Source organism: Carettochelys insculpta, chromosome 33 (genome assembly GCF_033958435.1).
Source record: "Carettochelys insculpta isolate YL-2023 chromosome 33, ASM3395843v1, whole genome shotgun sequence".
Lineage (NCBI taxonomy): Eukaryota > Metazoa > Chordata > Testudines > Carettochelyidae > Carettochelys > Carettochelys insculpta.
In genome coordinates, this window is record NC_134169.1 from 1248384 (window position 1) to 1307098 (window position 58715).

Consider the following 58715-nt stretch of genomic DNA (forward strand, 5'->3'; position numbering starts at 1 on the left):
TCTTTCCTCATCCAGCAGCTTAAAGCTGGAAACTAAGAAAAGAGAGGCCTTAAAGGCTTCTCGGCCCACCACCTGAAAGGGTGTCTCAAGTGGGGAGAGGAAATCTCACATCTCAGGGAAGATGGGCGAGCTCAGCAACTTCTGAGCCGGCTGCTTCTTATCGCCTCAAAGAGAAGAAATCAACAGCATACAGGCACCTAAGTGCAGCAAAGGGGACAACTACTGTTGGTGGACGTTTTTTGTTTCACTAATTACAAAAGTGTTCCCGTGTCTCATTGAAAGGTACCGCAGGCTGTCTGATTGGTGGCACTCATAGGGGCAGGGAATGCCCGGCTCCAGGCCAGCCATAGAAGTAGGAAAACAGGCCAGGACACAAATGACATACTGTGTTTTTTGCTGATTTCAGCTTGGAAAGTTTTGTGATTACCAGTGCACCACAGAATCTCGGCTGTGTTCCTCTGACCCTCCCCTGCAATGCCATCCACCAGTGTGGCATTTGCCATGACACCTGGATGGGCCAACTTGGAGAAAGCGGTGGTGAGAGGGCCTAAGAGCTGCCTTTCACTTGCTCAGCGGGTTGAGCAGTGGACTTTTGGGAACACTCAGCAAGATTCGTGAAGTTGGCTGGATCATCGTGGGCACAATGGGGTCTTTTTTTTCCTCCCCTTGCTGAGGAAGCATAAGAGAAGAAAGGAAGAGCATGCTAGCGCCTTGGTGTCCCACTAGTGCTGACAATATCCTTTCCAGGAGCATTTGCCAGCAGCAATGCCCAATGCAGTCAGTAATTGCTCTGTGGCCAAAGTTCAGAAAAGCTCTGCTGAACCCTGGGATTGAACTAAGGACCTTTAGATCTTCAGTCTAATGCGCTCCCAACTGAGCTACTTCAGCAACTGCTTATAAGGCTTTCAGGCCATCACCTCAATGTTGGAGATGTTTTTCTCAGCTATTGCTCTGATCACAAGTGTCCTTGGGAGGCAATGTTGGCAGCTTCCTTCAGCTTGAGTTCCTCTTTTGCCCCATTTCTGCCTTACTTCCTGGGTTCACCCAGGGACCCAGGGGACTGCAGGATACTGATGGCAAGGAAGGAGATGGGATTCGACTCTTTTGCTACAATAGTATCTTTCCACATTTTTTTTAAAGATGCTTCTTTCATATTTTGAAATAAATCTATTGCAAGCATAGGGTTCACTCTACAAATACATCTACGTTTCTAATATTTTTAAATTTTAACAGCAATTGCTTGTTCTGAAGTATGGTAGAAAAACTGGGAATCCTTGAAACATTTCAGTTTGGGTTAAACTTGGGGCTTTTTTCCCCCCAATGTTCCTGAGTTACTAGAAAGGGTGACTCATAGGCTGTTTCTACACAGGTCACTTCCTTTGGAAGTGGCATGCTAATACACGGAGCGAAAGATGCTAATGAGGTATGGAAGCAAATTCCCTGTGCCTCATTAGCATTACATCACCTTCCGGACTCCAAAATGCCATGTAGAAGCGTGGCCCAGGGAGCCCTTCCAGAAGCCCCTTCTTCCCAAAAATTTTCAGGGGCCCAGCTTCTACATGATGTTCAGGAGTCTGGAAGAGCATCTTCTGGACTCCAAATCACGTGACCTTATGCTAATGAGGTATAGGAAATTTGTCGGAAACCCTTGCTGGGTTCTGGGCAGTCTCAGACCAACCCTGGACCAGCCTGGCAGCCCTGTTTACCCTGATTCATGTTAGACAGTCACAGGGTCAAGTTACCACCTGTAGCTCTTTCTGAGCCCCTTGAGGCTATTGCCACTCCCACCACAGTTCCCATCCCCTGTGTGAGTGGTGTGGAGCAGGACTGAGCACCTTTCCCTTTCTCCCACGAGAGCACCACAAGCACCACAGACAGGTGTGTGGCTCCCTCCCTCTCGCATGGCATCATTCTGGCCACAGGCTGAGACCAAACAGCTATCACAGGGCACAACCGCAAGGTGGGGAAGTGACCTACATGGGCAAAATCTCCTTTGGCTTATTACAAACCTGGCATTCTTGTAGTTCTCAGAGCAGAAAATAGGTGCCCAGTACAGGTGCTGGCTACATGACTGGGTGCCTGCAGTGCAGAAATGAGAGGATCTCCATCACTTTTCGATGAAGTTTGTGTCTGAATTGTGCCTCAGTCGTGCCACTCGTCTAACAGAAACCCATAGCAAGGGCTGGTGCAATGTTAGCAGAGACATTGAAACCAGTCCAGCTGAGCATGCAGAGAATAGAACTGATGTTAAGAGTGGGATTTCAACCCACACCTCCCTTTGGAGACCAGAATACCAAAATATGGGACAGACAGTACCTTGAGTTTGGAGTCATAGCCCACTCGGGCAGTGGTGAAAAAGGGGAACTCTCAGTCCAAGTTATCTGTAGTGTTTGATGAATTGCTCAGGCAGACCACAGTAGCACGTCTTTTTCAACACCAAACTAGTGTTCTCCAGCACAGCTGGTTTTCATAAAGAATCACCCCCACCTAACATTTGCAGGTGCTTTGTCATTAGCTAAAAAGTTTTGGACAAAGTGGGAACTGCCGGCTTGCGGAACTCAGGGCTGGAATTCTTCTATGCAAATATTTGCTAAATAGGTGGTTGATGGGAGCTCTGATGGGCCGTGTCTACACTTACACAAAACTTTGAAATGGACATTCCCACCAGCTTCTCTTCCCCACTTACAGCTGTGAGCTAAGTAAGAACATAGAACTCTTACTCTACCAAGTATACCAAGTAAACTTAAACCCACCAACTTGTTGTTATTACAATAAGCAGCCAAACAGCTAAGCTAGCCAGACCACCTGAAAAATGCCTTGGAAGTGGCCCTTCCAGAAATGATTCAGGAGCAGAGAGAGGCCCATTATGGGCTCAGGAACAAGGTGAGTGGGTTAAGAGTTGCTCCTCGGCACAGGAGTTAGCTCAAGTGGCAGAGCACTCAAACCCTTGTCCTTGTGTAAGTGAATAACACAAATTCAGAGTAAAACTGGTGTTTAACCATTTGTCTGTTCTGTAGTTAAAAGAATTCTCGTGTTCTGTTACGCACACACACATTTCTTTGTTATAAGTTGTTACAATTGTTTAGGCTGGAGCCTGGCTCTCCTTTACTACTTCTCTCCCCACAGCTATGTTTGCACTAGAGATTTTTTTTTTTCAAAAAGGTCGCAGCTCTTTCAAAAAGTCCTGTGGAGCATCTACACAGCAAGGCTGTGGCTACAGTGCCCAGCCCTTTTGGAAGTGGCTTGGAAATGTGGCCAATAGGAAATGCAAATGAGGTGCAGATTTAAATATTCCATGTCCTATTTGCATAACCGGTCAGGACCTCAATTCTGGAAGAGCTGATATTGAAAGTCCCAGTTGTGAGTGCAGCTGCTTCCCTCTCCTCTAGCAGCTGAGCTGGTAAAGGACTCCCCTCAATTTCGATAAGGTTCCCCATCCACACATGGGAGGGCAAGCAGTGGCTTGAGGATGCAGTTTAGGGGAGGGCAAGATTCCCTTTATAGAAAAGTAGAGCTTCTGTAGTGTAGTGGTTATCACATTTGCCTAACACGCAAAAGGTCCCTGGTTCAAAACCAGGCAGAAGCATGAATGCCTCTGTTCGTGGGGCTCACTCTTATGCCCAGAAGGGCTCATCTCTTTCTCCTATAGCCTCTCTTACAGATAAGCCCAGCACCCATATGACAAGAAGATGTTGAACCAGACCCTGTTGTACAGCAGGACAGCCCAGCAGATGCATTGCTGCTAGTGCACAGAAACTCTGTCCCAGCATGTACTTGAAGGCTTTTCCCTCACTGATGTCACTGGCTGGGAACCACAGAACTATCTTTGCCCCTCATTCAAAAGAAGCTGTGCCAGGCAAGTGCCCCTGCCCTATCCCACATGTTCAGTCCCAGCCAGACCCAGCCAACGCCTGCTCCTGAACCTGCCTCCCATCGGCCCCTCACAGACTGACCTGGCAGAGAAGGGGCCAATCCAGCTGGAGCTGCTGTGCTAACAGAGCAGCTGGAAAGGAGCAGAGCATGACAGGAGGAGACACAAAGGCTGCAGACCCTGCCCATGGCCCTGCTCTGTACCCACCCAGCAGGGACACATGGGCTGAGCTGTGCTGCTCCCAGGGCAGGGCACCACAGTCCCCTGCTCACCCCAGGAAGCAGCTCTGCAGGGGACATGAGTGATCATAGCCCTGTTGGGCCAAACCTGCCCATCCCGTGTCCCCGGCCAGCCAGTGAGTGGCAGAAAGGTTCCTGGCAGGGTTGAAGTTGGGACATATGAAAAAATCCCAGGCACGTTGGGTGAGGTGCCGAGCGGTGAAGAGGATGGACGGCTAATCCATTGTGCTCTGCAGGGCTTGAATCCCATCCTCACTGAGCCTTTATAGGCACCATCCTGCTGAGCTTTGTTGAGTTCCAGTCCTATTGTGCGATGCTACTTCTAGCACAGCTGAGCCTGCTGCCCCCCCCAGCTCCTGAGCTGGGCAGACTCCAAGCACAGGCCAACTCTGTCGCTCACTAGTGTGGGGGGTGTCTCTGCAGAGGCAGGTCTGGGGCAGGAGAGGGCCAGGAGGCAATACACACTGTGAATGGGATTCCCCAGTGCTCAGTGGCCCAGGACCTAATGCTGAGCCCTTGGCTCCATAGACCTGCTGGTGAATAACAAGAATCAAGGGCATCACCTCCCTGCCTTAGTAACAGACAAAGGGCTTTGGGGTTCCTCCCATGCTCCCCACACCCACTCTGCAGCCACCTCAGCTGTCCACCTGTCAGTGTCTGTTACTTCTTCCTCCAGAAGGACGGCAGCCGCCTCCTGCAGCTCTCTGAACTCTCCAGCACAGCCCAGAGGGGCTGTAAAGCAGGTGAGAGGCAGCCAGAAAGATTTGGCCAGGCACCTCTGGGTGCTGCTTTCCTAATCTCCACTTACCTGGGAGGTCCATGGGCAGGGGAGCCACAGAGCCTCTGGGACTTTTCTCCTAACTCGTTTGGGTTTTGTCAGTGACAAACAAAGGGATGTGAGAGGAGAGTAACTCTCCCTCTCCTGCCCAGCTGAGATTGCGCTGTCAGCAGCTGTGCACAGGCAGTGCCAGAGAGCCACAGGGCTGGGAGGATCAGTCTCTGTTCTTGTAGCCAGAGGAGCCACCTTCCCAACGCCAGTTTCCCCTGCGTTTGCCTGAGCTCTTGTCTGTGCCTGGATTCTTCCCAATGCTCCTCTCCCATCAGCCTTTGCCTTCCCCAGCCATGACTGGGATTGCCAAGGGAGGGGTTTTTGGTTCCCCAGACACCTGTAGGAAAATGTTGCTCATGATGCACAACAAGGCACCACGGGGAGTTGAACCCAGGATCTCCGGTTTACAAAGCAGGTGCTTTTAACAGTTAAGCCCTGGTGCCCCCCTTTCTTGAGTTGTGTGTCCTGACAGGGAGGTATCTGTGTTCGTCTGTGTCTTCAGCCAAAAAGCCGTCCTGCAGCACTTTAACGACAACCAAACGAATTTATCAAGTGATGAGCTTTTGTGGGGGCCGACCCACTCTGATGGGTGCCCACAACAACCCCTTCCCGTTCCCCAGCACAGACATTGTGCCCGACGGAAGCTGGAGTTGCTGCCAAGAGGACATTGAGGATGAGAGGAAGGAAAAACCCCCTTTCACTTCCTGTCCCCTCTGCCGTGTGCAGATCAGACTCCACCAATCTACCCTCCTCCCACCCCACCTGCCCCAGTGCCAGGATCCCACCAGCAGAGCCTGGAGTCCTGCCCCCCTTTGCTCCCTCAGCCTGACTTTCACTCTGTGCTCCCCACACCCTCCTTTCTCCCTCTTCACACCCCAGGGGTGGAATGAGGAACGGCCCAGCTGTGGGGCAGAGTTATCTCCTGTCTCTCACGGAGTGGGGGATGGGCTGTGCTGCCCCGGCTGGAGCTTTTCAGGGTGAGCATTTGCTGCAGTGTAACGAGAAGAACATTTTGCCTTTCTGTGTCCTTCTGTCCTTCAGTCCCACTTGTGACCCTCCACACAACCCCTTTGGTTTATTACCAGCCCAGTGCAAATCATTGTGCCCTGGGGGCGGGGCTGACTTTACAGCTTTCCCTGTGTGAAACCTTTGAGCAGGGCCGGGGGCTTGGCAGACAATCAATGGCCTCCCTTGGGCTCTTGGCTTCTTGCTGAAGACTCCCTATTGTCCTCTGTTCTACCAGCTGAGCTATTGAAATGCAGCACTTAGCCCTCTGCCCACTCCTGTAGCTAGTTCAACTCACCCACGTGTTATGACAAGTGCCACCCAGGTGATGGCATTTCAGGAGAGAGGAAGAAGAATCCAGCTGAGATTCTGTGGGACACTGGATATCACACAAGTTCCCCCATTGAACTCAGCAACAAACACAGCAACTCATTTCTATCCTGGCAGGGATTTCTGCTTCTGTGGCTAGTCTGTGACTGAGCATTCCCTGCTCCTATGAGTTCCTGAAAGTGAGAACCTGCAATACCTTTTAGAAAGACAGGGAACAGTTTTGCAATTAATGAACCAAAAACATCAGCCAACAGCCTTGGCCAGGTTGACTGTGCTCTCTTCACTGGCTGCAACGGACAGAGAGGCTCAAAGAGAAACAGACCAAATGGCTTGCAGGGAGCAAACTAAAGCTCTGATAGAAGGTAACTCCAGCATGTGACAGGGAACACAGCCAGAGACACAGAATCCCACCCAGCCCAGACCTGCTTTGGGTCACCCCAGGGCACAAGGGCTCATTCCCTGGGATACACTGAGTGCGGGAGCCAACTGGTGGGAGGGACCTGATGACCTTACATCTGTAGGGCAGGTTAACCACATGTCCCTGAGCGCAGCCCATGCTGGAGGCAGCCAGGCAGCTTTAACAGAACACAGTGTCAAATGAGGAGCAGATACTTGTATTTGGGGAAGGGATCCTGAGTGCTGCATCCCAGTCATGTGGTTTGTCCATGGTCCTGACTTCCTCACAAATCCAGCCTCCAGGTCAGAGCTGTTCCCGTTCCTTCCAGGGGGAGGGGACATGTTCAAGGTGCTCTCTTGTGCCATTGCACATGGCTGAGAACAGTATCCATGATAACAAAAGAGTAAAAGGCTCAGAGATGTGGTGACCAAGTGGTTAAGGTGTTGGACTTGAAAGCCTCTAGGGTTTCCGTGCACAGGTTGAAATCCTGCTCACAGCAAAGCCTGCCTTTTACCCCCACCCAGGGCAATTCAGCCCCACACACACTGGCACACCCTGTGTGCGTGGCAAATGCCAAGAGGCTGGGTCCCTAATCCTGCTGCACAAAGGCTGGCTCTTTCGAGGGAGAAACGCCACGGTTGTGATGTGGTCAGTGCTCCAGACACAAGCTGGCTGCTGCCACCTGCTGTGAGCAAAGCTCCAGACAAGTAGGCGTCTCTCCCATGCCCAGCTCTGCTCTGCTTCTGCAATGCTGTCCTGCTCTGCTCTGTCTCTGCCTGCACCCATCTGCCTCATCCCCCAGTGTCTGCTGGTGTCTGCCTCCACCAGTCCCTGCCCCACCTTAACCCCCGGGGCCACCTCCTGCTCCGCTCACACAGGAAATAGTGGCAAGGGCCTGTCCCATGGCCCTCATTGCCCCACTGACAGTGTAGGACTGGGGGGAGCCTGAAGTGGGGCAAAGGAACCTCTCGGGGAGAGCCTGACAGCAGAGAGAGGCAGGTGCAAAGTGGACAGAGGGGGTTGTGGGGTGAAGAGGGTAAAAGCTGGGGTGTGGTTGGCTGACCCATCTAAGATGGTGTCTTCTGGTCACAGCCGTCTCTGGAGATGGGAGTTCAAGATGCTGGATGGGGAGGGATGTGGGCCAGGCCAGCGAGTGGCTGAGGCATGGGCAGGCCAGCCCAGTGGAAAATATTGGGGTAACAAGGAGGTTCATAGTTGACTAAAGTTTTCCATCCCACTTGGTGCAGTGCCAGGGTTGGGGGCTGCTGGTGTGGGAAGGTAGCACAGATTAGAAGGACCCCCCCCCTTTATTAACACAGTCTGTCCACTCCGATACCAGGTCAGACTTACCTTTCAGGGTATGGCACAGTGGGGTGTGAGAGCAGGAAGGTTTGAGCCACAGCAGTGGCCTCCCTCAGGGCAGCTGAGGTGAACACAACAGCAAGGCCCCTTTGGGTTTGGTCCATGGGAGGGCTTTGTACCAGTGGGGGATACAGGCTGATTTCTGGGAGGTTCCTCTAACGCCGAGACTCCGTCCCCACCACTTACTGATGGGAGCCCAGAGAGTCTCTGCTCATTGCAAACCGGCATAAGAAGCAGAACATCTGCCTGCCAGAAGGGAGGGCTCAGGCGCCGCTTTTCTGTGAGGCCAGTTGGACACAGTGTTGGACTTCAGATGAGACCATTGGTGGTCTGAGTTCCTATGTGGTCCTACTTGCTCTACACTCACTCTGTGCAGCCTTTGCCCACAGCTTGCAACCTTCTCCTTGGCTGCTCTGAGCAATGGTTTGGCTCCAACTGGACTCTGGGAAGCAGTCGCTGGTTAGGGATGAGCCCTGGCTGCTCCCACTGAGCCATGACCTTTATGGCCTTGCCAAAGAAGAGGTGGGGCAGATCAGGTTTGTGTGTTGGGCAGTTTCCCTCTTCCAAATGGTGCCTGTCCTTGTGCTGCAGAGAGCTCATTTACTAGCCCCTTTGCAGTACTGGGGTTTCTTCACTTCTCATTCGAAGGTGAGAAAGCTCTTGAGGACACATCTCCTGCCCCACTGCCAAACTGAGACCCAAAAGCAGGAGTGGTGACAAAGCTGCTGAGGAGCTGCTCTGCTTTCTGTGCTCTCCTGACACTGGGAGCAGACTGGCAGCAGCTGGCCCCATGCTGGTTGAGGGGAGGCTTTCAGTCACTGTGTGGCCTGCCAGAGTCAGGGGAACAGCCTGGCTGGGGGTGTCTCTGCCGATCTGCCCTCAGGCTGATCTCTGAGAGGCCTTTGGTCAGTGTTGAGTCTTCCAGGGGGTGGGGAGCAGCCTGGCTGGGGGTGTCTGTGGCTCTCCACGGGCCAGGTATGATGGTGAATCCTTTAACAGTGTGTGACACACATGATTTTGGGAGAAAGATTGTGCACATGCTGGGGGAGGAGCAGAGCAGTCCCAAAAGCAGGCAGCTTGTAAACCACGACCTTTAGACAGGCTTTCAACTGGGTAGAGCAGGAAAGGGGTAACAAGCCTGCACTGTGGTGTGAAAGGGGAAACTGAGGCACTGCACCTCATGACATTTGTGGCTAAATGCCAAGCAATATATCCATTCCCAGACACTGCTACCTGCATTCCGGGGGCTCTTGTTCCCACAGGGGAGTGCACCAGACAGAATGAATCAGTTTCCCAAATATGGCCAGAAAAATCAGATGAATAATCTGAGAGGTGTCAAGCAAAAGGAGTAGCATTGTCCCCTCAGTGGTGTAACATGGAAGAGTCCGCACCTCCCTCAGCCCCAGTCAATTCCAAGGCAGGGAGCAAACATTTTCTGCAAAACTATCCAGAATTATAGCTTCTGCTCTGCATCCTTCCAGTGGTCTGGCCATTGGGGGTGGGCAGCAGCCCACGAGGTTCACCAGCTACAGCACTCACACCACCCTCTTTCAGCCACCAGAGGACAAAGGCCACATCCGTGTTCCCTCTGACATTGCCCATCTTCGGGCTGGTGGAATTTCCTTTAAGGTGGGATGAACTATTTAGGGGCAACACCAATGCTGGGGTCATGTGCAGATTTGCATCATGGGTACAGATTAACATCCTTACCTATAAATACATGTTTGGAACAGATCAAAGGTACGGAAGACAAACACATCTAACCGGGGGATAACTCTCAAGGTGCAATGCTTCTCATGGTTATTTCATGTGACGTCATATTAAAAAGAATATTAACGCCCCATTTCGGAACCTCTATTTGATCACCCTTTCTTACAGCTCCAGCTGTTAAACACACCCAGATGGAGCACTCTGAAAATGGCCCTATAAATAAATCACAGACATGGCCATTCAGTGAAACATAAAAATCCACCCCAGAGCCCCAATGGAAACACCTCCTCCCACAGACCACGAACTCTCCACAATCTCCACTGCAGCTGCTCTCAGAAATGAAGTATCTCCCTAAGCACCGCATTGTACAGACCTCTGCAGTTCACAGAGCCACCCGTTGCATGGATATCACCTGCCCACGGCGCTTAATGAAGCTGAGTCCAGGGAGTTGACGCAGCCAGTAGAACCTGTTCAGAGGACATCAGGCACTGCAAAGCCACAGGAACCTCCCTGTCCAGAGCAGCCAGGCCACTTAGTCAAGATGCCCCAGGGGCTCACCTTGAGCTGGAAACTGTCATTTTGGTGTTTTTAGCAGCACTGTCTGAACAGCTCAGCCAGCCAGCTGGTAGGAACGGGTCTTACAAGTGTCGGCTTAGGAAAGGAGCTGGGGAGCTGCAGGGACATATGGACTCAGCAGTGAGGTAGCTGGGGCAGGGCTTTATCTCATACCCTGGGGAATTACCTCGAAAAGTAGAACACACGCTTTGCGCGTGAAAGGCAGTGGGATCAATGCCTGTTTTCTCCAGTGAGGATTGTATTCTCCAGCCTTTTCTTCCAACACAAAGTGGGACCAGAGCCCCTTCCTCTAACAGCTGGGTTCCCCCCATGGAACCTCTCAATGTGGAGGCAGGATTTGGAGCCATCTGCGCTTAGCTGTGTGCAAGGGTACAAGAGAGCTCTTTGAACATCTCCTCTCCCACCTGCTGGGAACTCACACACGTTTGCTCTGGAGGCAATATTTGAAAGAGGAAGTCAGGACCATGGACTACCTCAGGTGAGAGAAAGTGGTGATGCACAGGTGAGCCGTGTACCTAATATGGTAATACACTTGGAGCGGGTAGGAGTGAGTTGCATGTGGGTCATTTTGGTGGGCAGGTTTAGTGCTGCATTCGCAGAAGGTTCTGGAGTTGGGGGTGACAGCTGTGGGGTCTGCTCCGGCGGGCTCTGTGTCTGTGGGTAGGAGAGCAGGCAGGAGAGCAGCTGCTCCAAGGCCATGTGTGCTGGGTGAGCTGGGAGCAGCTGAGCTCAAGAGCAGGCAGCAGACTGAGGTCCCTCCGCTGGAAGCACGTTGCAGCAGGTGGTGATGGAGTTACCCTCTGTCAGGGAACATGGGCCATGTTAATATTGTGCTTAGGGTAGCAGAGAGAGGGGACAGGCAGTGTTTGAGGGGACACCCGGCAGGGGCCTAGCGCAACGGGTGAGGGGCAGCAGGGTCTGAAGTAATTCCTAGCCAGGGCTCAGGGCTGTGGGGAATGGGAGACAGAGCCTGAGGGTGGGTGGATGCCAGATCATTCATTCATCAGCTAAGCCACAGAGCCCATCGCCATTGCTAAAACCCAGGCACTACTGGGAATGGGACCCAGGCTGTTCTGCTTCTAAGACACGCGCTTCAACCAGCTAATCCACAGACCCTCAAGGACCAGTGGCTCAGTGCTCACTGGTGGCCAATGACTCCCATACAATGTCCTTCATTCTTTCCCTGTCCAGTGTGGAACAGCTTAGTTTCTGTAGACAAACTCCGCACCCATCTAGTGCACCATCTACCCATTCTCTGTGGGCTCTGCCTCTCCTGTTTGAACCATTCATAATGTTATATACCAGGGTCTTGATTTTTCTTTCCTCCTGTATTCTGCAGATGTACTCAAATTCCTGTAACTTCCATTGCATAACCTTCTGCAGTAGGTTTTCTTTCAGTTGCTTCTTTCTGTAGAATCCCTCATAGGTGATCTTCAGCATCTCTCCCATTATCAGGATCTTTTTATAACAGCTCCTCTCAAATGCCAATATCCTTCTCTTTGAATCTTTCCTTATCACCCATGTCTCACAACCGCACATCATGCTGCTGAATACACACGTGTTCAAGACACTCAGCTTTGCTCCTAAGATAATTGTTTTGTTTCTTCAGTTCTCATCCATTGCCTTCAGACACGCACTTGCTTTCAAAATTCAAGTCGCTATTTCCTTCTCACAGCCCAGAGCATATATGATGTTGCTTCATGGGAATAAGGAGACTTCGAAGAAGGTGGCGTCCTTTCGAAAAGGAGCCCCGTCTGGACGCGCCGCTGCCGCCCGCATGCTAATGAAGCGCTGAATATGCATGTCAGCGCTTCATTAGTAAACTTCGAAATGGCCATTTGCGTGGCCATTTCGAAGTTTGGGGCACGTATAGACACAGCCCAGGGGGGCTAGATAATCACATGTGCCAGGTAGAAGACTTACCTACCCTGAATGCAAACCCAGCCACACCTGACAGATCAGCTCATGTCCTTCAGTGCATTTTCTCTGATTTCTACTAAACAGTCTCCAAGCAGATAGAAGAACACTGTCCCACACACAAAGGAAATCTGCCTCCCTGAGTGATGGCAGCTATGTGAGTGGGAGAAGGTAGGTCAGTGGGGAAGATGTGGTGTGCGCCTGAGGAGAGAAAGTTTAATCAACACCCATTTGAAAAACTATTCTGGGCTGGGACAGAAAAAGGAGCCTGGGGAAGAAGAGTTTGTCTTACAGGGATCTGAAGATTAGCGATTCAAGAAAGAGTGAAATATGGATGTCAGCCAGGGATAGAGTGTTTGATTTCAGGTAAAGTGATCTTCTTTCTAATCCATGCTCCCCTTTTCAAAGGCAGCCACTTGTATGACAATAGTTGTATCACCTTTCCCAACATGCTCTGGATTTCTATCGTATGGGGATCCTGAAAATGGAAATGAACCCTTAACATTTGTCAGTGCCAATGCACATACACCAAACAAACCCCTCCCTTTGTTGAAATCTGGCTACACAGCGAAACTGACAGTTGAGACTGACATGAAGAATTTTGGGTCTTATTTCCATAAAGAGGTGCTCATTCAGAGTCTATCAAATACATCACTTCCAGCAGGAAAGGTCTCTGCACACTTTGTAAATGTGTGTGTCGAGAGGATGTCAATTATTCCAGGAATTCACAGCCAAGGCCTTTATGTCCTCCCTCAGCTAGATATCCATACACACGCACCACCAAGCTCCCCAGTCTCTGCATTTCTGTTAATTCCCTGCAGGCTGTTTATTGTAAAAGAAAAATTAACCCTTTTCACCTTTTGGGGGCTTCTAAGAAATGTCACCTTACAGCCAGGTGGAGCTGGCAGCAAGACGGGCTGGGCTCAATGTCTAGGGGAGAAGAGTGGTAGAAATGGGGCAGGAAGGAGTGTCCTGAGAGGTGAAACAGCTGGAGGGTGGCATGGAGTGCAGGGTGCCAGCCTGTCAAGAGTCACAGGTGCCCCCAAGAGTAACATTTGGTTGGTCCTGGGGTGTAAAAAGCAGTCCTCAGGAGTCTGATCTCTGCAATCTGAGTTCAAATCTCAGTGGGTTGCTGGTTGGTTGTGTTGTTGCTGTAAATCTTTGTCTCTCCAAAGCTTGGGCTTCTTTGTTCACTGGTGCACCTGAGGAAGTTTTTTTTCCTCCTGCTGGATGACTGAGGCCCACTGGAGCTAGATAGGACTCTGGCTGGGCTGAGTCACCAACATGGCTGCAATAGGTCAAGGCCCTGCAACTTACCAGTCTGTGAAGAGATACCTGAGGAGTGAGGTTGTGTTTTTCACAGCTTCTCCTGATTGCCACACAATTGTTGCCAGTACCTGGAGCTGCCAGGCAATTCCTATTGCACACGTGGCATTTAAAGGAAGGACCATCCAGAGCAGGCTAAGAAAGTCAGGGGACAGCAGGTGAGAGGAAGAGTTCCAGGCTAGAGCCCAACTCATCTGTCCCCCTCTGGGCCCGTGGAGCAGGGGCTGCTAGTTCTGACACCTCCATGGGATGCTCTAATGCTCCAGAGCACCCAAGGCCAGCACAAGAGGAGGGGAGGGCCATGACTGCATTGGCCAGAGGACTTCCCTAAAGATCACAGAACCTGGCTGTTCCCACCCGCAAAGCAGCATGTGCTCTGCAGCCAGCATCAAAATGGGATAGAAAATCAGCTCTCCCCAAAAGGGGCCTCTTAACTGTGGGGCTCCTTTCAGCTGTGGGGCAGGAGATAGGTCCCAAAGAGGCTTTTCCCCAGCTGCTGAGAAGCACAGAAGAACTCAGGATCTGCACAGGGTGGCACAGTTGAAAGGAGACCTGCCTCATGCCCTGTGACTTGGGCTGTAGATGGAGCTATTACTGTCCATGGCAGAGCATCATTCATTCCCCCTGCTCAAGTATCTGCTCCTTTCCCACATGTGCACTGCCCAGCCCAGGAGCTAGGAGAGACCAGAGCACCATATGAAGCCTTGGGGAGGTGCCCTTCCCCTGTCATTGGCTGCCCCTGAGCCAGGACTGCCCCTCTTTGCCAGAGCACTGCACCGCTGGTTGTGTTTGGGGCCCTGCTCAGGTCCTGGCAGCAGCACTGCAGGGGACTGAGATGAGCACTGCACTGTTGGGCTGACATTGGAGACAAGCTGGGCCCTGTCAGGCAAATGAAATCATCCCACCCCCACCTCTGGCAGCCAGAGCTCAGCTCAGCCTCCCAGAGTTGGTCTGTGCTTTTCCTGTGGCCAGCAGAGAAGCTGGGAGGCAGCAGGCAGAGGGAGGGGGTGTGTAGGAAGCAACATCACACACACAGGCTGGAGCTCAACAAACCTCAGCAGGCTGGTGACTATAAAGATTCAATGATAATGGGATTTGAACCTCTGTGTAGGGAATGTGGCAGCAGGAACACAAGGTTACTGAGGCTGGGAGGAATGTGTCCCCCAGAGGTCATCTGCATGAGAGTGCAAAGGTGTGCGTGTGTGATACCTTTCAGGCAAAGCCTAATGGGTCGCAAGTCAGCCATGAGATTCGGTCTATTGGAAACACGTTGTTGTAAAATCACAATTTAAGCTGACACTCAGTGTGGGAGTTGTGAGATCTCACCAATGCTCTGGGTTGTTGTAGTGGACAGAGCAGTTGCCACAGCTGCAAAAGACATTGATAATGAAGGGCTCCCTGATTTAAAGCATTGTAAACATCTGAGGAGCAGTACTAATTAGGTTAGTTGGCTTGTTTGCTGATTTGGTCTTGTCTGTTGGTTGGTTGTAAAGCTGTAGGTCTGGTTTGGTCTGGCTGTTACTACCTGTTGCAACAAAGAGTTGGGTGCTAGGGTGTTCATGAAGCCCTTCTGGAGGTATTAAGAGCTGAAGTTGCAAAGTAGCAGCTAAGATCACATAGAGCTGAAATCACAGGTTTCTACTTCAGGGCAATCCCCAGCAGTGTGATTGGTGAGGGAGGGACAATGCTGACTGGCAGGTGGCTGGCTGGTAGGCGTAGCGGTGGATGATGGTGGATGGCATGTAGGAAGAGTGCGGATGACCGCAACCGGTGGGTGGGTGGCTGGCCTGTAGGAGGGGCAGCCAGTGGGAGGCTGCAGACAAGTGGGCAGCTCGTACTGCCCCTGTGACGTATCTATGGGCTCTGGGTTCGGGATGCACCGCAGGAGGTACACCCTGAAACTGTGTGTGGGGTAAAGGGCCAAGAGCCCCAGCAAGAGACTTGCTTCTATAGTGTATGGGGATGGGATCTGGGTAAAGGGGTTTGTCTCTTCTTTGCTTAGACACACGGCATCTGTCACTGTATCCTTGGGGTACGTTATGGTCATTGCTATTAAATAAGCTGTTTCTATCTCAGACTCTGTGCTGGTGCAGGGGGCGGGGAGGAGAACTGCCTTACAGGCACCCAGCCAGTGGGCTGAAATTGTCCCAGGCCACTGGGTGGGGGCTTGAGCTGATTGGTTGTGTCCTTGACAAGAAACCCCCCAGGAGTTGAACCCGGCTGTTCTGGCAAGCACCTGCCATTAATAGAAGGGTTGCATAATATGCAGGGCACAATGGATTTGTAGTCTATCACCTTCACCACTCAGCCACCTCACCTGGTACCTCTATGAGCCTTTTATATTCACCAAAGTGAATGCTGCCAGGAACCTTTCTGCCACTGGCTGGTCAGCCGGGGACACAGGACATCAAGTTTGGCCCCGCAGTGCTACTCTCACTCCTGTCCCCTGCAGTGCGGCTTCCTGGGGTGAGCACGGCCCCAAACACAGCTGGGGTGCAGTGCCCCAGCCACACATGGGGATGAGGTGGGGGCAGCCCTGGCTCAGCTGCAGCCACTCACATGGGCAGCTGCCTGTGAGGGAAGGGCCTGTCCCCAGTGCTGGCTCAGGGGCTTTGGTCTCTCCCAGGTGCTGGGATGGGCTGGGCTGGGAAAGGGGCAGACACTTGCCTGTAGAGATGAATGTCACACTCCCCTCTCTCTGACACTGAGAGCAATAGATCAGTCTGCAGCACCAGCCACAGGGCCTGAGGCAGGTGTCCACGTGACTGTCCCACCCTGGAGCCCCTGGGGTCCCTGCTCAGCAGTGCCCAGAGAAAGGCTGTTGAAAGTGCCATTTGCTCCTGCTGCCCTGGGAGCTGGGCACTTCCCCACCGGCACAACAGCCCAGGCAGAATAGGGCCCCTGGCTGCACTAAATGCTGTGTGGGGAGCTCCTGAGAAAGTGCCAGTGGGGAGCACATGGGGCTGTGCACAGGGAGTGAGGGGACAAACCCCAAGGGTGGGAGAAAGTCCTGAGGGCGCAGAGACACACACAGGGCCTGGAGCCCAAACCTTGTTCCCACTGGCACGTGGGGCAGGTGCAGGAAAGGGGTAAAGCCAGAGGCGAGGGCAGGGCTTGGGGCGGAGGGGAGCTGTTTCAACCCTTCCCAAGTTGCCACCGACCCCACTGCACCCAGAGCCTCTGTGCAGTGGAAAGGAAAACCCTGATGGAAGGACCTTGGGCGAGGCCCAGACCAAAGCTCCCTCTTCCCCTGCTTCCACTGAGAACAAAACCCCAGCTGCAGTGCCCTGCCCTGGGAGCAGCACAGTCCGGACCTGGGCAGGCTCCGCTCTGGGGCTGGGTCCTGCACCAGCTCTGTCCATGTGTCCCTGCTGGACGGGTACAGACAGGGGCTATGGGCGGCCCTGGGCAGGGTTTGCAGCTCTTGTGTCTCCCCGGACACTCTCTGCTCCTTTGCAGCTGCTCCGTTAGCGCAGCGTTTGCAAAATGGGCCTTCTCCTGGCCTGCTGCTCACACAGCTCCCCTGTCCTTGCAGCCTCCGCTGACTCCCACTTCTCACCTCCTCAAACACAGGCTGCAGCTCTGCACTCACCTGGCCCTTCGTGAGCGACCGCCCCGCGCTACTGCTACCCCCATTCAGGTCCCACCTCCTGTCAGCCTCACCCCAGCCTCCATCGCCTCTTGGATCAGCCACACACACGTTTCCTGCTCTCTCCCTCGCAGGCCCTCCCACCTGGGACCAGCTTTCCACAGAGATACTCAAAGCTCCCAGCCGCCTCCTTCAAACCTGTCTGCACCTCGGTCCTCCAGCAAGTGGTACGGCAGAGAGGCTCCCCCAAACAGCAGCAGCCAGTGTGTGTCTGGAGCAGCAACTGCATCACAGCCTCAGCATTTGCCCCAGGCACAGACACCTTTGTGTGGCAAGCTCAGGCTGTGCTCAGAGTGCCTGTCTGCATTGCCAGGGTAGGAGTGTGGCTAACACAGGCCTCGCTGTGAGCAGGATTGGAACCTGCCCAGGGAAAACCCTATTGGAGGTCTAGTCCAACACCTTAACCACTCAACCATCACAGCTGAACGGCCCTGCCAGCTGTTAAGCCAGAGACATGTAAATAGTCACAGGGCCCAGGCCTGACGTCTTCAGCAACACAGAATTCAAACAACCACCCGGCTCCCAGCGCACGGGACTGGTGGGGATCTGGGGCTCTCTGTGCTCAGCCATATGCAATGGCACAGGAGAGCACCTTGACCATCTCCCCTCCCCGTGGAGGGAACGGGAACAGCTCTGACCGGGAGGCTGGATTATAAGAGGAAGTCAGGGCCATGGCTGACGCACGCGGCTGGGAAGCAGCACTCAGGACCCTCCCCCCATCTGACACTGTGTTCTGCTTAAGCTGTCCGGCTGCCTCCAGCACGGGCTGAGCTCAGGGGCAGGTGGGTGACCTGCCCTGCAGCTGTGAGGGCATCGGACCCCTCCCGCCAGTCGGCTGCCTCACTCAGTGCATGCCAGGGAGCTGAGCCCCTGTGCCCAGCAGTGAGGCAAATCAGGGCAGGGCTGGGTGCGGTGCTGTGGCTGTGGTTGGGTTCCCTGTTATCTGTGCCCTTGTGTGACTGCTCGGAGAGACTCGAGTGTTGCCCAGCTGATTAGCAGAGCGCTCACCACTGAGGCTTTTGTTTCTGTTGGTGCTGCACATTGGTGCGTAGTTCAGAGCATACAAAATTTATTGCACACATGGGTGGAAAAGGCTGGAGGGAACAATGTCTGTGGGTGTCCAGCCAGGCCAAGGCAGGGCTGTTCATTGTGTGCTGGGCCTCGCTGGGAGTTTGGGGGCGGCCAGCTGGGGATGCTGAGCTGGGTGTGCGGCCGGGTTGGTTGGGTCACGTCACAGCCGTTTTCTTTTCTGAGGTGCTGTGGAAGCCATCTTAGATAGACGCCGTTTCTTGTTTCTTATTTCTGCATGTGCACAAGAGCTTGAACTTTTCCTCACCTGTTTGGGCCTGGCAGGGAGGGTGAGCTCAGTGGAATGCCTCACTGAACTCCTTGCATTTGGGGCTCTTGCTCCCTAGTGCCTCTTCCTCCTTGCTGAGAACGGTTTTCTCTCTGAAAATAACTGATGTTTCTCGAACTAATTGTTTCTGGCCCTGGACTTGTTTGTGTGAGGGTATAAAATACTCGAGTTAGCTGCATCAAGCAGCCTTGCTGGACCTGGCCTTACTGGTGTCCAGTTCGGCTCATCTGTTGCCTTATTGAATTCAATAAAGCTGAATGTCAGCCGCCTAAACACAGAGAAGTCTTTTCCTTCACCAGTGTGGTGCTTTTTGTGGGGGTAACTCTTATCCCTATGACACACCTCCTGCAGGGGCCATTGCTCTTTGTGCCCAGGCACATGGCTGGGATAAGGACTCAGGATCCTTTCCCAAATAGACATATTCCTCCCACAGCAACTTCCAAGTGTCAAACTGACACTGCAGGTTCACCATCACTTGCCCACCAAGTTCATGTCTGAGTTATGCCTGTCTTGGTACTGCTCTAACAGAAATCCAAAGCAAGGCTTGGCAGGCTCCAGCCAGGGGAAGTATGCTGACAGGTCAGTTCTTTCCAGGAGCCTCTGGAGGCCAGTTTGGCATGTAGAAAATGAAAGTGATGTCAGGAATGGGATTTGAACCCATGCCTCCTTCAGGAGACCAGAACCCCCAGGTGAAGGAAAGACAGTACCTTGAGTCTGGCGCCTTAGACCACTCGGCCATCCTGACACAGCTGAAAGGGCCCCTCTCTTTATGCTAGTTTTGCTTAATATTTGATGAGCCAGGCAGGCTCAATTCATTCTGTACTCATCTGTAGCACAAATCTTTCAACAGCAAAGAGCCATTCTCCAGCTCAGCTGGCTTTCATACGCAATCACCCCAATATGATCTAATGCTGGGAGGTACTTTGCCATTAGCTGAAAAGAAATGGATGAAGGAGGAACTGCCAGTTTGCCATGCTGAGGCTATGGGTACTCCACAGAGATCCTTTGAAAGAAGCCCTCCAGAAGATCTCATCCAAAAGAACTTCTTTCAAAGAGTGCGTCCACACACAAAGAAGACTATCAAAAGAGTGATCTGCTCTTTCAAAAGCGAGCATCCGCCCAGCCCCCGCTCTTTCGAAAGAATGGACCAGGGATCCTAAATGAAGACAGATCTTTCAAAAGAAGGGCCCTGCAAAGCGTTTATGCACATTTTGTTTCAAAAGAAGCTTTGGAAAGGAGGTGCTGTTCCTGAAATAGGAAAGGAAGACTGATTGCAGAAGGAGCAACACATTCTTTCAATTTCCTTTCAAAAGAATGGTTTTTGAGTGGAGACAATCCGTGGGCTCTTTCGAAAAAGCCCCCTTCATTCAAAAAATCTTTCAGAAGAACTCGCTTACTTTGACACAGTCTGAGGATTGGAATTCTTCCATGCTCATATTTGTTAAATACGTGGCAATCAAGCGCTCAAGTGACGGGACCTCTTTTTGGCTCTTATTCCCCACTATCCCTCAAGTGTTAAAGTTTCATGAAAGGAAAAAGAGCAATGAGGAAGAAAACAGAGCTCTTCAGGATTCTTTCAGAAATTAGCTGATCCCACAGAAGAAACAACAAGAGAAAGGAGGAAGGTTTCTGTCTGGTTTTGAACAAGTGACGACTTATTTGTTAAGCAAACGTGATAAGTGTCAAGCTGCAGAAAATACCTCCTGAGACATTTTGGATACTTTTCTAAAGTTTTCTCAGAAGCCAGTGCATCAGCCACTTTCCCTTTGAAGAACGGGAAAGCAAAGGGCACCAAGAACTTTTAAAAACTTCATCAATAGCAATGGTGCAATAGCTTCCCCAGTTTGCACTTCTCCTGAGGAGACAAAACACAGCCAAACCTTCCAACCAACAATGTTCACATCCACTCAACATTTCCTTCTTACCAACTGGGACCCCTTCAGCAAAACAGGAAACCATTCTGCAAGACCAGGAATGGATTCTCTGCGTGCCAGAGGTTGTTCCCACAGCACTTAGGAGAGGCACAAACAGGGCCTGTCTCCACTGCCCCCTCCTTTCAAAAGGGGAAAGGTAATAAGGGGTTTTTGCAGATGCGAATGAGGTGCTGCCATGAACGTGCAGCTCCCCGTTAGCATAGAGGTGTCCACGAGTGATTCAAAAGTGCCGCATTCACAACACACCCTGCCCATGTAAACGGGGCCTTTCAAAAGGACCCACAGATTTCAAAGGCCCCTTCTTCCCAAATGGCTGGTGCCAAGGTGGGAAGGTCCCGAGAAGTGGAGGCTTCATGTGAGCACTTGGAGCTCTGTAGAAGTACGGGGGAGGCACTGGTTTGCTCACTGTGCCCATATCCCCTCCAGATACATTGCTCAGCCTCCTCCCTCTGAGGTCCCACCTGTGCTCTCCCCTCACTCCCAGTTCACCTCTTCCCATCCCTGCTCTGCCTCTTCCGCTGCAGTCTGCCTCCTGCTCTCACCTCTCCTCCCACCAGCCTGCCTTTCTGCTGTTCTCTCCTGTATTCCCCCCAGGCCTCCCCACCTTCTGCTCATGGCTCTCCACCCGCTACTCCAGTGACTGCCACTGCCCAGCTAAGCCCCAAACTTACATGGCTTGGGACCACAGTTTAGCATCTCCCTTAGCCTGAGCTGGTGACAATTACACCTCCCTCTGTGGCATGAGCTGCAAAAGCTGCCCTGTTAGGGAGCATTTGGGTGGACAGTGCAGGCACGAAGAATTACAGGCATCAGGTCAACCCTTGGGGAAAAAGGGTCAAACAGAGAACTCTCAGACCCTTCTGCGCCTCACTCACTGTCCTAGACCACTGCCGGGTGTCCCCTCATACCCTCTCTATCCCCCTACCTCCACTGCCCTGAGCACGACATTAACACGGCTCATGTTCCCTGGAATAAGGGGAACACAATCACCACCTGCTGCAATATGCTTTTGATGGAGAGACCCCAGCCTGCTGCGTGCTCCTGAGCTCATCTGCTCCCAGCTCATATGGTCATGGACCAGCAACTGCCCTTTCTGCTCTCCTACCCACAGACACAGAGCCCACAGGAACAGACCCCTCTGCTGTCACCCCAACTCCAGAACCTTGTGCCTGTGCAGTGCTAAACCTGCCCAGGAAGGCTTCGTGCTCAGGAGGAAGATGAGAATCTTGGTACGAAACAGGGAATGAATTTCTTCTTCCTCTCGCCTCATTTTTTTGCAAGGGACGGTTTACACCTGGGTTAATAGGCTTGGACTCCTCACTGTGCTGAGCCAGAATACCTGCCGCTACATCCAGCATCAATGGAAGCAGACATTAGCTGGAGAATCAGCAATTCAATCACTAATACTGTCATTCCATGAGTTCTCATTCAGTTTCCAAGTCAACAGCTAATTGAGATGAATGAGCATGTTCACCCCTCTCTGAAAACTCAGACACTGCTGCATCATTTATACTAGTTTCATATTCTGGAGGTTATTTTCGATTCAATAAGGATGAGAGGCCTTTGAACACTGAGATAGAGGAACAGAATTTCTCTACCACTGAAATGACCCACCTGCAACTGTCTCCCTATTAGGTACATAGCTCACATGGGCATCACCACTTTCTCTCAGCTAAGGCAGTCCCTGGCCCTGACTTCCTCTTTCAAATGCAGCCTCCTAGGCACAGCTGTTCCCTTTCCCACCAGGTGGCAGAGGAAACGGTCAATGGGCATCCTCAGAGCAACCCTGGACCAGCCTGGCAGCCCTGTTTACCCTGATTCATGTTAGACAGTCACAGGGTCAAGTTACCACCTGTAGCTCTTTCTGAGCCCCTTGAGGCTATTGCCACTCCCACCACAGTTCCCATCCCCTGTGTGAGTGGTGTGGAGCAGGACTGAGCATCTTTCCCTTTCTCCCACTCAGGTACCACAAGCACCACAGACAGGTGTGGGGCTCCCTCCCCCTTGCATAGAATTGTTCTGGCCACAGGCCGAGACCAAACAGCTATCCCAGGACACAACCGTAAGGTGGGCAAGTGACCCACTGGGGCAAAATCTCCTTTGGTGTATTACAAACCTGGCATTAGTGTAGTTCTCAGAGCAGAAAATAGGTGCCCGGTACAGGTGCTGGCTACATGACTGCATGCCTGCAGTGCAGAAATGAGAGGATCTCCATCACTTTTCGTTGAAGTTCGTGTCTGAATTGTGCCTCAGTCGTGACACTCATTAACAGAAACCCATAGCAAGGGCTGGCGAAATGTTAGCAGAGACATTGAAATGAGGCCAGCAGAGCGTGCAGAGAATAGAATTGATGCTAAGAGTGGGATTTCAACCCACTTTCAACTCCCTTTCAATCCACACCTCCTATATCGGAATCAACAACTGTGGAACACCTCTTCTGGAATCGCGTATTCAGGAAGAACACTGCTGTGCAAACACAGCCTTTGCATCCCTTAGCTGCAGCCATGGGCGGCCACAGGGATGTTTTGGCCTTTGGAATAAGATCGGTGAGTCAGAAATTATGCACAGACACAGGGGAATTTGCTGAATTGGTAGATCACTCACTAAGCGTGTGAGAGACTTTGGGAGAAATGCCCACGTTCTCCAACAGAAGTGGTGTCTTTTTTCCTTCTTTTCCAAGGCAGTGTCAAGCCAGGAGCGAAGCTTCTCCAGTGCCCCCTTCCATTTCCTACATTTTGCCCCCTGCAAAGAAACAGCCCATTTGGGTTCGAAAGCTGCTGCACCCCGGCCTCCTTGCCCTTAAAGATTTCTGTTTAAAACAAAGGTTAACCTGCGTCATGGGCTGTGATTACGTAATCTTTCAGATGTCGCCAGTTCCCCATTTCTAGGGAGCTTCCAGCACTGACCACAGTCTCCCCACTACAGCAGTCACAGGACACCTGTCCTCTGGGTCTTCACTGGCCAAGGACCTTCCCCAACCAATGTGGACCATACAAGCCCTGTGGTTGCCATGACAATCTGTGCACTGGAGTAGGTCTGTTTTCTTCCGGAGGTGGGGGACAGTTTCTTATACCCCTGAGTGACACCACCTAACTCTTGAGCACAGACCTATGGAAAGAGTCACCCCCCTTGGGAGTTAAACTTCCCCAGCTCCTCTGTCTGACAGGATCTAAACTCCAGCAGAGCGAAGCAGGCCCAGGTGGGGCTGGTGGGAGTCAGGTGTGGGCAGACAGGAGAGCTTAGTTGGAAGCAGGCACCATGGCTCAGCTGGTTAAAGCACCTGGCTTGTAAGTAGGGGATCCTGGATTCAAATCCCGGTGGTGTCTTGTTGCTGATCCTCCCTGGGGCACCTGGTGGGGGCCACTGTTTGTGCACAGGATGTGGCCTTGTGCATGTTAACTATGCACCCACAAAGTATGTATTGATCATTTCCATTATGTTGGGAGGGCTGCGAAAAGGTCAGTGCGACTGGTTTCTCTGTGTGGAATGGCAGAGCCTCATCAGCATTTCCCTTTCAAAAGTGAAGCCATGGCCCAAGTAAATAGCTCTTATTAGAACCTTTTGATAGACATTTCAGTGTTCTGAGAATTACTTTTTCTAAGCAAGTGTGAGGAGAGAGAATAAAACTGGTGTTGAAACATTTGTATCTTCTGTAGTTGTTAAAAGAATTCTCGTGGTCTGTTACGCACACACACATTTCTTTGTTATAAGCTGTTGCAAATGTTTCGGCTGGAGCCTGGCTCTGCTTTTCTACTTTTTTCCCCATGGCTATGTCTGCACCAGAGAGCGTTTTCTCAAAAAAGCCACAGCTCTTTCAAAAAGTCCTGTTGAGCATCTACAAAGGAAGGCTGTGGCCCTTTTGGAAGTGGCATGGTAATGTGGCCAATAAGAAATGCAAATGAAGTGCAGACTAAAATATTTCATGTCTCATTTGCATAACCACTTGGGACCTCAGTTCTGGAAGAGCTGATATTGAAAGTCCCAGTTGTGAGTGCAGCTGCTTCCCTCTCCTCGAGCAGCTGTGCCGGTAAAGGACTCCCCTCAATTTCTATGAGGTCCCCCATCCACAAATGGCAGGGCAAGCAGTGGCTTGAGGATGCAATTCAGGGGCGGGCAAGAGAGGCAAAGCTGTGAAGTAGAGCTTCTGTAGTGTAGTGGTTATCACGTTTGCCTAACACACAAACGGTCCCTGGTTCAGAAGCATGAGCGCTCTGTTTTTCTTGCTTTCCGCGTGGCAGAAGAAGTTGAACCAGACCCTGTTGTCCAGGAGGGGAGCCCAGCAGATGCATTGCTGCTGGTGCACAGAAGCTCTCTCCTGGCGGGTACTTGAAGGGTTTTCCCTCACTGATTTCACTGGCTGGGAACCACAGAACTATCTTTGCCCCTCCTCCAACCGAAGCTGTGCCAGGCAAGTGCCCCTGCCCTATCCCACGTGTTCCCTCCCAGCCACAGCCTGCTCCTGAACCTGCCTCCCATCAGCTCCCTACCTCACAGACAGGCCTGGCAGAGAAGGGGCCAATCCAGCTGGAGCTGCTGTGCTAACAGAGCAGCTGGAAAGGAGCAGAGCATGTCAGGAGGAGACACAAAAGATGCAGACCCTGCCCATGGCCCTGCTCTGTACCCACCCAGCAGGGACACATGCACAGAGCTGGGGCAGGGCCCAGCCCCAGAGTAGAGAATGGTCATGGCTGGGCTGTGCTGCTCCCAGGCCAGGGCACCACAGGGCCCTGCTCGCCCCAGGAAGCAGCACTGCAGGGGACAGGAGTGAGCGTAGCCCTGTTGGACCAAACCTGCACATCCTGTGTCCCCGGCCAGACTTCCTGGCAGGGCTGAAGTTGGGACATATGAAAAAGTTCCAGGCACGTTGGGTGAGGCGGCCGAGTGGTGAAGGGGATGGACGGCTAATCCATTGTGCTCTGCAGGGTTTGAATCCCATCCTCACTGAGCCTTTATAGGCACCATCCTGCTGAGCTTTGTTGAGTTCCAGTCGTATTGTGTGATGCTTCTTCTAGCACGGCTGAGCCGGCTGCCACCCAGCGCCTGCGCTGGGCAGACTCCAAGCACAGGCCAACTCTGTGAGGCTGAGCTGAGCTCTGGCTCCCGGGGATGAGATAATCTCATTTGCCTGACAGGGCCCAGCCCACCTCCAGTGTCAGACCAACAGTGCTACACTCACCTCAGTCCCCTGCAGCCAGAGTGCAGTGGTGCAGTGCCCCAGCCAGACATGGGGTCAAGGTGGGGGCAGCCCTGGCTCAGCTGCAGCCAGTGTCATGGGCAGCTGCCTCTGAGGAAGGGCCTGTTCCCAAGGCTGTATCAGGTGCTCTGGTCTCTCCCAGCTCCTGGGCTGGGCAGTGCACAGCTGGGAAAAGAGCAGATACTTGCCCACGGGGAATGAATATTTCATTGCCCCGACTGCAAGAGATTCTTCCACAACACCAGCTAGAGGCCCTAAGGCAGGTCTCCATTCGACTGTGCCACCCTGGGCAAGACTTGAGTTCTTTTGTACTTCTCAAAAGCTGGGGAATGCCTCTTTGGGACATATCTCCTGCCCTACAGCTAAAAGAAGCCCCACTGTGAAGAGGCCCCACTTGGGGATTGCCCAATTTTGTACCACCTTGTGATGCTGACCTCAGCATGCCTGCTGCTTTGAGGGGGGTGGGTTTGGTGGCGGGGAGAAGCCAGGCGGTGGGTGGAGGTTCTTTATGGAAGTCCTCTGGCCACATGTGTTCATGGTCCTCTCTTCTTCTTAAGCTGTGCTGAGGTGCTCTGTGGCATTAGAGCCATCCCATGGATGTGTCAGTACCAGCAGCTGCACCTCCGGGTGTCCGAAGGAGCACAGGTGAGCTGGGCTGCTGCCCGTAGCCTTCACGCCCCCAGAGAATGGGTCCATGTCTGGGAGGCCCTATGGGAGTACTTTGATTGGGGGATCAAGGGAGTACCACCCAGGTGCACACCCTGCACACTCCCACCACCACCTGCAAACCTCCCCCACCACCACTCACTCACTGCCTCCATCACCCGCACTCCAGCCCCACCACACACACACACACACACACACATTGCCCCCACCACCAGCTCACTGGCCCCACACGTAACTCATGGGGGATGTGTGAAAAATGAAACTGATTCCTTGTTAAACAACCTATATTCTCGCTTCTGAGCATGGAACATAACAAACACCATCAGAACTAACTATGTACAATTGGGGGAGATAACTATATACGCTAACTATTTACTAATGGGGGACATGGGGCTGGCCGAGGGTGAGGGTGCTGGTGGCTGTGGCCTTATCCATGGGCTGCGGTGTACCCGGGCCCTGGCACATGGGGGTCATGCCCTGGGGGCGTGTGCCCTGTGGGGGATGTGCCTGACAGTCCACTGCCATGGTCTGGGAATGGCCATCGGGCAGATGTCTGGCTGGAGCTGCAGGAGGGGATGTCCAGCAGAAGCTCAACCTCCGTACTGGATCACTTGGATGGTGGGGCGGATGGTCCCTGCTCTGGCGCTGGAGGTGTGGGGCTGGGCTCTGGTCCAGACTCAGGCTTCACATCCTGCTGGGGCTCCTCGGTGTTAGCCGATGGCCAAGGATGTTTGGTGAGGTGCCAGCTATGCACGTTTTATACCATCCGTGACTTTAACCGCTAGGATGCACTGTCCCTTCGCGGCGGGCAGCCCGGGCTAGGCTGACGGATGCCCCAAGGTCCTAAACACCCGTGACTTTAACTGCTAGAGCTCAGAGCCCCTTCGCAGCGGGCAGTCAGGATTGACTGACAGGCGCCCCAAGAGTTTGCCCCGTGGAGGCGGCACAACTCAACGCTAGGCTCTTAGTACTCTCACCTAATGGCCAGGCTTTATAGCCAAAACGGCTGAGGTTCTTTAATTGTGTTGGCTGCTTTACAGTAAACCAGAGAAACAAGTCAGGCTTATGCACAAACGGTTACCAAAATTTATGAAACTAGATTCTAATCATGTGGTTACAAAATTGCTAGTGCCTACTTGTTTAAATGTATAGATGTTACACACACAAACAAGTTACAAAACTGAAGCCACGATCCCAAAGAAAGAAAACAAAGTATAGAGTCTATTTCAAAATATGTGTACACTAAAGATAGGAGATCAGGTGTGGGCGCTTCTTACCCTCCTTGCATCTCTCGATTCCAGCGGTGCCAAGCCAGGATCGGTCACTCAATTCCACGGAAAGACGAATAAGGGACAAGGCTTAGGGACCCTTTTATCTGCAGAAGCCTTGGGAGGCTGTCACTTATCTGGCCAGCAGATAGATAGTGAAAAGCACTCAAAAATCATGGTGCTGTAGGTCCCATACTTATACCTCTGAACTCCTTTATTCTCTTTCTCCTTTCTTATGCCAAATTGGGACTGGTCTGTCTGGGCGACACCAGCTCTAGCAAGAGTAGTTTACACTTGCAAGGGAGAGAAACAATAAGTTTCGACTACTGGACATTTCTTTTATTAGGGTAAATATTTTCCCACCTAGGATGTTGGTGTGTGTGCATCACATTATTTAGTAGGGGCTAAGAGCCAGGTCTGTCACAGCTTCTCTGTCTGCTGTGAGCCTAATCATTGTATATGTTCCCAGAGGCACATTGTAGCAGCACCTGTGCTTCTCACAGCTTCAAAGGCTGTGCTGGAATTTATGTTAAGTGCCCTGTTGTTTTGGCTCCCTTGTGTTCCCAGCAATGCTGGTCTGAGAGGGGGCTGGCTGCCTGGCTACACTCAGCCATGGTGTCAAGGAAGACCAGGAGAGAGTAGGTGGGTGTCCCTGGGGCCCAGGATGGCTTTGAGGTCCCGGTAATAGGGGCAAAAGGTGGGGACAGCCCCCAGACCAGATGGGCAAGTCCTGAACACAGGTGTAACCCTGCTGCAGCTCCTTGACCTTACTCCTGATATGGTGAGGTGGGCAGGAAAGGTTGACCCCAGGGGGTCAGGCCCTTGGCCAGCTGGGTGAACACTTCTGCATTCCATTGTTTGCTTCCCATTACATGGAGCACCTCCTCCTCACTCCAGAGGTCACAGAGCTCAGAGTCAGCACAGGAAGGTCCCCACTTCCTGTTCCAATGGCTGGAGGCCTGAGAGCCATGGGGGCACTCAGGGGTCTGGCTGACATCTGGTCTCTGTAGGAGGACCTCATGGTGTGGCTGCTGTCTGCATGGTCTCAGTTTCCTGCTTCAGGGTTTCCAGGTCCTTGCAGCTTTAAGACCTGATTGCTGCCCTTGCAGGGCCCATTACTTCAAAGGAGAGGACTTGCGGAACCTCTACACAACTCCTACTTGTACTATCTTTGTTTGTACTAGAGCCAAGGACAAGAACACACATTTCCTGCCTGAGGCCAGGACAACAGTGAAAGCTTTTTGAGAACTCTTAGGCAGCCTGAGAATGTTTGTGCAAGGAAGTAAGGAAGCAAGCAAGCAAGTGCCCAGCAGGGGGCTTGAACCCATGATACTGAGATTAAGAGTCTTATGCTTTACCAACTGAGCTAGCCAGGGCACAGCAGGAAAGCTCCCCATAGCCTATCACAGAGTAGAAAGAGTCAAATGTGCGCGTCAGCTGCATAAAAGTCAAATGTGTGTGGCAAAGTGCTCACAAGGGCCGGACTCCAGTCTTTGTTATCTGGGCTGCAGGAGGAGAGATGCAAAGAAAACAGACTGTTGGAGTGAATCTTGGCCAAGCCTCTCACTGGTGCCGCGAGCTCTCCCGAACACCTCACACACCTACGGCAATTTCTGCCCAACAAATTAATGTTGACACCATTGATCTCAGTGCAGAGCCGGTGCAGTCAGTAGAACACGTTTCTTTTTCATAAAGAGTTAACACACATTTGCAGGGAGTTTTCAGTGGTAAATTGCCTCTTCGTGACTCTCCAGAGAAAGGGAAATTAGTGGCTCACAGACTGTTGTGCTTTACAACAATGGGCGATGGGATAAGAAAGGAGGACATACAGGCATAAAGGGTAACAAGAAGACCTTTTACAAATATATTAGAAACAAGAGGAAGACCAAGGACAGGGTAGGGCCATTGCTCAGTGAGAAGGGAGAAACAGTAACTGGGAACTTGGAAATGGCAGAGATGCTTAATGACTTCTTTGTTTCGGTCTTCACAGAGAAGTCTGAAGGAATGCCTGACATAGTGAATGCTGGTGGAAAAGGGGTAGAGTTAGTTTTTGAAATAAAAAAAGAACAAGTTAAAAACCATTTGGAAAAATTAGATGTCTGCAAGTCACCAGGGCCTGATGAAATGCATCCTAGAATCCTCATGGAGCTGATAGAAGAGGTAGCTGAGCCGTTAGCTCTCATTTTTGGAAAGTCATGGGAGACAGGAGAGATTCCAGAAGACTGGAAGAGGGCAAATATAGTGCCCATCTACAAAAAGGGGAATAAGAACAACTCAGGAAATTACAGGCCAGTCAGCTTAACTTCTGTGCCAGGAAAGGTAATGGAGCAGGTAGTTAAGGAAGTCATCTGCAAGCACTTGGAAGGTAGTAAAGTGATAGGGAACAGCCAGCATGGTTTTGTAAAAAACAAATCATGTCAAACCAACCTGATAGCTTTTTTTGAGACGATTACGAGACTCGTAGATAAGGGAGAAGCAGTGGATGTGGTATACCTAGACTTTAGTAAAGCATTTGATACGGTCTCGCATAATATTCTTATCAACAAACTAGGCAAGTCCAACTTAAATGGGGCTGCAATAAGGTGGGTGCATAACTGGCTGGCCAATCACACCCAGAGAGTAGTTGTTAATGGTGCTCAATCCTGCTGGAAAAGCATAACAAGTGGGGTTCCGCAGGGGTCTGTTTTGGGACCAGTTCTGTTCAATATCTTCATTAATGATTTGGATAGTGACATAGAAAGTACGCTTATTAAGTTTGCAGATGATACCAAGCTGGGAGGGTTGCAACTACCTTGGAGGATAGGGTCATAATTCAGAATGATCTAGATAAAATGGAGAAATGGTCTGAAGTAAACAGGATGAAGTTTAATAAAGATAAATGAAAGGTGCTGCACTTAGGAAGGAATAATCTGTTTCACACATACAGAATGGGAAAAGACTGTCTAGGAAGGAGTACAGCAGGAAGGGACCTAGGGGTTCTAGTAGATCACAAGTTAAATATGAGTCAACAGTGTGACGCTGTTGCAAAAAAAGCAAACATGATTCTGGGATGCCTTTGCTGGTGTGTTGTGAACAAGACACGAGAAATCATTCTACCGCTCTACTCTGCGCTGGTTAGGCCTCAGCTGGAATGTTGTGTCCAGTTCTGGGCACCCCAATTCAAGAAAGATGTGGAGAAATTAGAGAAGGTCCAGAGAAGAGCAACTAGAATGATAAAAGGTCTGGAGAACATGACTTATGAAGAAAGGCTGAAAGAATTGGGCTTGTTTAGCTTGGAGAAAAGAAGATTGAGGGGGGACATGATAGCGGTTTTCAGATATCTTAAAGGGTGTCATAAGGAGGAGGGAGAAAACTTGTTCTTTTTGGCCTCTGAGGAGAGAACAAGAGGCAATGGACTTAAGCTGCAGCAAGGGAAGTTTAGGTTGGACATTAGGAAAAAGTTCCTAACTGTCAGGGTGGTCAAGTACTGGAATAAGTTGCCAAGGGAGGTTGTGGAATCTCCCTCGCTGGAGATATTTAAGAACAGATTAGATAGATGTCTATCAGGGATGGTGTAGATAGTGGTCGGTCCTGCCGTCGGGGCAGGGAACTGCACTTGATGCCTCTCGAGGCCCCTTCCAGTCCTAGTGTTCTATGATTCTATGATTCTATGACCCTGATTCATTCACTCTTCAGTTCCACTGGGGAGGGCAGCACCTTAACCGAGTGTTTTCCCTGCCTTCAATTTGCTCAGCATCAGCTGCATCAGGCTCTGACCTGCCCCAGGTGAACGTCGGTCGTCCAGCGCAGTTAGTCAAGAGGGAAGGAGAACGGGACAAAGAGGCTCCTTCTCATGCTCCTTTTCCTCACCCTGATTCCTCTCCAGCCTCATGGGCAGAGCTGAGGAAGGAGACTCCCTGTGGGGAAGCCCCGGGGGTGTCTGAGATGGCCCCAGCCCTGCAGCCTGTCCCACATGGCTGGTGTCAGGGACTCTCTATGAGGTCATCACCTTCCAACTTCTTTTAACCAATCGGCTGAGGTGCTGTAAAAGGCCCTTGTGATGTCACTCCCACACCTGCCCCTGGCCAGCAGGGCTCATGTCCTGCCCCTGGCAGCCCCTTTGCATGGCTGAGCTGCTACCCCTGTGTCACCCCCACTCTCTCAGGGACATTCTGGGGCTCTAGCCGGCTGCACATGGGAACAGCAGAGGCTGCTCTGTGCCACAGGCTCTTTGCAGAGATCATCTCATCTGACGCCCCTGCAGATCACAGGTCTCCTGTATGGTGCAGTCGGGAGTGTGGCACCAAAGCGCACACCAGACAGGCACTTGGTCTGCACTGGAAGGCGCCCAGGGCTAGAGAAAGCCCCACACCCCTGGGTGTTTGGAGGACATTAATGCAGTGACTGGAAGGGAAAGGACCCAAAGTCCACACTTGTGGGTTTGTATCATAATTCACATGAGCTGTGTCTACACGTGCACGCTACTTCGAAGTAGCGGCACTAACTTCGAAATAGCGCCCGTCGCGGCTACACGCGTCGGGCGCTATTTCGAAGTTAACTTCGATGTTAGGCGGTGAGACGTCGAAGTCGCTAACCTCATGAGGGGATCGGAATAGCGCCCTACTTCGACGTTCGACGTCGAAGTAGGGACCGTGTAGACGATCCGCATCCCGCAACGTCGAAATTGCTGGGTCCTCCATGGCGGCCATCAGCTGGGGGGTTGAGAGATGCTCTCTCTCCAGCCCCTGCGGGGCTCTATGGTCACCGTGGGCAGCAGCCCTTAGCCCAGGGCTTCTGGCTGCTGCTGCGGCAGCTGGGGATCCATGCTGCAGGCACAGGGTCTGCAACCAGTTGTCAGCTCTGTGTATCTTGTGTTGTTTAGTGCAACTGTGTCTGGGAGGGGCCCTTTAAGGGAGCGGCTGGCTGTTGAGTCCTCCCTGTGACCCTGTCTGCAGCTGTGCCTGGCACCCTTATTTCGATGTGTGCTACTTTGGCGTGTAGATGTGCCCTCGCAGCGCCTATTTCGATGTGGTGCCGCGCAACGTTGAAGTTGAACATCGACGTTGCCAGCCCTGGAGGACGTGTAGACGTTATTCATCGAAATAGCCTATTTCAATGTTGCTACATCGAAATAAGCTATTTCGATGTTGGCTTCACGTGTAGACGTAGCCTTTGGGACTTATCTCCTGCCCCACAGCTGAAAGGAGCCCCACAGTTAAGAGGCCCCTTTTGGGGAGAGCTGATTTTCTATCCCATTTTGATGCTGGCTGCAGCGCACATGCTGCTTTGCGGGTGGGAACAGCCAGGCTCTGTGATCTTTAGGGAAGTCCTCTGGCAAATGCAGTCATGGCCCTCCCCTCCTTTTGTGCTGGCCTTGGGTGCTCTGGAGCATTAGAGCATCCCATGGAGGTGTCAGAACTAGCAGCCCCTGCTCCAAGGGCCCAGAGGGGGACAGATGAGTTGGGCTCTAGCCTGGAACTCTTCCTCTCACCTGCTGTCCCCTGACTTTCTTAGCCTGCTCTGGATGGTCCTTCCTTTAAATGCCATGTGTGCAATAGGAATAGCCTGACAGCTCCAGGTACTGGCAACAATTGTGTGGCAATCAGGAGAAGCTGTGAAAAACACAACCTCACGCCTCAGGTATCTCTTCACAGACTGGTAAGTTGCAGGGCCTCGACCTATTGCAGCCATGTTGGTGACTCAGCCCAGCCAGAGTCCTATCTAGCTCCAGTGGGCCTCAGTCATCCAGCAGGAGGAAAAAAAAACTTCCTCAGGTGCACCAGTGAATAAAGAAGCCCAAGCTTTGGAGAGACAAAGATTTACAGCAACAACACAACCAACCAGCCATCCACTGAGATTTGAACTCAGATTGCAGAGATCAGACTCCTGAGTACTGCTTTTACACCCCAGGACCAACCAAATGTTACTCCTGGGGGCACCTGTGACTCTTGACAGGCTGGCACCCTGCACTTCATGCCACCCTCCAGCTGTTTCACCTCTCAGGACACTCCTTCCTGCCCCATTTCTACCACTCTTCTCCCCTAGACATTGAGCCCAACCCGTCTTGCTGCCACCTCCACCTGGCTGTAAGGCAACATTTCTTAGAAGCCCCCAAAAGGTGAAAAGGGTTAATTTTTCTTTTACAAGAAATAATAATAAACAGCCTGCAGAGAATTAACAGAAATGCAGAGACTGGGGAGCTTGGTGATAAGTGTGTATGAATATCTAGCTGAGGGAGGACTTAAAGGCCTTGGCTGTGAATTCCCAGAATAAATGACATCCTCTCGACACACACATTTACAAAGTGTGCAGAGACCTTTCCTGCTGGAAGTGATGTATGTGATAGACTCTGAATGAGCACCTCTTTATGGAAATAAGACCCAAAATTCCTCATGTCAGTCTCAACTGTCAGTTTCGCTGTGTAGCCAGATTTCAACAAAGGGAGGGGTTTGCTAGGTTTATCTGCATTGGCACTGACAAATGTTAAGGGTTCATTTCCATTTTCAGGATCCCCATACGATAGAAATCCAGAGCATGTTGGGAAAGGTGATACAACTATTGTCATACAAGTGGCTGCCTTTGAAAAGGGGAGCATGGATTAGAAAGAAGATCACTTTACCTGAAATCAAACACTCTATCACTGGCTGACATCCATATTTCACTCTTGCTTGAATCGCTAATCTTCAGATCCCTGTTAGACAAACTCTTCTTTCCCAGGCTTCTTTTTCTGTCCCAGCCCAGAGTAGTTTTTCAAATGGGTGTTGATTAAACTTTCTCTCCTCAGGCGCACACCACATCTTCCCCACTGACCTACCTTCTCCCACTCACATAGCGACCATCACTCAGGGAGGCAGATTTCCTTTGTGTGTGGGACAGTGTTCTTCTATATGCTTGGAGACTGTTCAGTAAAAGTCAGAGAAAATGTACTGAAGGACATGAGCCGGAGCTGATCTGTGAGGTGTGGCTGGGTTTGCATTCAGGGTAGGTAAGTCTTCTATCTGGCACATTTGATTATCTAGCCCCCCTGGTGCCCTGTGAATGATAGAGAATAGAGCTTCTACAATATCAATATATGAAAACAAAACATGGGGTTGAAGACACATGCTCTTGCATTCATATGCCTGATTTTAGCACAGGCCCATCAAGGAAGTGTTGGTGGTGTAGTGGTTCGCATGGCTGCCTTCCAAGCAGTTGATCTGGGTTCAATTCCCAGTCAACACAGGTTAATTCCTTCCTTCCTTTTAATTTCTCTGTTGGAAGCGGAGAGAGGAGATGACCTGCTCCTTGGTGAAATGGGAAGTGTCTTGGCTTTTTAAGCTATCATGCTTGGTGTGAGCCAAGTTCTGTCAGCTCAAGGTTGTGGACAGCTTCTGTGCAACCCGCCCCACTGCCTTCTGGGTTATCCTGGTAAGGCGCAAGGCTGAGGGAGTAAACCCAGACAGAAACTCCGGAGGGGAGTCCTTAGGCAGTTCTGTGCCAACTTCTGGCATTGACCTGGCAGTCTCTGCAGCTGAGCTGGTACCAGACGTAGAGGTTATCCTCTCCTTTGGATGATGTCAGTAAAGTCGAGAGGGGGACACTGGAGTCTGGGCAGCCCAGGGTCCCACAAAATTGCCCAGGCTCGCGCCTGGAGAGGTACTCCAGCATCTGCAGTAGCTTTGTTGATTTTCAAAAGGCATTTGACAGGATAGATCAGAAAGTGACTTGGGCGCTGTTGGAGTCACAGGGAGGGAATAGCAGACTGATCGGTTGTTGACAGGTATCAACAACAATGCTCAGGCAGTGGTAAGAATGTGTGGAGGGATGGGCATTTGGTTATAAGTAGTATCTTCATCATGCATCTTGACAAGATGGAGGAAAAAGTAGACGGAGTAGCTGCTCGGGATGATAATCTACAAGCTGAGGTTTGTGGATAATATAGTTCTCATTGAAGATGATGAAAAGAAGGAAACAAGAATGGTGCAGGTGCTAAATGAGGAAGGGAAGTGGTAAAGACGGATTATGAACATTGTTATACAAAAACAATGATATATGTAGATTAGAAAATTAGAAGGGTGATCAGTGTAGATGGGATCGAAGTAGAGAAGATCACATATGTGAGAAGCAACATAACATATGCTCTGGGCTGTAAGAAGGAAATAGCGACTTGAATTGTGAAAGCAAGTGCGTGTCTGAAGGCAATGGATGAGAACTGAAGAAACAAAGCAATTATCTTAGGAGCAAAGCTGAGTGTCTCGAACACGTGTGTATTCAGCAGCATGATGTGCGTTTGTGAGACATGGGTGATAAGGAAAGATTCAAAGAGAAGGATATTGGCATTTGAGAGGAGCTGTTATAGAAAGATCCTGATAATGGGATAGATGCTGAAGATCACCTACGAGGAATTCTACATAAAGAAGCAACTGAAAGAAAACCTACTGCAGAAGGTTATGCAATGGAAGTTACAGGAATTTGAGTATATCTGCAGAATGCAGGAGGAAAGAAAAATCAAGACCCTGGTATTTAACATTATGAATGGTTCAAACAGGAGAGGCAGAGCCCACAGAGAATGGGTAGATGGTGCACTAGATGGGTGTGGAGTTTGTCTACAGAAACTAAGCTGTTCCACACTGGACAGGGAAAGAATGAAGGAAATTGTATGGGAGTCATTGGCCACCAGTGAGCACTGAGCCACTGGTCCTTGAGGGTCTGTGGATTAGCTGGTTGAAGCGCGTGTCTTAGAAGCAGAGGAGCCTGGGTCCCATTCCCAGTAGTGCCTGGGTTTTAGCAATGGCGATGGGCTCTGTGGCTTAGCTGATGAATGCATGACCTGGCATCCACCCACCCTCAGGCTCTGTCTCCCATTCCCCACAGCCCTGAGCCTTGGCTAGGAATTACTTCAGACCCTGCTGCCCCTCACCCGTTGCGCTAGGCCCCCGCCGGGTGTCCCCTCAAACCCTGCCTGTCCCCTCTCTCTGCTACCCTAAGCACAATATTAACATGGCCCATGTTCCCTGACAGAGGGGTAACACCATCACCACCTGCTGCAATGTGCTTCCTCTGGAGGGACCTGCTCCCAGCTCACCCAGCACACATGGCCTTGGAGCAGCTGCTCTCCTGCCTGCTCTCCTACCCACAGACACAGAGCCCGCAGGAGCAGACCCCACAGCTGTCACCCCAACTCCAGAAATTTCTGCGAATGCAGCACTAAACCTGCCCACCAAAATGACCCACATGCAACTCACTCCTACCCGCTCCAAGTGTATCACCATATTAGGTACACGGCTCACATGTGCATCACCACTTTCTCTCCCCTGAGGTAGTCCATGGTCCTGACTTCCTCTTTCAAATACTGCCTCCAGAGCAAACGTGTGTGAGTTCCCAGCAGGTGGGAGAGGAGATGTTCAAAGAGCTCTCTTGTACCCTTGCACACAGCTAAGCACAGACAGCCCCAAATCCTGCCTCCACATTGAGAGGTTTGGTGGGGGGAACCCAGTTGTCAGAGGAAGGGGCTCTGGTCTCACGTTGCATTGGAAGAAAAGGCTGGAGAATGCAATTCTTACTGGAGAACGTGGGCATCGATCCCACTGCCTGTTGCATGCAAAGCAATGCAATTAGCTCTACCTTTTGAGCTAATTCCCCAGGGTATGAGATAAAGCCCTGCCCCAGCCGCCTCACTGTTGAGTCCATATGTCCCTGCAGCTCCCCGGCTCCTTTCCTAAGACGACACTTGTAAGACCCGTTGCTACCAGCTGGCTGGCTGAGCTGTTCAGACAATGCTGCTAGTAACGCCAAAATGACAGTTTCCAGCTCAAGGTGAGCCCTTGGGGCATCTTGACTAAGTGGCCTGGCTGCTCTGGACAGGGAGGTTCCTGTGGCTTTGCAGTGCCTGATGTCCTTTGAACAGGTTCTACTGGCTGCGTCAACTCCCTGGACTCAGCTTCATTGAGCTCCGTGGGCAGGTGATATCCATGTAACGGGTGGCTCTGTGAACTGCAGAGGTCTGTAGCATGCGGTGCTTTGGCAGATACTTCATTTCTGAGAGCAGCTGCGGTGGAGATTGTGGAGAGTTAGTGGTCTGTGGGAGGAGGTGTTTCCATTGGGGCTCTGGGATGGATTTTTATGGTTCACTGAATGGCCATGTCTGTGATTTATTTATAGAGCCATTTTCAGAGTGCTCCATCTGGGTGTCTTTAACAGCTGGAGCTGTAAGAAAGGGTGATCAAATAGAGGTACCGAAATGGGGCGTTAATATTCTTTTTAATATGACGTCACATGAAATAACTGTTAGAAGCATTGCTCCTTGTGAGTTATCCCCCGGTTAGATGTGTTTGTCTTCCGTACCTTTGATCTGTTCCAAACATGTATTTATAGGTAAGGATGTTTATCTGTACCCATGATGCAAATCTGCACATGACCCCAGCATTGGTGTTGCCCCTAAGAAATTCATCCTACCTCAAAGGAAATTCCACCAGCCCGAGGATGGGCAATGTCAGAGAGAACACGGAGGTGGCCTTTGTCCTCTGGTGGCTGAAAGAGGGTGGTGTGAGTGCTGCAGCTGGTGAACCTCGTGGGCTGCTGCCCTCCCACAATGGCCAGACCACTGGACGGATGCAGAGCAGAAGCTATAATTCTGGATAGTTTTGCAGAAAATGTTTCCTCCCGGCCCTGGAATTGACTGGGGCTGAGGGAGGTGCGGACTCTTCCATGTTACACCACTGAGGGGACAATGCTACTCCTTTTGCTTGACACCTCTCAGATTAGTCATCTGATTTTTCTGGCCATATTTGGGAAACTGATTCATTCTGTCTGGTGCACTCCCCTGTGGGAACAAGAGCCCCTAGAATGCAGGTAGCAGTGTCTGGGAGTGGATATATTGCTTGGCATTTAGCCACCAAGGTCATGAGGTGCAGTGCCTCAGTTTCCCCTGCCCCACCGCAGTGCAGGCTTGTTACCCCTTTCCTGCTCTACCCAGTTGTAAGCCTGTCTAAAGGTCGTGGCTTACAAGCTGCCTCCTTCTGGGACTGCTCTGCTCCTGTCCCAGCATGTCCACAATCTTTCTCCCAAAATCATGTGTGTCACACACTGTTAAAGGATTCACCATCACACCTGGCCCACAGACAGCCACAGACACCCCCAGCCAGGCTGCTCCCCACCCCCTGGAAGGCTCAACACTGACCAAAGGCCTCTCACAGATCAGCCTGCGACCAGATTGGCAAAGATACCCCCAGCCAGGCTGTTCCCTTGACTCTGGCAGGCCACACAGTGACTGAAAGCCTCCCCTCAACCAGCATGGGGCCAGCTGCGGACAGTCCGCTCCCAGTGTCAGGAGACGGCAGGAAGCAGAGCAGCTCCTCAGCAGCTCTGTCACCGCTCCCGCTTATGGGACTCAGTTTGGCAGTGGGGCAGGAGATGTGGCCTCAAGAGGTTTCTCCCCTTCTAGTGAGAAGCAGAGAAACCCCTAGGGCTGCAAAGAGGCAATTAAATCAGCCCCCTCCCACACAAGGACAGGCGCCATTTGGAAGAGGGAAACTGCTCCACACACAAACCTGATTTACCCCCCACCTCTTCTTTGGCAAGTCCAGAAAGGTCACGGCTCAGTGGGAGCAGCCAGGGCTCATGCCTGACCAGCAACTGCTTCCCAGAGTCCAGTTGGAGCCAAACCATTGCTCAGAGCAGCCAAGGAGAAGGTTGCAGTCTGTGGGCAAAGGCTGCATAGAGCGAGTAGGACCATATCAGCACTTGAACTATCTATGGTCTCATCCGAAGTCCAACACTGTATCCAACTGGCCACACAGAAAAGCGGCGCCTGAGCCCTCCTTTCCGGCAGGCAGATGTTCTGCTTCTTATGCCGTTTTGCAATGAGCAGAGACTCTCTGGGCTCCCACCAGTAAGTGGTGGGGACGGAGTCTCGGCGTTAGAGGAACCTCCCAGAAATCAGCCTGTATCCCCCACTGGTACACAGCCCTCCCATGGACCAAACCCAAAGGGGCCTTGCTGTTGTGTTCAGCTCAGCTGCCCTGAGGGAGGCCACTGCTGTGGCTCAAACCTTCCTGCCCTCACATCCCACCGAGCCAGACCCTGAAAGGCCTGTCTGACCTGGCATGGGAGTGGACAGGCTGTTTCAATAAAGGGGAGGGGGTCCTCCAAATCTGTGCTACGTTCCCCCACTTGCCGTTCCCCCAACCCTGGCTCTGCACTACGTGGGACTGAAAAATGTAGTCAGCTGTGAACCTCCTTGTTACCCCAATGTTTTTCACTGGGCCTGGCCTGCCCCTGCCTCAGTTGCTCACTGGCCTGGCCCACACCCCTCCCCATCCAGCAGTTTAGATTCCCATCGCAAGAGAAGATTGTCACCAGAATACACCACTGAAGACAGTTGAGCCAACCACATCCCAGCTTTTACCCTGTTCACCCCACAACCCCCTCTGTCCACTTTGCACCTGCCACTCACTGCTGTCAGGCTCTCCCCTAGAGGTTCCTCTGCCCCACTCCAGGCTCCCCCCAGCCCTACGATGTCAGTGGAGCTACTCGGGCCATGGGCCAGGCACTTGCCACTATTTCCTGTCTGAGTGCAGCAGGAGGTGACCCTGGGGGAGAAGGTGGGGCAGGGACTGGTGGAGGCAGACACCAGCAGACACTGGGGGATGAAGCAGACGGGTGCGGGCAGAGACAGAGCAGAGCAGGACAGCATTGCAGAAGCAGAGCAGAGTGGGGCATGGGAGGGACGCCTACTTCCCCGGAGCTTTGCTCCCATCAGGTAGCAGCAGCCAGCTTCTGTCTGGAGCACTGACCACATCACAACTGCTGCATTTCTCCCCGGAAACAGCCAGGCGTTGTGAAACAGGATTAGGGACCCAGCCTCTTGCATGTGCCACACCAGTGTGTCTTGCCCTGGGTGGGGGTAAAACACAGACTTCGCTGTGAGCAGGATTTGAACCTGCGCAGGGAAACCCTATTGGATTTCAAGTCCAACACCTTAACCACTCGGTCATCACAGCTCTGAGTTTGTCAGTGTTTTGTTATCATGGATACTGGACAATAATGAGACAATGTCATTGGTAATACAGAATTCAAACAGCAACCTGGCTCCCAGCATTGAGGGGATTTGGATCTCTGTGCTCAGCCAGGTGCGATGGCACAAGAGAGCACCTTGAACATCTCCCCTCCCCCTGGAAGGAACGGGAACAGCTCTGACCTGGAGGCTGGATTTGTGAGGAAGTCAGGACCATGGACAAAGCACATGGCTGGGATGCAGCGCTCAGGATCCCTTCCCCAATAACACGTATCTACTCCCATCTGACACTGTGTTCTGCTTAAGCTGCCCAGCTGCCTCCAGCATGGGCCGAGCTCAGGGACATCTAGTTAACCTGCCCTGCAGATGTGAGGTCATCAGCTCCCTCCCACCATTTGGCTCCCGCACTCAGTGAGTCAATAGGGAGTCTTCAGCAAGTTCTCCTCAGTTGTTTACTTCATGTCCGGTGCAAGTGGGCTCTTCGTTTTCCTCCCCTTGCTGAGGAAGACAAAGAGAAGAAAGGAGCAGGATGCTGCCACCTAGACACCATGCACAGGCTGACTACGTTCTTCTCAGGAGCATTCAACAGTGTCGGAGAAAGCAGGGATGGTGTGTAATACGACAGGAGCCATGGGCACATGTAGAGAAACCAGCCCAGGCAACCTTTGCTCAAAACCCAGGCCACTTACAACCCCAGGCTGGGATTTCCTTCTTTCTAAGGGAAATCCCAACAACCACTCTTCCACCCCCACTGGCCAGCCAGAACTCCCACCAGCAAACCCACAGACTTGTCAGCTGCTATTCCACCCCAGACCAAAAACCCCAAATTCAGGTGATTTGGGGGAAGAAAGGCAAAGGTGAAACCACACACACCCAAGTGTTGTCTGGCAGTACACTGGGCCCTTGAACACATGGCTTGAGTAGTGTTAGAACCGCCTGCAAACCAAGTGTGCTAACCAGCCAACAGGAAAGTAGCAAACAAGGGATCCTTCTGGACAAAACCAAAGGCAACTGCTGGGCTGTTGTGGTCTCTGGAATGGGACTGCTGCATGTATGCACCCCTCGGAGGACAAGGGTTTAAGTCAAGTCACTGTTGACAAGGAGGTGCTGGCAGGCAGAGCCTGTGTGGTGCACTGGAATGAATGCTGATCATCTTACTTGTGGTTATTATATGGCCCCCAGGCATTTAAATGCCACCAATATAGGCACCGACTCCTGCAGCTCCGCCATGCTGCTGCTGAAATAATGGAACAATATTTAACAGGTTTAAAGGTGAGAAGGGCCAGACTCCAGAACAAGGCCCCCAGACCTGTCAGAATTCAGATGGGGCAACGTGGTTGGGTGCCCCCAAGGAGCATGTGCCCTGGTTCATAATAGCAGCAGGTCTTTGGAAATCACTTGGACTGCTGATTCACTTCCCAGATTTTTTCCTATGTTATAATGGGATTTCAAAGTTGGTGGGGTCCTTTCAAAAAGGATCCCCGTCTGGACGAGGAACGCAGGAGCAAAACGAGGAAATTTCAAAGCGCTGCATCTGGAGGCATGCAAATGAGGCGCTGAATATGCATTTCAGTGCCTCATTCGTATTCTTCTGAATGGCCATTTGCCAGGCTATTTCAAAGATTTCTCTCAGTGTAGACGTAGCCCTTCTGAAAGAGTGGGCTGGGTCAGTCTTTCATCTGTGTTCCTAAAGAAGCAAGTGTTTCCTTCCCATTCCCCTGGAGATACCATCATGGTTTCAGCTTAGGGACTTGTCCCACTCGGTGTTTTCCCCAGACGGAATAGTTTATAAGAGCAGAAGAGCATGAAGGTTTGAGTCACACTGGTAGCATTTAAAACTACAAGGCAGCCCCAGAACATCTCCTCTAAACCCCTGCACATCCCAGGCCACCGCACCCCACCCAGTTACCCCTGCAAAGAGCCCAGGCACTTGGATTAGACCACCTGGCAACTCCCCTCTTGGGCCGTGTCTACACGTGCCCCAAACTTCGAAATGGCCATGCAAATAAGACTTATTAAACATTTGTATGTTCTGTAGTTGTTAAAGAAATTCTAGTCTTCTGTTATGCACACACACATTTCTTTGTTATAAGCTGTTGCAAATGTTCAGGCTGGAGCCTGGGTCTGCTCTTCTACTTTTTCCCCACAGCTATGTCTGCACTGGAGAGCTCTTTTTTCAAAAAAGCCGCAGCTCTTTCAAAAAGTCCTGTTGAGCATCTACACAGGAAGGCTGTGGCTCCACTGCCCAGCCCTTTTGGAAGTGGCATGGAAATGTGGCCAATAAGAAATGCAAATGAGTTGCAGACTTAAATATTGCATGTGTCATTTGCATAACCACTTGGGACCTCAATTCTGGAAGAGCTGCTATTGAAAGTCCCAGTTGTGAGTGCAGCTGCTTCCCTCTCCTCCAGCAGCTGAGCCAGTAAAGGACTCCCCTCAGTTTCTCTTGGGTCCCCCATCCACATATGGAGGGGAAGCAGTGGCTTGAGGATGCAATTTAGGGGAGGGCAAGATACAGCTCCTAGGCAAGTTGAGCTTCTGTAGTGCAGTGGTTATCACATTTGCCTAACACGCAAAAGGTTCCTGGGTCAAAACCAGGCAGAAGCAGGAGCATCTCTGTTTGTCTCACTTTCTCTTATGCCCCTGAGGGCTCATCTCTTTCTCCTGTAGCCTCTCTCTCTGACAAGCCCAACTCCCATGTGACAGAAGAAGTTGAACCAGACCCTGTTGTCCAGGATGGGAGCCCAGCAGATGCATTGCTGCTGTTGCACAGAAGCTCTCTCCTGGCATGTACTTGAAGGGTTTTCCCTCACTGATTTCACTGGCTGGGAACCACAGAACTATATTTGCCCCTCCTCTAACAGAAGCTGTGCCAAGCAAGTGCCCCTGCTCTATCCCACGTGTTCCCTCCCAGCCACAGCCTGCTCCTGAACCTGCCTCCCATCAGCTCCCTACCTCACAGACAGGCCTGGCAGAGAAGGGGCCAATCCAGCTGGAGCTGCTGTGCTAACAGAGCAGCTGGAAAGGAGCAGAGCATGTCAGGAGGAGACACAAAGGCTGCAGACCCTGCCCATGGCCCTGCTCTGTACCCACCCAGCAGGGACACATGGGCTGAGCTGGGGCAGGGCCCAGCCCCAGAGTAGAGAATGGTCATGGCTGGGCTGTGCTGCTCCCAGGCCAGGGCACCACAGGGCCCTGCTCACCCCAGGAAGCAGCACTGCAGGGGACAGGAGTGAGCGTAGCCCTGTTGGGCCAAACCTGCCCGTCCCGTGTCCCCAGCCAGACTTCCTGGCAGGGCTGAAGTTGGGACATATGAAAAAGTTCCAGGCACGTTGGGTGAGGTGCCGAGTGGTGAAGGGGATGGACGGCTAATCTATTGTGCTCTGCAGGGTTTGAATCCCATCCTCGCTGAGCCTTTATAGGCACCATCCTGCTGAGCTTTGTTGAGTTCCAGTCCTATTGTGTGATGCTACTTCTACAACGGCTGAGCCTGCTGCCCCCCCAGCTCCTGTGCTGGGCAGACTCCAAGCACAGGCCAACTCTGTGAGGCTGAGCTGAGCTCTGGCTGCCAGAGGTGGTGGGGTGGCAGGTGGGGGGGGGGCGGGTGGGATGATTTCATTTGCCTGACAGGACCCAGCCCATCTCCAGTGTCAGACCGACAGTGCTACACTCACCTCAGTCCCCTGTCGCCAGGGTGCAGTGGTGCAGTGCCCCAGCCAGACAGCGTGGCAAGGTGGGGGCACCCCTGGCTGAGCTGCACCCAGTGACATGGGCAGCTGTCTCTAAGGAAAGTCCTGTTCCCAAGGCTGAATCAGGGGCTCTGGTCTCTCCCAGCTCCTGGGCTGGGCAGTGCACAGCTGGGAAAAGAGCAGATACTTGCCAGAGGGGAATGAATGTTTCTCTGCCTCAGCTGCAATAGATTCTTCCACAGCACCAGCTAGAGGCCCTGAGGCAGGTCTCCATTCGACTGTGCCACCCTGGACAAGACTTGAGTTCTTCTGTGCTTCTCAGCAGCTGGGGAATGCGTCTTTGGGCCACAGCTCCTGTCCCACAGCTAAAAGGAGCCCCACAGTTAAGAGGCCCCACTTGGGGAGTGCCCAATTTTGTACCACCGTGTGATGCTGGCCTCAGCATGCCTGCTGCTTTGGGGGTGGGTTTGGTGGAGGGGAGAAGCCAGGCCGGGGCGGGGGGAGCGGGGGAGGCTTTTTATGGGAGCCATCTGGCCACATGTAGTCATGGTCCTCCCTTTTTCTTAAGCTGTGCTGAGGTGCTCTGTGGCATTAGAGCCATCCCATGGATGTGTCAGTACCAGCAGCTGCACCTCGGGGTGCCCAAAGGAGGACAGGTGAGCTGGGCTGCTGCCCGTAGCCTTCACGCCCCCAAAGAATGGGTCCACGTCTGGGAGGCCCTATGGGAGTACTTTGATTGGGGGATCAAGTGAGCACCATCCAGGCCTCCCCTGCACACTCCCACCACCACCAGCATACCACCCCCACCACCACTCACTCACTGCCCCCAACACCCACACATTACCCCCACCACCCGCTCACTGCCCCCCACACATAGCACATGCGGGGGTTGTGAAAAATGAAAATGATTCCTCATTAAACATCCTAAATTCTCGCCTCTGAGCATGGAACATAACAAACACCATCAGAACTAACTATGTACAATGGGGGGATAACTATATACACTAACTATTTACATGGGGGGAGACAGGGGGCACATGGGACTTTCCGAGGGTGAGGGTGCTGGCGGCCGTAGCCTTATCCATGGGCTGCAGTGTGCTCGGGCCCTAGCATGCCAGGGTCATGGCCTGGGGGCGTGTGCCCTGTGGGGGTACGTGCCTGACAGTCCATCGCCATGGTCTGGGAATGACCATTGGGCAGATGTCCGGCTGGAGCTGTGGGATGGGATGTCCAGCAAAAGCTCAACCTCCTCGATTGGTCACTTGGGTGCTGGGCCAGATGGTCCTTGCTCTGGCCCTGGGGGTTTGGAGCTGGGCTCTGGTCCTCACTCAGGCTTCACTTTCTGCTGGGGCTCCTCGGCCATGGTGTCAAGGAAGACCAGGAGAGAGTAGGTGTCCCTGGGGCCTAGGATGGCTTTGAGCTCCCGGTAATAAGGGCAAGTGTTGGGGACAACCCCCAGACCAGATGGCTGAGTCCTGCACCCGGGCATAACCCTGCTGCAACTCCTTGACCTTACGCCTGATATGGTGAGGTGGGCAGGAAGGGTGACCCCAGGTGGTCAGGCCCTTGCCCAGCTGGGTGAACACTTCTGCATTCCATTGCTTGCTTCCCATTACGTGGAGCACCTCCTCCTCACTCCAGAGGTCACAGAGCTCAGACTCAGTGCAGGACGGGCCCCACTTCCTGTTCCAATGGCTGGAGGCCTGAGAGCCATGGGATGGCCTGGTGGGGGAGCCCTGGGGGCACTCAGGGGGCTGGCTGACATCTGGTCTCTGGAGGAGCACCTCATGGTGTGGCTGCTGCCTGCATGGTCTCAGCTTCCTGATTGAGGGTTTCCAGGTCCTTGCAGCTTTAAGAGCTGATTCCTGCCATGGCAGACCCCACTACTTCCAAGTGGAGGGCTGCAGAATGTCTACACAACTCCTCCTTGTGCTGTCTTTGTTTGTACTAGAGCCAAGGAGAAGAACACACATTTCCTGCCAGAGGCCAGGACAACAGTGAAAACTGTTTGTTAGGCTGAGAACATTAGTGCAAGAAACAAAGCGCGCAGCATGGGGCTTGAACCCATGACCCTGGGATTAAGAGTCTCATGCTCTGCCAACTGAGCTAGCCAGGCAGGCCACAAGTAAAATGCTTCATACAGCCTACCACAGAGTAGAAAGAGTCAGATGTGCCTGTCAGCTGGGTAAAAGTCAAATGTGTGGGGCAAAGTGCTCACAAGGGCCAGACTCCAGTCTTTGTTATCTGGGCTGCAGGATGTGAGATGCAAAGAAAACAGGCTGTTGGACTGAATCTTGGCCAAGCCTCTCACTGGTGCTGCTACATCTCCCGAACACCTCACACACCTACGGCAATTTCTGCACAACACATTAATGCTGACACCATTGATCTCAGCGCAGAGCCGGTGCAGTCAGTAGAACACGTGTCTTTTTCAAAAAGACTGAACACACATTTGCAGAGAGTTTTCTGTGGTAAATTGCCTGTTAGTGACTCTCCAGAGAAAGGGGCATTCGTGGCTCACAGACTGTTGTGCTTTACAACAATGGGCGATGGGACGAGAAAGGAGGAACCTGATTCATTCACTCTTCAGTTCCACTGGGGAGGGCAGCACCTTAACCGAGTGTTTTCCCTGCCTTCAATTTGCTCAGCATCAGCTGGATCAGGCTCTGACCTCCCCCAGGTGAACGTCGGTCGTCCAGCGCAGTTAGTCAAGAGGGAAGGAGAACGGGACAAAGAGGCTCCTTCTCATGCTCATTTTCCTCACCCTGGTTCCTCTCCAACCTCATGGGCAGAGCTGAGGACGGAGACTCCCTGTGGGGAAGCCCCGGAGGTGTCTGAGATGGCCCCAGCCCTGCAGCCTGTCCCACATGGCTGGTGTCAGGGACTCTCTATGAGGTCATCACCTTCCAACTTCTTTTAACCAATCAGCTGAGGTGCTGTAAAAGGCCCTTGTGATGTCACTCCCACACCTGCCCCTGCCCAGCAGGGCTCATGTCCTGCCCCTGGCAGCCCCTTTGCATGGCTGAGCTGCTACCCCTGTGTCACCCCCACTCTCTCAGGGACATTCTGGGGCTCCAGCCGGCTGCACATGGGAACACCAGAGGCTGCTCTGTGCCACAGGCTCTTTGCAGAGATCCTCTCATCTGACGACCCTGCAGATCACAGGGCTCCTGTATGGTGCAGTCGGGAGTGTGGCACCAAAGCGCACACCAGACAGGCACTTGGTCTGCACTGGAAGGCGCCCAGGGCTAGAGAAATCCCCACACCCCAGGGGTGTTTGGAGGACATTAATGCAGTGACTGGAAGGGAAAGGACCCAAAATCCACACTTTTGGGTCTGTATCATAATTCACGTGCAGAACATCTCTTTGCTCAGGTCTGCACATTCCACAATTTTATTTCTCTCTCAAGCTTAAATTTAATTCTTTGAGCAGTGAGTTCTATTATCCCTGATCTTGCCAGAGTAATGACCAATAGATAGATACCTGACATCGATCTATCCATCTATCTAACAGGGAATATATCTAGAAATCATAAATTTTTTTCCTTTTAATTTAATTAAATTGAATTCCCGTTTAATTTCAGCAAGGGAGATTTCGTTTGGACGTTAGGAAATATTTCCTGTCAGGGCAGTTAAGCACTGAAATAAATTGCCTTGGCTAAGGGCAAAATCTCCATCTTTGGAGATATTTTAGAAGTTGGATAAATAGCCAACAGTGAAGATCAAGATCAGGGATAAGGAAACTTATTACATTGGTCCCCACTTTTCCTCCCTGAAATTAGCAACAACGCCACAACCTGTCTAATGTGGTCAGAACCGACAGAAATGTCAGTGATGTTCATATATATAAAAGCCCATTTGGGCGTGTGTAAGAAAAGAAGTCTGAAGAATGGAAAAACTTTGTTCATTGGTGTATAAATGTGATGACGCAGACCTCAAAACATTTTTAATGAGGTGGGTGAGCCTGAGACACAGCAGCTAACTGGGCTGTGGCCCCCTTAGGAAATTTCATGCCCCCTGAGGTGTGCTCACCCCACTAGAGATGGTGCTTGGTCCTGCCATGAGGAAATGGAACTGGGCATTTCAGGTCCCTTCCAATTCTTGAGCCCTATGAGTCTGTGACTCCCACTGACCCTGGCCCTGCTTCACTTCTTCAGGCTTTGGATCTTCTACGCTCTGCTCCTTGGCCTTGGAGTCTCAACTATTCTCTTTAATGGCTGCCATGTTCCCTGCAGTCCCTGTGGGAGGCAGTGAAGGGGGAACTCACATCGGCCCTTGACTGCAGTAATCTCCCCTGCACTTCCCATTGGCCAGGAAGGGGGAACCACGGCCGATACGAAGTGGTAGGTGGTGCCTGCAAATGGAAGAGAGTGCATGGGTCCACTTGCCCCTCACCCCCAGGAGCTGCTGCTGGTTACACTGGCCACTTTCAGGAGTGGGGAAGGGCTAGTGGGAGGTGAACCTGCTTTACCCCACTGCACCACCACACGGCTGCACCAGAGATTGATATGCCCCCAATCTACGCTGCTGCACAAGGGATACTGCTGCTACCCAATGCCCTGCAACCCCTGGAGGATTTGCTGGAGGCACAGAACTGTCTAGGCAGAGTCCCCGAGCCTGTAGATCAGTTCTGGCATCCCCATGGCCTCTCTGTTCCCTGGCAGCATGGCCCACACAGCACGGAAGGAACACAGGGCTGGGACTGGGGTCTCAGGTGCCCAGCTCCCATTGCAATGAATGGAATGAACTGGGAAATGCTGAGGTGTCCTATGCAGCTGTGCAGTCAGCATAGGGGTAAGGAAGGCCGTGCCACCATTTACTTTGCTGGCAGGGAGCAATCTCTACCCCGATGGGAGGAGACACCAGCATGCACAGGTGAGGTGCACAGCATGTGGTGAGGTTTACCAGCCTGTTGGGAAGGGGCTTTGGCCAACCCCATCCCTCCCTTTGCTTGGTCGCTTCCTTCACCTGACTGAGAAGAACTTGAGCCCTGGACACAGCCTGGCCAGCCTTTCCCCATCCCCATCCCAGGAGATGATGTTGATCACAAGGTTCTTGTCCTGTCCCCACTCTGTTGACCTGACCACCAAAATTCTTGCTGTCCAAATACACCCTACCAGGTCCAGGGTCTCCAGTCCATGTGGCAGAGGAAGGTTTAATGGTCACTACCTCTACATAAGAGACAGGCTTCCTAGGGGGTCTGGACCAGGTGAGGTTGGGGCTTCCTGGACCCATCCTCCCAAAGCACAAAGCCAGCTCCCCAGAAGCTCGCACTGCACCACACACCTCCCACATGAAGAGGCTGCAGGAGCACCCTGCCAAGTGACACCTGCCCTCCACAGCAGTTCCAGTGTTTTTCTTTGCTCTCCATTTCCTCCCCAGTTCTGCTGGCCTCAAATCTCTATTCTTTATAGCTTTATTCTTTTCCAGCCAACAAAGCCCACTGCAGGTTTGTCATGCTGCTGGTGGGGGAAGATGGTGGAGCTTCAGAGGGGCCCCGTCCCCCTAGTAAAACAGTGGTGAGTTCAATGGGAGGAGATGGCAGGAGGGTTTCAGCCATGGCAGTGGTTTCCCTTAGAGCAACTCAGGTGAACACAACAGCAAGGCCCCTTTGCCTTCATGAAAGGGGAGGGCTTTGAACCAATGGGGGATGCAGGCCAATTACTGGAAAGTTCCCCAAAAGGTGGATACTGGAGGAGGCATTCTGGTGGGCCTCACTTATCCAGCAGAAGGAAAAAGCCCTCACTCAGGTGCACCTGTCGATAAGAAAACCAAGACCCTGGACAAAGAGAGATTTATAGCAAACCTCAGTGCTACCCGGAGGACCCACATTGATTTGAACTGAGATAGAAACATTCAGAGTTCTAAATGTAGATAAATAGAGCGAAAGAGAGATAGATAGCTGTCCATCACACCCTGAGACCTGCCATTTGAATCTTTTCCGGGCACCTGTGACTCTTGATAGTTTGGTGCCCTGCAATCCTTTACTAGTCAGATTCTCATGTGCACATTCCGTCTGAGAAAGGTTGAGTTGCCACTACAGAGAAACAAAACTCTCACCATCTTAAAGTGGTAAAGAGGGGCAGAGCTCAGGGGTGGAGCATTTGACTTCATCTGAATAGGTGCTCCATTTCAGGTGGTTTTCTTGAGGAAAATATATTTTCATCTCCATCTCCAGTACATTCGGGGTTTGCCCTGGATGTCTGAAATGGACTTCAACTCTTAAAATTTTCCGCTGCAAATGTGCCAGCACTGAGGAAATCTGTCCCTCAGCTGAGATCAGTTCCCATCCTGCAAGGCTCAGGTTTCTGTTCCAATCAAACACACAAGGGGTGGCTGAAGAAAGGATCAACACAGCAAAGAAAAGTCCCTGACAGATCTCAGCTCCAGAGCACCATGCATTGGCCCAGAGCACCCAAAGCAAGACATGAATGAGCCAGGTTAACCCCAGCCCCACAGCCAGGGGTCAGGAACTTTCCTTGAGAATGAAAGAATGAGCAGTCCATGCAGTGACTCCTGCCCCAAAAGACTCATTTATGAGTCATTTATCATTTATTGGGGCTCCCAGAGAGGCCAGAGTGCAGAGAATGAGGGATTTCTTACCTGGAACACCAGCCTGGCATCTCCTCTGCTGCTCAGATTAGCCACAAAAAAGAACATAGCTCCAGAACAAACACTGAGAGCAACAAAACACATGAAGAGTTTATTTGAGCCTATTCCCCTCTGGATAAGGAGATGTTCTGCCCCAGCCACCTCATTGTTGAGTTCATATGTCCCTGCAGCTCCCCTGGCTCCATTCCTAAGATGACACTTGTAAAACCAGTTCCAATCAGCTGGCTGGCCAAGCTGATTCGACAGTGGTGATAATAACGTCATGGTGACAGTTCCAAGATCTAGGTGAGCCCTTGGGCCCTCTTGACTAAGTGGCCTGGCTGCTATGGATGGGGAGGTTCCAGCACGCACTGGAGTTGTGCGGGTCCAGCCTTGTGGGAGGGCTCTATGGGAATCCCTGCCTGCATCACAATGCCACTGCCTGGGGGTGCTGGTGGTGCTTTCTAAGAGCTCTGGCTAGTAAACACACCCAGATGGGGCACTCCAAAAACAGCTCTAGAAATAAATCACACACATGGGCAGTAATTAAAAGCATAAAAATATGCCCCAGAGCCCCAATGTGAACCCCTCCTCCCACAGACACTGACTGTCCATGATCTCCTCTGCAGCTGCTCTCAGAAATGAAGCATCTGCCAAAGCACCACACGCTACAGACCTCTGCAGCTCACAGAGCCACCCCTGCTGTGTGTATATCACCTGCCCATGTAGATGAGTGAAACTCTGAGCCCAGGGAGGTGACACAGGCAGTGGAACCTGCTCAGAGGCCACCAGGCAGTGCAAAGCCAGGCTGCCAGGCACCAGCAGCCCCAGGCAGTGGCATTGTGATGCAGGCAGGGATTCCCACACAGCCCTCCCACAAGGCTGGCACTGCACAGCTCCCTGTGCATGATGGAACCTCCCCATCCACAGCAGCCAGGCCACTTCGTCAAGATGCCCCAAGGGCTCACATAGAGCTGCAAACTGTCACCATGGCATTATGAGGAGCTGTGTCCAAAGAGCTCAGCCAGCCAGCTGGCAGCAACTGGTTTTACAAGTGTCATCTTAGGAAAGGAGTCAGGGGAGCTGCAGGGACATATGGAGTCAGCAATGAGGTGGTTGGGACAGAGCACAGCCTTTTCCAGAGGGAAATTAGCTGAAATGGTAGAGCGCTTGCTTAGCATGCAAGAGGTAGTGGGATCAATAACCACATTCTCCAATAAAAGTGATGTTCTTATAACTTCCTGCCAAAGGAATGAAGGTCAGCTGCTTTTGGACTCACCCACCCAGGAAGCTCAAAATGTACATGGGGGTTTGGGGCTGTCTGTGTAGAGCGATGTGCAATAGCACAAGAGAGCACTATCAACATCTTGTCTCCCACCTCGTGGGTAGAGGAAGTGCTCTCACCTGGAGGCTGGATTTGAAAGAGGAAGACAGGGCCATGGGCTGCCTCAGGTGAGAGAAAGTGGTGATGCACAGGTGAGCCATGTACTGATGAGGGAGATACCCCTGGAGCAGGTAGGAATGAGATACAGGCCAGTTATTTTGGTGGGCAGGTTTCAAACTGCACCTGCAGAAGGTTCTGGAGTTGGGGTGACAGCTGTGGGGTCTGCTCCTGTGGGCTCTGTGTCTGTGGTAGGAGAGCAGACAGGGCAGCTGCTGCTCCAAGGCCATGTGCTCTGGGTGAGCTGGGAGCAGGTGAGCTCAGGAGCAGGGAGCAGACTGGGGTCCCTCCAAAGGAAGCACATTGCAGCAGGTGGTGATGGTGTTACCCCTCTGCCAGGGAACATGGGCCTTGTTAATGTTGTGCTCAGGGGAAGAGAGGGAGGGGACAGGCAGGGTCTGAGGGAATACCTGGCAGGGGCCTAGGACAGAGGGAGAGGGGTAGCAGGGTCTGAGGGAATTCCTAGCCAAGACTCAGTGCAGTGGGAAATGGGAGACAGAGTATGAGGGGGGGTTTCCAGGTTGGGGTTCAGGGTGTTTGGGTAGGGGCTGAGGGGATGCCTGGGTGGGATGCTGAGCAGTGGGGGAGGGACAGCAACTCACTCCAGGAACCACACTGTACCTACAGCTGCCTGTTGCTCCTTTCCGAAAGGGCCCTTGTGAGCTCTTTCTCTGTAGCTTCGATAGGTTAGGTGGGTGGCGCATGGTTCTCATAAAACCAAGGCGTTGAGCCCTTGCTAGCCAGTAGACAAGTGCAGGGTGTTGCTTTGTTACCCTTTGCTGGACTGCTATAGGCAGCAATGTCCAAAGACATGAAGGAAGCTGAGTGGCTTCTGGAGACCTGACCAGAGTCTTGCTCAGGATGCTTCACTCTGCTTTGCTGGGAGGAGCCCTGACCTTTATTCCCTTCACTCCATTACCCTTCCTAATGCCCCTTCACTGGGGTGCTGATGAGTGACAACCTGACCTGCAGGGCTTGTTATCTTCTGAGCAGCTGCTGCTGTGCCTGTGACAGCCCTGGATTTATAAGGGGGTTCTGCACAGCAAAGTTATTTCAAAATAACTATCCCAGCCTCTGCACAAGGCAACCGCTGCTTTGAAATAATTCAGAAATAAATAGGGGACGGCTTATTTTGAAATGGGTAAACCTCCTTGTACAAGTACAAGTAACAGCAGCTGTGTGGAAACGGGCTGCAAAGACAGGGGTAAAACCAAGTTTGAAATAAGCCATAGTGTGTCCATTGGCTGCATCTGAAATTAGCTTCCTGTGTGTCGATGCAGTATTAGGAAATCTTGGTCTTGCCACTCACTGGTGCTGCAGCTCCCCAAACACTTCATGCACCCAGAGTAATATTGGCACAACACATTAAGGCTGACACAATTTAGCACTGACGAGGGCAGAACCTTAACCTGGTGTTTTCCCTCTCTCTGTTTTGCCCCCCACCAGCTGGATCAGACTCTGACCCTCCCCACACAGATGCTGCCGTCCAGCGCAGTTAGTCGTGGGAAAGGAGAAAGGGCCAAAGAGGATCCTCCTTGCGCTCACGTTCCTCACCATCAATTCTCTCTCCAGACTCCGGGGCAGAGCTCTCAAGAAGGAGACTCCCTGAGGCAAAGCCCTGGGGGGTCTCTGCGATGGCCCCGGCCCTGCAGCCTGTCCCACCTGGCCATTGTGCTGGACTGTCTGTGAGGTCACCACCTCCCCACCTCCTTTAGCCAATCATCTGAGGTTCTTCCACAGGCCCTTGTGATGTCACAGACACACCCACCAGTGCCCTGCAGGGCTCATGTCCTGCCCCTGGCAGCCCCCTCTGCAAACGCACCCCAAGGGTCTGGAACAAAAAAGGCACATAACAAACACAAAAACCCCTAACTCCTCCCATCCTCAGTGTCCTGTGGGATCCTGGCACTGGGGCAGGTGGGGAGAGAGGTGGGGAGATTGGTGGATTCTGACCTGTACACTGCAGAGGGCACAATAAGTGAAAGGAGCATTTTAACTCCTCCCGTCCGCAATGTCCTCTGGGCAGCAACTCCAGTTTCTCTCCAGCACAATGTCTGTGCTGGGGAATGGGAAGGTGGTGTTGTGGGAAGTCCAGCCGTGTGGGTTGGCCCCATGGAAACACATTTCTTTAAAGTGCTACAGGGTTTTTTTTTTATTTAAGATACAGAGTAACACAGTTACTTCCCCATCAGCTGCAGTTTAACAAGGTGGTTCTTATGGCTTAGCTGGGTAACATATCTGCTTAAAAACCAGGAGATCACAGGGTAACTCCCAGTGGCTCCCTTTTGTGTGTCTTCCCTAATGTTTTCCTATGTCTGGCTGGGGAGCAGAGAAGACCTCCCCTGGCAACCTCTCTCCCTGCTGGGGAAGGTAAAGGCTGATGGAAAAGGAGCGTTGGAAAGAATCTAGTCACAGCCTGGAGCTCAGGAAAAGGCAGTTGTGATTGGTGTGGGGAAGGTGCTGCTGTGGCTGCCAGAAGAGAGTCTGTGCCTCACAGCTTTGTGGTTCTGGGGGCTGCCTGTGCCAGCCAGCTCCTCCAGCACGTTTGTAACACAGACACAATTCCCTGACGGCAGGAGCTCTGTTCTGCCCTGTGTGCGGGAGCAGCTCCTGCCCTCGACCTGCCTCTGCAGAGACACCCCCCAGCCCTGTCCCTGCCCACCATGTGCACACACTAGTGTGTGACAGGGGGCATCTCACTCCCAGGCCCACCCAGCTCTGCCCCCACCCCAGCGGTAATTCACCTCTCACCCCAGCTGTCCCCAGTGCTGACCTGACACACCTGAGATCCCTCTTGTAGCTTCCTTTTGCTTCCTCACCAACATTTCCTAACCCTGCTGGGAAGCAAAACCCCTGCAGTGGACATGAATTGTGCAGGTGGGAGACGTTCTGACACAGACCCTGGGCAGGGCCCAAGGTTTCAGCTGGTGACTGTGCAGTGCAGAGGGAGGAGGAGTTTGGCTGCCAGCGGGGAGAGGTGGCAGGTGTGAAGGGGAACCCGGGCAGGGCTTGTGGCTGAGGGAGGAGGGGAAAAGGGCAGTGGAGGGGTCGGCAGGGTCTGAGAGGACAAGGGGATCAGGGCAGTGGGGAGGGGTGGGAGAGACAGGATGTGAGGGACCCACTGCAGGGCCCAGGACAGCTGGCAAGGGGCAGCCGGGGCTGGGGGAACTCCAAGCTGGGCTCTGAGCAGTGGGGGATGGGTGAGAGAGTCTGAAAGGGGAGGCCAGGCTGGTGGGGGAGGGGAGGAAATCTCTGTCCAGTGGCCCAGCAGCTGCCTGTTGCTCATTTCCAAAAAGGCCCCGTGTGAGACTTTTTGCAGCTGGCCGGCTAGCTCAGTTGGTCAGAGCATGTTGCTAATAACGCCAAGGTCGTGGGTTCAAGCCCCATGCTGGCCATGGGCAGGTCTTTTCTGCTTTCCTTCTTGCGGCTGCTCTGGGCAGGAGGCCCAAAGAGCTGAAGGAACCAGGCTGAGAGGCTGGCAGGGAGCAAGTGGGAGTCACCACCTGAGGCGGAGGGAAGGGCTGCAGAGTGGGCCTGGGAGAGGTGAGGATCCCCAGATTCCCAACTCTGCAACACACACCTCCCACAGGAAGGAGCAACAGGAGCCCTCTGCCAAGGGCACCAGCCCGACAGCAGCTCTATTGGCTTTCTCTGCTCCCCATCTCCCCGCAAAGGCCTTCTGGCCTCACAGGCTCCCTCCCTGGACACCTGCTACTGCAGCACCACAGGCCCAGGTAACGCACCAGTGGTGCCAGTCCCTGCCTGCCCTGCTCCTCTTCCTGCCTGAGTTCTGCTTCTTCACTCAGGTCCCCCAGCTGCTGCTCTGGTGGGCAGAGGACTGGGGAAGGCAGAGGAAGGGCCCTTGGGGGTGAGGTGCAGAAGCACAAGGAGCAGGCCCTGGAGGAAGTCCATGATGAGCAGCTTTGCCCACGGGAGCTCAGGAGAGGGGCAGAGAGGTACAGGTGACAGGGTGGGTCTCTGCAGAGGTGGGGTTGGCTGACAGTCCTGGGGGAACGCACCCCCCCGGATCCTGTTTCCCTGCTGCCTCCATGTGTGGGCAGCCCCTGATGCTGTCCCATCTATGTGGTGCTGAGTGCCGCGCATCATCCCCCTGAGAGCCCGGGGAACAGAGCTGTCCAGGGTCCACATGCACCTGGACTGGTGGCCCTGTGGGATGCCTGTGGCCACCCCGGGTGGGACCTGACACTCCCTCCCTGAGCACTAGGGAGGCTGGTGTGCATGGCAGCTACCTAGGGGTCCCTCCAGGAAGGCAGGGGAGGCACAGTCGGACAGGACCCAGCTGGATGGCCTGGATGGGAGATCAATGACAAGAGCCCCTTTGCTTGAGCCCTTGTCATCGCTGGTGGGGTCGAGTGGCTGTGCTGTCCGTGGTCGCCTGGTGCTGGCGAACGACCCCGGATGCTCCTCGCCCTCGGTCGCTGTCTCTGGCTCAGTGTCCCTGACAGATGTGTTGAGGAAGATGGTGGGAGGTCCAGCCTACTTCGGCCCCAGGAGGCAGTGGAGCTCTTTGTAGTAGGGGCAGCTTGTGGGGCTGCCCCCAACCGCCCGGCTGCATCCCAGGCCCTGCAATACCCCTGCCGCAGTTCTTTTACCTTTGAGTGGACCTGGTCCAGTGTGCATGTGGGGTGGCCGTGGCCGAGCGGCCCCTTTGCCAGCAGCTGGAAGGCGACTGCATTGCAGCAAAGGACCCCCCCTTTGTTAGAGGACCTCCTCATCCTCCCAGAGGGAGAGGAGGTCCGGGATCTCGGCTTCTGTCCAGGAGGGGGCTCGATGATTCAGGGCCTGGGCCGCCTCCTGGGACAACTCCCCGCTGTCTTTGGAGGGCCCCTGGGGTGGGCGGGGGTCTGGGTGGCTGGTCATAAGTCTGGGTGGTGTCGGGGACTGTCTGTCGGTCGTGGTGCCTGGTGAGCTGGAGAGCAATGTGACCTCACTGCTGACTCCACGCTCTCAGCTTCCTGCCTGAGGGTTTCTGGGAGCCTGCGTCCTCTCAAGTGTGGTCGGACACTAGAACCACAGAGCTCCGTCTGTGCTGTGAGCGTCGCCGCCGCCTGCCAGCTGATCGCCGCCATAGAGGACTCCCCCTTTCAAATGAGCGGGCCACAGAGTGTCTACACTTGCTCTCATTAAAAATTGTCTTTCGAAGGAGGCCGCTCTTCCCATCCCAGGAATGGAGGACCGACTTCGAAAGAACGCGGGAGTTCTTTCCCAGTTACTTTCGAAAGGGCGCAGGGTGTGTGTGGACGCTCCGCAGGTTCTTTCAAAAGAGCTCGGTCTTCCAATTCTAATTTCGAATGTACTTGCGAATGTAGACACGACCTTAGGGGGCAGCATGGAGCTAGAGCAGGCAGGGAACCTGTTTTATGCCCATTGTGCTGCTGAGTGGGAACTGTCTGAGATATTCACCTCCAGGCTGTTTGCACCACAAACATGTAGGATCCACAGCAACCCCCAGACAAGAGCTTAAGACCTTCTGCACACACTCCCAAGCCCCCCTCCAACACCTGTCCCAATGTGCAAGGGGTTGCTCTATGGATTGTCTGCAAAGCCTCCACTCTGGGTGAGTCAGCTGAACCCCACCCACTCAGGCCCTCTGGGCCGTGGTGCACACTGCAGCCTTAGGTTTCAGTCCCTGCCTGCCCACACTGTGTCTGGGGACAGGAGGTGGCTGGCTAATGTTGGTGGCCAGCAACAGCCTGCAGCTGTTAACTGTCTTTTATTCCTGGGTGGGCAACAAAAAACAACTTATTTCCAGCTACAGGGGAGGGTGAGGGGAAAAGAAAAGCTCTGCAAAGACACGGGCCAAGTCATTCCACCAACCCACCCCATATGCTGTGGCCTGAAGCAGCCCCTGTCCCTTTCCTCCCACACAGATTACAAAAATTGCTGCTGGGCACATTCTGATGGGAACCCTGACAGAAATCTGGGGCGGGCGTGTGACCCTGCAGCCTGTGGTCTGCTGGATTGCTCGTGAGCCTGCTCAAACCTGAGCAATTTTACCGTGTGTCCCGCATGCAGCAAATGGAAATAAGGTCATGCAAGGGAAAGTGCTGCCTTGCATTGTGTAAGAGACCCCTTGTGGAGAACTCGACCTTGCGTCTTCCAACAGTGTAGGAACCTCTCCAGCTCGAGCAGGGCTGGGTACAGGCACCTGACTGATTCTCACTACCTCGACAATCGCACATCTACATCCTTAGCTGTGCAGAGTTTTGCCCTCCGCTTTGGTGCCAAAATTAACAAGCCATAAAACTCTGCAGGAAAATCCTGACCTCCAACCACACGCTCTTCCAGCCTTTCATGCACTTTCTCCATCCTGTACACACAGCACTACTGACAGCTGTGGAAAGCGGATTATGATTGCAGTGGCTCCTCG

At 52.6% G+C, this 58715-nt stretch overlaps 8 non-coding genes across 8 annotated transcripts; 4 read left to right on the plus strand and 4 right to left on the minus strand.

The window, feature by feature from the left end:
• Window positions 1–3513: 3513 nt before the first annotated feature.
• TRNAV-AAC (transfer RNA valine (anticodon AAC)) lies at window positions 3514–3586 on the plus strand. The gene has a single exon. It is a non-coding gene; the product is annotated as a tRNA-Val (tRNA).
• A 13964-nt stretch (window positions 3587–17550) lies between these two features.
• TRNAS-AGA (transfer RNA serine (anticodon AGA)) lies at window positions 17551–17633 on the minus strand. Its single transcript has one exon. It is a non-coding gene; the product is annotated as a tRNA-Ser (tRNA).
• A 1571-nt stretch (window positions 17634–19204) lies between these two features.
• TRNAL-CAA (transfer RNA leucine (anticodon CAA)) lies at window positions 19205–19313 on the minus strand. Its single transcript has 2 exons — window positions 19276–19313; window positions 19205–19250 (listed from the first exon to the last, which is right to left on the minus strand). It is a non-coding gene; the product is annotated as a tRNA-Leu (tRNA).
• Window positions 19314–34758: 15445 nt separating this feature from the next.
• TRNAG-UCC (transfer RNA glycine (anticodon UCC)) lies at window positions 34759–34830 on the plus strand. Its single transcript has one exon. It is a non-coding gene; the product is annotated as a tRNA-Gly (tRNA).
• A 5677-nt stretch (window positions 34831–40507) lies between these two features.
• On the minus strand, window positions 40508–40589 carry TRNAS-UGA (transfer RNA serine (anticodon UGA)). The gene has a single exon. It is a non-coding gene; the product is annotated as a tRNA-Ser (tRNA).
• Window positions 40590–43137: 2548 nt separating this feature from the next.
• On the plus strand, window positions 43138–43210 carry TRNAV-AAC (transfer RNA valine (anticodon AAC)). Its single transcript has one exon. It is a non-coding gene; the product is annotated as a tRNA-Val (tRNA).
• A 3125-nt stretch (window positions 43211–46335) lies between these two features.
• Window positions 46336–46408, minus strand: TRNAK-CUU (transfer RNA lysine (anticodon CUU)). Its single transcript has one exon. It is a non-coding gene; the product is annotated as a tRNA-Lys (tRNA).
• A 9237-nt stretch (window positions 46409–55645) lies between these two features.
• On the plus strand, window positions 55646–55719 carry TRNAI-AAU (transfer RNA isoleucine (anticodon AAU)). The gene has a single exon. It is a non-coding gene; the product is annotated as a tRNA-Ile (tRNA).
• The last annotated feature ends 2996 nt before the right edge of the window (window positions 55720–58715 follow it).